Below are 69952 nucleotides of genomic sequence, written 5' to 3' on the forward strand. Positions count from 1 at the left end.
TAAAGAAAAAAATCTATATAGAAAGATTAAGATAAGAATAATATTTAAAATTGAAGGAAAACGAGTTTCAAATTAATATTATAAGTTTTTTTATAATAATAAATATTTTATCGGTTGAAGTAAATTATATTAATATCAAAAGCGACTCATATAACTACTAAATTTCAAACAAATAAATTCATTTAATGTGTCAAGTAATTTGGAAATAAATAAAGTTATTTAAAGAAAATATGAACATATTAAAAAAAAAACTCGATTCTCGCAATCTATTTTACTGAGAATATTAACGTTAGAAATATAAAAAAAAAGTAATTAGTAATTTTGACTTACGAAATTTTAGGACCAACTTATTTAGAAATATCTAATCACTATTGATCTAAATAACTTTGTTAATTTTCACATTAATATAATTTATGTTTATTCAATCTAATTCAAATTTTATTTTATAATATTTATTAGTATTGAAAACTTACTTATTAACTGTGAGGGAAAAAAAATCTATATATCTGTGAGGAGAAAAACCTTAATTAAGCATTCCTCAAATTAATCTCTTAACCAAAAAGATAATAAACGTCGTTTTGGTTTTCGAATTCAGTTTTTTTTTTTTTTGTTTCAATGGCGTGCCGTAGGAAATTTGGAATTCCTTGGCCTGAATGCAACGACGGTCTCTCCTACGACGACGTCGTTCGATCCTCTGATTCTGGTTCAGTACTTCTTCTCAATGTTTCTACCTCTTTCCCCTTTCATTTTTCTTTCCTTATCATATTGCAACTCAATTTTATTTTACGCCCTATCAATTTTCAGGGTTGACTCTGATAGAGTTTTACTTTACCAAGTACAAAAGTTCTGCTCCCTTGCAAGGGTAAGTTAACTCCTCGACTACCCACTTACCTTTTAGTCATAAATTTTGAAATTTTTCTCCACTTACATCTTAACAAGGTAAGAAAAATGAAGCTATGCAACTGGGTAGTTTTTTTCCTTTAATTATTTTTGTTTTTAAATGGAATTTGATTTTTTTTGTGGAGAATTTAAGAAAAGGATGGCATTGATGAGAAACAAACATGACCTGGGGAAAATGTTGTTAACTGAAATTTTGAATTGTTGTTAAGAGCTGAGGGGGAACGAAGTGCATTAAGTTGAAAGTTAATACGATAGGAATAGATATTTGCTGTTGCCAACTATGAGACCATTGAACTGGGGTTATGAGTTCTTAGTCAGTAGTATCTTCCACTGCATTTTTTGGGGGGTGGAATAGTTTTTTTTGCTTCTATTTGGATGCATTGTCATAGCTTTTTTGAATGGGGTTGATTTTGTCAGATTTGCTGAGGTATTGGAGCTACTTTCGTGCATTTCTCTTTTCCAAAGCATTTCTTGGTTTTGGGAAAATTGTTGATCCTCTTGTGTTTTTTCTTTAGATTTGGTAACATAATTATTCTTGGGAATCGTACGTACTTATTTTTTTAACAGTTGGTTGCAGCGTATAAAAAGTGGGCAGGTTTGATCATCAACGAATCTGAAATAGTTGACTACAAGGAATGTTCCATCTCGGTTGTTTGTCATATTAATTAGTGTGTCATCTACAGATAACATTTGATGGAAGAGTTGTTACTGATTCCAGCACAGTCCTCAGGTTCTTTGATAGAAATTTGTTATCCTTTGTAATGCGTGGTTTGTTCCATTGTATGATGTTTCCCATCTTCATATTAGAGTTGGCTCAAAGCTAGTCTATCATAGACTTCCTTGGAAGGAACCTGATGCACCACATATGATTGAAGTATTGTATGAAGATGATGAGATGGTTAGTGTTACTTTATGCACCATCTTTGTATATCTCTACTTGTTTAATTATATTAAATATTCAAATCAAAGATATGAAACTATTTTCTTTGCTAGTGGTGCTTTAGAATGCAAATAACAAAGTTCAATTGACATTATACTTGGTGTAATAAAATTCAAATATGTATGGTTCATGAGAAGGAGGGAAACATAAGGTGGAAAACTGTCTCTCCTAAGTAAATTAATATAGTTTTCTGGCTGATTGCTCCCAATGTAAATGAGTTGTGAGAATCTTTTGAGGAAGTTATTAAGACTGCAGAGTATTTTGTCTTAAATATAAATCTTTTGATTGGAGTGTTGATGTAAATTCAGATTGCTCTGAATAAACCTTCTGGCTTGCAAGTTCTGCCTGGAGGGCTCTTCCAGCAAAGGACAGTTTTGACACAGCTTCAATGGGAAGCCAACTTGCACAAAAAGCCTCATCCTGTTCCAGTACATCGCCTAGGGAGGGGAACTTCAGGTTATACTGAATATTTCTGTTGAAAAGTGAAATTGATAGATTTTATCTGTAAGTTTAAAATTTAATTATATCCATGCAACTAGTTTAGAACTCTAACAGGAAACTGGTTTTATTTTAATATTACAAAACATAGATGTCTCTTATTAAAATTTTAATTAATTACCGTTTGCTCAGTTGATTGTTTAACTACAAGTGATAGTGGCATTTTTATGTTTATTACCAAAAGAGATGTTATACAAGTATAACTAGATCCTTTGCTTTTAATACCCTTTTAATGCTATGAATAATTAGCTCGTGATACTTTCAAATGCTTTTGATTTTGATTGATTGCATCATAGGAATTTTGTTATGTGCAAAGACAAAATTAGCCAGAGCTCGTCTTGCATCTTATTTTGCTGATGGAACTTCTCACATTGGAGGAAAAAGGTTAGGAAACGGCTATCTTTTTGGTTTATTGCATTTTATAATTCACTTGTGAAATGCTTTACCTTCTATCCTGTTCCTTATCTTAAGTTGAAGACACTTAAAAAGAGCACAGAAAAAAATGGTTAAAATTTTAAGTTGACATTAAACACTTCATACTCAATTACCTTGTTTGCTCATTGTTTGCTGTTGTGTATACTGTTGTGGAAGCAGAGATACAAACGGGGAAATTGGGAAGATTGCAAAGATATACAGAGGACTTGCGAGTGGGATAGTGGAGAATGATGAGGTGATGGTGACAGTTTCCTCTCCTCTTTATAGGCACTGTTAGCAAGTGATTGTCAATATTAACAAGTGCTTTTAGGCTGCATCCATCCCACCCACCACCCGACTAAAAGTAGAATGATAAAAAATGGTATTCAAGATTAAGAAAGCACGGAATATTTCATTTTTCCTTTCCATAGTGAATGTTAAAAAGACAGCTGCAAGAACTCTCAGTAGTATTCTAATTTAATTTGTACCGCCAGAGTTATTTTACTTCCATAAATTATATTTTTACAATCATATATGCTTTTTGAAAATGAAAAAAAAACTGAAGGAGCTTGACCGTACACAATTTATTTTAGGCATTCTGACAAAAGTCAATGGTATGTGATAAAGTAAGAAAATGTTTAGAGAGAAACTGAAGCTATAGAATTCCGTAATTAGAATGTTAAGTGAATGAACTTAACTACAAGAGAGAATGTGATACATTTATAGTTAGGCCGTTGTTGACAGCTAACTGAAACTAATATTCTAGCTTCCTAACAGCTGTATATGCAGCAAGGAGAGTCGGCATAAAGCAGAAGCTTACATTATTAGAAGCTATATTAACCTTTGATGATTTTTTTTTATCAGCAAAGAACCTTTGGTGAAGTTGCATGGAGACTGAATTCTTTTGACTATTCATCTTTGAAGAAAAAGAGTGACAGTTTAGAAAAATTAGACTTTCAAAACTTTTGATTGCATTTTTTTATAGAATCCAGATGAGCTAACGATGCTTCATCTTTTTAACATTGTCATGATCTTTGTATTCACATTACATATTTATTAAAAACTATAATAACTGATTTTCCTTTGTATATTGCCTGTTGCTTTCTTGTTCATTTTAGTAAAACTGTTCTGAACGTTCAAAAATATGGTATCTGTTATAGTGAGCATGGTATGTTTTATTGTTCCTTGATCTATCATGGCTAATCCATCTGCCTTGTGTTTATTATCAGGATCAAGGGACTATTTAGTTGTTATTTTGTGCTTATTTGGAATAATTTGATGCTGAGTCTGTAGGTCGGTACAATTTTGCATGTTAACTTGAAGGTTGTTTTGCTTTACAGGTGACTATCAATCAACCAATTGGAGTAGTTAAATATCCAGGTGTTGCTAAAGGGTTATACGTTGCCTCTCAATCAGGTTATTTTTAATCACCATTTTGTTTCAGATGGATGAGTTCCAGAGAGAAACTATGCTTATGCTTATTGATTTCCACTAATCTGATTTGGTTATAATTGTTTGTAAATAATAACAGATTATTAGGATAAAAAATATTCTCAATATCTCCATAGTAATTAGGAAAAATATCTTTAGAATCTGCCTAGTTATTTCATCATATATTTATCTCCTTTTTTTGTAAGGTTCTGGTTACTACAAATAGAGATGATTATGAGAATTTAATTAGTATGATTGATATCAATAAAATAATTCTTTATTTTTCAAATATAATGTTTCCATTTCTCTTCTTTCTAACTTCCCTCCAAATCTTGATCATCTATCTAGTCATGTCTAGTTGTTTTCATTTGACCAGGAAAACCAGCACTCAGTGTAGTGGGCATTCTTGAGAGAAACGTACAAGAAAACAGCACATTGGTCCAGGTAGCTGAATTTCATGTTCAGGACCATATTATTTATGACAACAACCAAGTAAACTTGGGATCCTAGAAAAACATGACCTACCCATGTCTCACAAGACTAAAAATCAAAATTAAGTATATAAATAAGAACAATCTGTACTTTCCAATTTGGTTTTATAAGGTTGAACTAAAACTAAACCAAACCACTTTTATCTGCAAAAAATACCATCATTTTAATACTTGAGCATTGATAAAACATCATATAAAATATTGGTATATTTTTTAAATAGAAGAAAGTAAAATATTTTTTCTGATAGATAATATTTTTTTGATGATTTTACAATGTTGGGTATATTACACAACAATGAAAAATAATCCTATTTACAAGAAACAATGAAACTAAATCTCTACAAATAAGGTAAAAAAGTATTATGCGTTAGAGCGGGTTTAACTAACAAAATTGCAGCACTGCTCTGTTCTTAGATATTATTCCATGTTCACTGATGTCACATCAAATTTACTCTGGGATTCAAAAATTATTTGCTTGTATTTTTCAACATGTAATCTTTTGGCTGCCCAAAGTTTTGCTTCTACTCATCCCGTTATGAATCCCTTTCAAGAGGCAATAAAAGAAAGTGAAAGGCTGCCATAAATTAGAAATCCAGACTCTTAATATCTTCTGGTTGGTTTGTTTGTCAGGTTAAGATTCAGTCTGGACGGCCACATCAAATCCGTATTCATCTTTCTTTCATAGGGCATCCTCTGTTAGGTAAATATTTAATGCTAAATTGTTCATGGTGCTCCACATCAAAAACCAAAGCTAGATTTCATATACGATGTACACCTCAATAGGGAAGGTATCAATAATGATTCCTATGCATATTGAGCTTTAAACTCATCACTGGCTAAAAGAAAACAAACCTTTCAATTTTCTGAAGGTTTCAATTTGATAAACATGATTGAGAGGATAACTAAACATCATATTTCCCTGCATCTTCTGAGATCTCATACTAACTAGTTTGCATGCACGTTCCAAGGCACTCCCATTCTTCTGGTCAGTCATGTCTGACTACATTATCTTTTTCCTTTGGTTTTATTTGCAGGTGATCCCCTCTATGGTGATGGCGGGCAACCTAAATGCTTAGATTGTGACTCTATAGATGAGAGCTTTGCTGAAGATGGGTAAATGCTTGTATTATAGGTTGCCAAGAATCATTCACTTGAGATTTGATTCTAGATATATATGATACTTAGTTTTAGCATCAATTATTCAATTCCTTATAGAGTTAGATTACCCCTTTACTCCTTAAATTCTTTGGGCTGTTCCTTGTGTAGGGGCTATCAAAGGCCTACCAAACCAGTTCCTGGAGATTGTGGGTATAACTTGCATGCACATAAATTGGTTCTCTCTCATCCATTAACTAACGAGGTACACTGAAAATTATTTGTTGGAGCTTGTTAAAGATTATTTTTCCTTATTTAAGTTGTTTTTTGGAAAAATAAATCATTTGCAATTTTTTCCTTTTTTATGGATCATTTATGAATCTAAAAATTTGACTTACAATTTTTTGGCAGATTATTGAAACTATTCTAATCAGTTAATTGAAATGTCAAATGCCATCTATTGAGGTTTCTTCAAGGATGTTATGTATACGTGGATGCCTGCCTGTAAAATAATTCCACTACTAGTAATATGGCTGTTTTGGGTTCTCTTGCAGTTAATTGAAATCACTGCACCCCTTCCTTCCGTCCTCCAGACACCTGAAGAGGCTAAAGAAATTGGTGCTATGGAGCAGACTGCTTAAGATGTAAGGCGAAGGATTGAAGACAAACCAGGAGAACGACGTTGATGTTATCTCGCTCACATTTGTATTCAAAAGTTCTGCTTGAAAGACCTGACCTTGTTCTATCAAACACACAGTACTTGATATGTCAACAAATCCTTATTTTCTATACGAAATTGTTTACACTGAATGAAAATGACCTCCAACTACTCAACATATTTGTTAAAATTAGGTAAGACTTCATATTTGATTTCAAATATGATTGAAGGTAGTAGGAAAGAAAGATTGCAGAAATTGTCCTCTTTCAGCAAGCAGTAGGAAGCTGAATAAACAACACTTATTGATACCAAATTCCCTAATTCTACAATTAAAAACACCGCAGAGTCAAAGCCTACCGTACCGAAATAAGGTAACTACGAGTAGAGTTAAAATAAACTATCTGATCAGTGAAGGCCAAACCAACTCTGGAACAGTTAATTAGAAGCTCGAAAAGATCGTCAAATGAGTAGAGGACAGGACAAGGACGGCAAGGGATCCAGAATAGGCAATGGTAATGGCAATCGCCCCTCCTAACCTTTTCAGAGATTATTTCTGTATTTTCATCAAATACAACAAATACAAAGCTGCTGCCATATTACAAGCACCCTAAATATTTTACCAAAAAGACGGGCTTGAGAACCATTAAATCGCCCTACACTGTATTAAGCAATAACAAAAACTATAATACAGAGCGCGGCAAAAAGAGGTGTTTGCCGCTCAACACAATGACTACCTGTCACAGTCTCAGTCCCCCTTCCCTCCCCAAGATTCATCTTCTCTTGCAATACTCCCAGACTGACCACCATACTTGTCAGAATTGGAATAATGCATTTTGATTGCTGCCACTGGATCTGAGACACCACTGCACGATCCTCCTACAAGAATCCCCGGTCTTCCAACACCATTCATTCCCATCACTCCCCTGCTCTGCTGCTGTAAACTTGAAATTGCTTCAAAACCATTTCTTCTCTGCATCTCAGAGAATACATCCTGGCAGTGCTTCACATCTACCATAAATGGCTGCACTTTCGGACCATCCCTTCTAAACATCTGATAATCAATCACCGCATTGCTTCCATTCAGGAGACGTTCATTATTGTTCTTGGAAAATGTTTGCAATGACGGTTGCTCCAATTTGGCAGAAGATGTGGGATAATTACTGAATGCTGCAGGATACTTTGCTAGCAGGATAGCAGAATCAGGCAATGAAGAGAGACCAGTCTGTATTCTGCTTCCATCCCAATAACCATAACTTCTCATAGGAACATTTTCAAGGCCAACATAATCATTACAGTCAAACTTCAAAATTTTCACATTCCCATCAGCACTATGCCCGGTAAATTTCATACTAGAAGGCTTGCTGAACTTAGGATGGTGGGTACCATTTTCTTCACTACCTTTAGCACCCACATTAGGTTTCTGTGCCGATGAAGGATTAGTTAGTATCTTCCCAAAAAGTTTCACATCACCATTTCTGGATGCTTTATCTGAATCAGACGACTGCAATTTTTTGGTTTGATCATCAGGCTGTTCATTTTTCTGGGACAAAAGATGCAATTCTGTTGCTGAACTGCTACTGTTCATATCACCATTTATCTCCTTCTTAATGGGAGCTTGCAAGGGATAGCCCTGGAGAATGCTTCCGGCATCAACATGGTCTGATGAATTCCCAGTAATAGGGGGCTTGTCATCGGTGCTAACCTGAATATCACAGGTAGAAGACAATCTATCTTGGCTAGCTGTTTTCTCACACTGAATATCAGAAGCAACAGTATTTTGTAAAGATGAATTTGATGATGCTTGATGATCATCCATAGACAATGGGGAGGCCTTTCTAAGGGGTCCGTGCTTATTTTCAGTACTAGAACTCAATCCTGAACAGGAATTCCCAAAAGATGAGAGAGAAGCATTTACAACAGTGCTGCTTAGCATGTGCCCAGGGCTTTTCAAATCAACTATGCCACCTGAATCAGCTTCCTGTTTATTATCTCTATCGTCAAGACATCGGGGTGAAGACACTCTTTGCCTCTCCAATTCATTTCCAAGTCTGTCAGAAGAAACCTCGGAAACCACCATTCTATCCCCAACAAAAGAATTACTTTCGCATGGTTCACTTGTATCTGGAACAGATATCAATTCTATAGATGCACCTCCCAATTTATTAGCTTTATCTTTCCCATTTTCTGTACTATCTGACATTGCTTGTCCACTGACAGAACCACACGCGGCAAATTCACTACCATCACAGCCCTGTTTAGAATCAATATCAATTGCACATGCATCAGAAACCAAATTTGCATCTTCAATATCTACTTCTGTCCCATTAGTCCCCTTTGATTCATTTAATTCTGCTGACAGATTCCTAGCTTGCACAGGATTGGACTCATCGTTGAATGTGTTTGTTCCATACAAAGGCAGGTCCTCATCTGTTTTAGTGCCAGACTTTTCAGTTCCAACCACCGAGCCTGTCTCAACGACACATGCATCATCAGTGTCACTCTCACCCCCATTTGCATCATCATTCACTGGGGATCCAACATTTTCAGAGATTGGGCGCATGAGATCTAATCCAAGACATTTCCGGCCTTTGCTGAAGAAAACTTTGCACTGTTCTTGAGACCTTGTCCCAACACGCCGTGCTATCTTGGCAAAATCTTTCCCAAAAGATGATACAGCCTGAAGAAAAGCAGCCCGCTCATCATCAGTCCAATCTGTAGGATCCATTTCACCACAGCTCTCATCTGAACAAGTCTCATCATCAACATCCTGAGTAACATCAGGTGTCATGGGCAGCTTGTATAAAGGGTTTACTTTCAGGAACTTCCTATCCCTGCTACCTTCTACTGGATCAACAGAACTTGTTATGCAGGAACTAATAGCCTCAGATGAAAGAGAACCACATATACCTGCCAATACATCAGCCGCAGCAGCAGTCTCTCTTTCATCCCCAAGAATGTCAAAACTGCCTGATTTCTCAATGAAGTCTTCAACCCTCGATGTCTTTACTTTACCATATCCACCCAATAGTGAGCTTCCTGCACGGATTTTTTTGTTACCTGCAATGCCATCTGCCATCAGCGAAGCTGCACTCAAAATTTCAAGGGAAGCAGCATTCAATTCACGATTCCATTTTTTACCTGATGCCAGCAAGTCAGTTTTAGCTGAAAATGACTTCCCCAGCTTACCAACATCTTGCTTCTTAAGTTTCTCAAAACAATCAGATTTATGATTTTTGTAGTAGAATTCAACACAGTCAGCAATTGTCTTGTGGTCAAGAAAAGAAGCAATTTTCCTAAAGTTTTTTCCAAAGGCAGCAAATTTCTCCAAGAAAACTTCTCTCTCTTGTGGCGTCCAAGGATTAATCATAGACCTTTCTTTCTCAATAGCCAATGGATCTTCAACCAGCCCATTACTAGATACAAACTTTGAAATTATCTTCTCTTTTTCATCTAAAATTAATGCCGGCATCTTCAGAGTGTTTCTCTGCACTTTAACCTGAGATTCTGAAAGCAGTTTGCCTGTAAAATTAATCATCTCTGATGTTGGAACCAAGCTCAGATGATTTCCTGCTGCAGACAGAAGAGGGAGAAAAAGCATAGTCATCATCAAAACAAAGGCAAATAAAATTAAGAAAAGAACAAACTATTAAATGTTCTGTGCAACTTTAAACATCACAGATTGAACAGAAGCCCTTCACTTCACGTGAACAAGTCAATCCCTATCAAGATAAAATATGTTCTAAACAAAAAGTCATATCATTGAATTCAACAGAAAAAGACTTTTATTCAGTTATTAATATTAATCAACAAAATAAATCACTTTAACAAGGTATGCATGTTTAGATTGCTTGCTAGCCACAATTAGTTTCCACTTTTCAAATAAGTGACAACAGTCATGACTAACGACCAAATACTACACAGTAATAAATGGGCCAAATTTGGGAGTGGTTTCAAAAGTAGTCTAAACCCTAAGCAAGCATATAGTTAATTTCACAAACATTGTAATCAAACTAACAAAAATTAGTGAAGCTACCCTAACCAAATAGGAATGTGTTTAAAAACAAAAACCCACTCGTTTTGCCTGAGCTTGAACCTTCTGATTTACCTTACAAACAGCAACAAGCAACGGACTGGGATTACTATTCTACTTCTGAACACATGAATACATGAAAACCGAGAAAGTAAGCAGAAAAAAATACAGCAGATTAATAGCACCAAAATTTAACAATTTTTCTTGCTCAAAAAATCCAAACTAACAATTTTCCATCTTATTTTTTTTAAACATTAGCAAGGTCATTGCCGTATAAAAAATGTATATTTTACTATCAACTAATTAAGCAAAGAAAGACTGCAAAATCACTGGGACAAATAAAAAACTTGGAAATATCCATACCAGGAAAGGGAAAACGTGAACGAATGGATGATCGATTCTTCTGGTTACCATTACAGGTAGTTCGCACACTTAGTTCATTCTTTTTGTGAGATTTTGGTCGGCATTTCCTGATAGAAAGTAAGCGCATATCTTCTTTCCACAAGTGATGCAAGGCTCTGAACTTAAGTGCAATAACTCTCTCCTTAAACCTAGCAAATCGCTTTTTCTCAGCAAATTTTTCCCTAATGAAGGTATGATTGCATGTGTCACTGCTGGTTTCCATCTTCCCAATCTTACAACAATCTTTGGGCAATAAATTATCAAACACCTCACTAGCTTTGTTGGCAGATTCTTTATTAGAAGAAATAATTGTACCCCATAAAATATCCATGCTATCGTTTACCTCCATAGAAGTCTTGCCATCAACAGAAGATACACATACACTAACATCCTTCCTAGCAGAACAGGGAATTAGGCAGTTCACAGCTGCAGATGGAACAGAATCCACGTCCCTGGAGAAACTAACATATCCTCCAGTACCACAAGAAACTGATTTAATTGAAGGTGGAGGCTCAACAAATTTAGAAGTAGCTGTTCCAGGACTATCAATATCCTCTTCCTTAACACTTTCATGAATACTAAGTAAATTAGTTGAAAGCGGCACCTTCTCCATATTGGGATCATCAACAATATTCAAAGGTACCGGCCGGGTGACCTGATCAGAGACTCCAACATGTTCTTCACAGGATTTTTCATCACAACCTAACATCTGGGAGTCCAAGGATACCGGAAATTGACATGTTTCCCTAGATTCAGACTTCAGCGACCTCAGTTCATTTTCAAGTAAATCTATTTCAGATTCAGTCATCTCCAACACCTTTGAAATGTCAGCTTTCCATATCAGTAATTTATTAATTGCATTAGACCTCATTGGACCAGAATCTACAGAAGTTGGATCATCAGATTTTACCAACTCAATAATTGAAGAACCCAAATTATTCAAGGAGCCAATATCAAATTTCTCTAAGTTAAAGGGAAACCTCTGCAAATTATTTTCCGACAACGGAGCAGGTGAACAAATAAAATTACTAACATCATTGTCTACATTTGCAGTCTTTCCGAATAATTTATCGTCCATACCTGGTAAAAAGGTCAAGGTTAGGCTTAGACACAAGGGAAATAGGTAAAAATACAATACAATTACAGTACTATTACAAGAAAATCGAGGGGGAAATCTTAGTTTTGCATTTTCCATCTAAAGCTCAGGAAAATGTTAAAAAAACAGTAAGGAGAAAAATATGAGACAATTAAAAACATAAGATATCTGAACAAAACACATTTCCAAATAAGGTTTTAACATGCTGACTAGCAATTCTATTGAATATTGACCTCAAAATATAAATATGTTCATTGCAGATGTCCTGAATTGTAATTCCTACATGTCATGCTCCTATCCAAGCAACTTGAGCATTGATTGAAAACAAATGCTGGAACACTATAAATGTTCAAAAAACATGGTCTCAACATTAGTAAAAAAACTCATGCAGCATACAACAGCTGAAATGTTGATTCTTACCTACATAGATAAATCAACACTTTAAAGTCATTTGATGTTATAAGTGAATTTTAGGCCCTACTCACTAACAATCAAGTTCTTCAAACTTTTTCTTTTAAAATCAATCATTACAAACGTTTTCAAAATAATACCTACCGTTATTTCCTGTACGTAAATTATTTTGGAGAAAAACACATCTAAATTAGCACACACTGAACAAAAAACATACACAAAAGGACTGGAGTACCTAAGAATGTCAAGGGGACACTCAATAGAAAAAGGAGCTCATGAAACACCTACGGTGCATATTATACACAACAAAAAGACAGACAGTCAAGGGAGAGATACTCGTAAAAGGAGAACCTAATGGAAAGAGAAACACATGTAGTAAGCAAAATAAAAACATAGACAATTGTCTTGTCAGATATCTAACTAATATTCTACCACAAATCTCTATGAAATACCAATTCAAACCTCATAATATCACAATATGGTTCATTATAATCCTATATACATACATATAACACTTGTTACTGAATTGCTAGTAGCAAACCCTTCAAAAATAAATCTTTAAAGCAGGATTTAAAATACAAACAGACAGTGTCTACCAACATACCAGGTGAGGAACTGCAGGCGACAGAAGATGGAGTTGCAGGAGATGCACATTCAGAAAATCCTGTAACTTTTGGACTTTTGTCAACTAAGCTGGTACTGAGGAAATTACAAGGTTCAGTGATACTAGCAGACAAAACAGGACCATCTTTATTTGCACTTGGCTCGGGCACCTCTACTTTTTTCTTCTCATACTTTGCAAGTCCCTCGCCCCAATTCAACCTTGGCTTTTTTCTAGAAGCCGTATCTTCAGATGGCACAGAAGATGTCGCACAAGCAGCAGCTTCCCCTGAATGCGACTCATTAGCAGCCGCACTTTTCGTTTGCAACTCAGCCCTCGCTTCATGCGAATCTGCTGCTCCCATGCTCCTTGAGCTACTTGAGTGGCTAAACCCTGAGCCTCGAGAAGACAAGCTTCCAGAACGTGTCCATTTAAGTGGTTTCCAGTCACCCAGAGAGTTCTCTCTATCACTTCTGGGGCCAGTTCCCATCCCATTGACACTACCTATCTTCTCATGCTGGTCTTTTAAATGGTGCTGATCCCAAGAGTTCCCGAAATCGGAATGTGGATGAGAAGAATATGCTAGGGCGTCGTCCACAGCCCTCTGATCATTGTTCACATCCTGCGGCCTTCTGGGCAAATTCATGGTACCATTGGAGGGTTCCCACGAATGCCCTCTCCAATCTCTCTGAGCAAAGGCTCCTCTATTTTCCCTGCTGCTCCTGCCATACTTCCCATCACCTCGTGAAATCGAGGGCCGACTATCTTCCTCCAGGATCTTGTCACTGCTTGACCGAGAAATCGCATACCCATGACCTGAGTCCTCGGAAAACAGGTGCCAACCACCCTGCTTACCATGACCTTCAGAAAATATTCCAACAAACAAAAAGTACAAAAAAATCAACACAAGCAAAGCATATATTCTCGCACCCAGAAAGGCATAGAGAAACAAAAACGAACGCATAAATCTTACGAAAAGGAAAACCCTCTTCAGGGCTCGACTACAAATATTCCAATAAAAAAAAACAGCAGCCACAGATCTTAAAAAATAAACCAAGTTTCACCCTCAACAACGCCCCAAACACGCGAAGAACAATCCCCCAAAATCATAAACCACTCAGAATCTCTCACCTAGAAGAAAAAAAACAAAACCTAAACAAAACACCGATGGCCGCTATTCCGGCGTGTTCGGCGTAAGAAGACGCTGACTCAAAAGAGAATAGGAACGAATGAAAAGAGCGATTGAAAACAAACCTGGCGGCCTGCGAAACTCAGTGGGTCCCCAGCGATTGAACTCGCGGTGGTGCGAGGAATCCCTCCATCTAGCGACGGACCCAAGCGACTCGGACCTCTCGTGCTTCCTCTCCTTGAAGAAGTCCTTTCGATCCCAAGGCAATGGTTCAGGCGGCATCAAAACCAACCCAATAGCATGGGCAGCCACAGAAAACAAAACCTAGGGTTCACCAAAAAGCAAACCGCAGCGCCGCGAACGCGACCTCCGCCTCCAGATCCAACGACCTAGGGTTCGCAGGGCTGAGCCTCACGACGCCGTCTGGCGAGATCGAACACAATACCAAACGCGGCAGCCGAATCGGCGCGCCGCACAGCAATCTAGGGCTTCCTCGGAGCTCGAAGCGGAGAAGAGAAAGAGAGCGCAGATTGAAGAAGGAAAATGGATTAAACGGCGAGGGAATGAGTTCAGAGACGTGGATTCAGATCGAAGAGTGAGGCCATGTAGCTGAGAGTGAGAGAGAGATATAGAAACAGAGAGTCCTGTTGTGATGTGCTCTCTCAACGGTGGTGGCTCTGTAAATTTTCTATCCCTTCCCTGGCTGGTGGAAAACCTGTATGGGGCAAGAAAGTGAGAACGTGAGGTGATAAGGGACAAAGAGAACCTTGAGAGAGATAGAGAGAGAGAGAAGGTGATAGAGATAGAGAGAGAAAGTGTGGAACCGGATCTCAGCGTTTCTTATAAAACCATATTTCAAACTCCTTTCGATTCCGCCCATATAATATTTCCTTACGTTTTTTTTAATTCTGTTTTCGTATCTTTCACTTTTTTTTATTTATTTTTTTATTTTTCGTCAATCAGCTTTTCTGTATGGGCCTCTCCGGTAATCAAAGTGCCCATTTTTCGGCCGTTATTTACGCCAGCAGTAAACGCCCTTCCCACTTTACCATTTTACCCTTCTCCTATGTAATAATACTATTACCCATTTTAATTGCTTCAACAAAAAGTCAACCACAAGTCTTCAAAATTATAATCAATTTTAAAATTCTATTATGTTAATTAATATTATAACTTAATTCACTGTGTTCAAAATCCCTTTTTTACTATATCAAATCATTTCTATCTATTTTTTAATTACATTAAATGTTTTTCTTATAAAAAGTGTTAATAATTTTAAATGTTCAAATATTTATTTATTGTATAGTTATGTATTCAAAAAATACTTATTATTATAACTTTAATTAACGTAAAAATTGAATACTTTTACTATACATTACACAAACGGAAATACTAAAGTCAAATATATAATATGCATAATTAAAATAATTAAAAATATATAACATTTTATCTATAAGTTATTATACAGTTATTCCTGGCGTAACTTTTGAAATATTATATACTAATAAAACAAAATTACTCAACTTGGTAATTGTATTATAAATATAGACTAAGATAGTGAGAAACAAATTATTTTGAGTTAAATATATGCTTTTTTTTATAAATAATTATAATGATGTGTTTAATATATGTGTAAACATTAAGAGTGTTTTAAATATATACACATGTATACATTTCACTTTCACTTTGTATTGAATTTTATAACCTCTAAGAATACATCTAACTATTACAATATAAATTCTACATATTTTTACAAGCTTAAGAATTTTTCAAAACATTCTTAATACATGATTAAAACTTGTAAAAATACAAATATTTATAATTTATAGTTCAAAACAAAACTCTAAAGTCTTTCAAACTCTTTTGTTCGTGTACATAATGCAGTTATTGTAGTTCAAACACACACAAAAAGGGTAAGCTAGTGAAAATAAAGATGTATGGATCAATTTCTCAATCACAAACATGGGATTTCATTTCAATCCATACTACTTTGATTTCATCATCTTCAGAAAAACACATTAAGTATGTCCCTACCAGAGACCAACATCTAATCCATACATCAAGGATCAGAATAAGTTCAAACATCCAATACCGGGTGTCTACAACAAGACCCTGTATGTATGATCTTCCTCATCAGCTTCTCACCACCTGATATTATAGTGTGTATGACTTAGATCATCAGTGAAACTATCAGATCTTTGTTAAACATAGATTTTTCATACTTAATGTACCATCACACATCACACAACAATTCATACATTATCCCAAATGTATGACATCAATTTTATACAATTTTCATCATTCATATATAATACATATCATTCAATCACATAACATTTTAAAATTCAGAACATTCAAGAGCTATTGCAACATCAAAAATAATATTTAACTTTCAAACTATCAAATGTTTAGGTTTATAATAATTAAACCTAAACCCTAAACCATAAACCTTACCTATCATTCAATCATATATAAATTATAGTTTAGGTTTATAATAAATAACTATTCATGCATTTTCTAACGTTACCATATTTAATTAGAGATAAAAGAAGATTTGTCATATATGATTTAAAATTATATCAAACTTAATTTTTAACATGTAAATATAAATAAAACTATATTGATTTGAAGTATAATCTGGACACCTTAAAACATTTAAAAAAAAATAGAGAGATAAAAATTATATACATATAACATAATAATATTCTTAAATTTTATATTTTAAATAATTTTTATTCAACAGATGTTTCAAATAAATGTAGAGCAAAATAGTATTATATTAATTACTTGGTATGTTTAAAAAATTAAACAATTAATATTATGGAAAAAAAATTATATTCATGTATTACTAATAAAATTAAATATCACATTAATATTTATTACATTTACTTCTTAATTACACATCTAACTCTCATAATAAATTAATTATATAAGTGATATCACGAGATATCATATTTTTTATATATTTTTGTATATGCATAATGTAAGGACTTAGAAAATAGTTGTAGAGTAGAAGTGATATGTTTGAAATGACATATGACTATTTTATTATAAAAGTGAACAAAATATATAAATAGAAAAATTCTTTATTTTCAAGTTTATTTTAAAATAATCAACATCTCTTTATAAACTTTTTTTTTCCTTCCTCTACTTTTTCTTTAAGGTCCCGATGAAAAGGAAGCATTTACTATATGTGGGAAAAACGTGAATATCAATGCAAATAAAGTTAAAAACACACAGAAATCGAAAAAAAAAATCCAATCAAAACTTTCTTAGTTGGATTGCGAAGAAAGTTGTAATTTACTAAATAAATATATATTTACTTAATTAATTAATTATAATTTACCTTTTTACCCTTTTATTTTACACTTAAATTATTATTATTTTTATTTAAAATAAAATTATAATTTAAATATAAAAATATAATCAAAATTGTAAAAAAATAATTATTATAAAATAATATAATTAATCATATCATATATAATAAATTATAAATAAAAATAAAAATAAATATATTTTTTAATAATATAGAAATAAATTTATATAATAATTATATTAATTACAAAAAAGTAAAGATAAAAAAAAATAATTTTATTTAATGTAAAAATAAATTAATATCAAATATTTATAATTATAAATATTTTAATTAAAATAATTATAATTTATAAATAAATTAATCAAATTAATTTTTTAACAATTTTTAGATATAAGGGTAAATTTGTAACTTACATTTTTATCAATTAAAAAAATATAATTTCAATCACATCTATCACATCATTCACAAACTTTCATAAATTTTTCCTACACACTACAAGAAAATCATAAAATAGAAACCAATTTTTAGAAACCAAAATAATTAGTTGCAATAGTAACTAAATTAGAGACCATTTTGGAAACTAAAACAAAAATTGGTTTCTAAATTAGTTTCTATTATTTTCTATTATTGTTAAATAGTTTCTAAATTGGTCTCTAATTAGCAACCAAGGTTTTAGAGACTAAATTTAGAAACTAAATAATTGGTAGATAAAACCTTGGTTGCTAATTAGATACCAATTTAGAAACTATTTACCAATAATAGAAAATAATAGAAACTAATTTAGAAACCAATTTTTGTTTTAGTTTCTAAAATGGTCTCTAATTTAGTTACTATTGCAACTCATTATTTTGGTTTCTAAAAATTGGTTTCTATTTGATGATTTTCTTGTAGTGACACTTTCCACTCTATTTACCTTAATTCAAACACCCTTTAACTTTCTTTTCACTTTCCCTTCAAATCATCTCAAATCCACTCCCTCATTTTCAATCTCTCATCCAAACAAACCATAAGTTCTTGACCTCTTATTTCATCATATTAACTATGGAAGTCTATCATTGGATTCCTGACAGCGAATACTACAAAAATGACCACAAAAGTTTAGTTATACTAAGTTCATTTTTGCTCATTTTCCTTTGAGTCGGTTTTGAACTTTTTAGATTTTTTTTTACATGTGTTTTGCATGTAGTGTTTTTAGTTTCAGGATTAGTCCATGTTAGTTCAGAGTCCTAGTGATATGGTTGGATCATTGATTAGAACTTTGTGGTGTATGTTAAGTTATCCTTGGGTTATGTAGAATTCAAGCTCATTATAAACACACATATTCAAATTTAGGTAAGGAAATATATTTTTATTTATTTTTCAATAGAACCCTGTGTTAGTGTGGAGGTGACGTGGGCACCAATTTCAAACTTGTTTGCAGGGTTGTTTGTTTGAGTAAATTGGTGTTTTAATTTAGATTGAATGTGAAAGTATAATTGTGATGGATTTGATGATTTGATAAAATTTATGTTGAAGATGATTAGAGCAAGCTATGGTTATTGAATGAGTTTTAGTTGTATCATGAATCCTTTGAAGTGTAAATAATGATGATTAATGGTTGTTTGAACCTAAATGTTGAATTTGAATGAACTTGGTTTAAAGATGATGAATATATAAATATATTAGTTGACATAGTAGCTTTATGAGAGTTGTACACGATATCGGTTTTGTTTTGATATGTTTGAGAAAATATAGTTTTGAAATTTAAGTTTCGAGAGAAAGCTTGAAAATATTAGTTTTATGAACTTTTATTTTGCATTTTTCGTTTAAGTGAGGGATTTTCGCTCAAGTGAAAGATCCTCGCTCAAGCTAGAATGGTGTAGTGAGTTTTGAGTTGCTCCCAAACCTATTTTCGCTTAAGGTGAACAATGGGGTGCTCTCATGTCCATTTTCACTCAAGCGAGAGGGAATCTCGCTCATGCAAAAATTGGGTGAAAGTTTGGGGTGCTCTTGGGTTGACTTTTGCTCAAGCGACGAGATTTTCGTTCAAGTGAGAGTCATTTTCGTTCAAGCTAAAAAATCTTACATTTTTATTTTGGTTTTTTGAAGAATGGTTTATTATTGTTTATTGTTTTTAAGTAAAAATATTTATTTTATTTAAATATGTGGTTTAAAGTAAGTAGTCTTGTGTAATTTGTGATATAGTTGGATTGTTTTAAAAATATAAACTTTGATGTGATGATTGAATGGTGTATTGATATATTATATGAAGTATGAAATGATGTGAAAATGGAAACAAGATATATTATTTCCAAGAAAAGAAGTATTGTGTTAGAATTGTTAGGATAGTGTATTGATTTGCGATGTACTCTAAAAAGGGATGATCCCGACTCTACTGGTATTTTTGAATCATATAGATGAAGCGTATCAGGTAGTATGAGTCAAAAGAAGTTCATATGAATGAGTCTGAGGTTTGAAAGAACTTTTCAAAGAGGATGGATTTACCCGTGTCATATGAGGATGAATTTTTCGAAGGAGAAATTATGTAGTGATGAGAACATAGTATTATGATATGTGCATGTCTTTATGATGTTTCAGGTTGTTTTGTGGTTGTTTTTTAAATTTGTGATGATCGTGTGTTACTCGTGAGTAGTTTCAGGTTACAAAGCTCTACTATGAATGAGTTGAGTGTTTTTCTTTTAGATTTTGTTTTATTGTATGTGTTGGAGATCCCACATCGACTAGAGATTAGAGCCTTTCATTGTATATAAGTGGGTACAAACCTCAACCCTATGAGCCGGTTTTATGGAGTTGAGTTAGGCTTAAAGTCCACTTTGTAATATGGTATCAGAGCCATTTCGAGCCTATCCTAACGAGTATTTGTTGGGTCTATCGTGTCACCCGCTATCGGACCACCCATAATATATAGTCCCACGCACGAGTTGGCAGTCTCGGCGTGAGGGGGGTGTGTTGGAGATCCCACATCGACTAGAGATTAAAGCCTTTCATTGTATATTAAGGATTTCATGCATAATGTTGTATTTAAATGTGATAAATAGAAATGTTACATATAATGTCTATAAATTACTCATGTACTATATATAAGTACTACAACATTAAATTCCTAATTAATATATATAGTATAAGGAATTAAAAAAATATTTTTATGTAACTTTTTATTATTATTTATAATATCGTATTTTATTGCATTAAATATAAGTATATCACTTTACACACAAAAATTCAACTAAATATTTTGAAATCATCGTACAATAAGGCACCATATATATCTTTCATACCATGCGATCAACATATCATTCACATATTGATCATTCACACGTAATTTGTTAACTTATGAAAAAATTATATTAAACATATTCTATCATAAATACTAACATTTTATCCATATGAAGCACCATTAGTAAATAGTAACTTTGATTATATCAATGTGATTATTTAGAACTAATAGCAGTGGTACAAGAACTTATTTATTTTTCTCACCACATGAAGTCGTATATATGTGATTAAATCATTAGTGAAGCATACGATATCATAAACTTAATGAGTTTCATACATAACATCATTATTAATAATTGTTTGATATTATATCTTATATATAAGTCAACATAATATACATACTAAATACTTTTTCACCACCAGATAGGTGTCGCTTGAACAAATTCATCTTCTTTGAGAGACTTTGCTTCCTAAAATTTAGGAAGATTTTCGTGCTTGAATGGTCTCACACTGCTTAAGTGATAATTTCTAAAAAAACAAACTTACTTATGTCTCAACCTCATTCAAACTCATACCCAATGCTTAAGCAATCATTGCTTGAGGGTCATCTTAACACTTGAGCGATACACTTGTTATGTCACCCAACAAGTTCGAGAAGCATCTATTATAATGTTTCACCAACACTTGAGAGACCCTATTATCACTTAAGCATTAACATGTCGATGTGTGGTCTCACTTATTCTAGAATTTTATACTCCATCGTTAATACTTAATGCCTGAGTGACCACTTCATTGCTTAAGCATCATTTATACCAAATGAAAGAATGTTGTCTTATCCTCTCTCTCGCTTAAGCTTAAAGTCATGACTTAAGCTACACACATTATTTCCTAAACATCAATAGCGATGCTTAAGCAATATCATTAGTGCATATAATCATGACTCGTCATTTGGATGTTGCTTCATCAATATCAGCTCAGAGGACATATTTTTCACAATAACACATATATAAAAACACTAAGACTATCCCTTTCAACTAAAATCTAAGTCCCATAATTCATCAGCAATCACCATCTTAACACACATCATTAGTTATCTAAAAAATACTTAATTTCCAATAATAAAGCATATCCATGTATTTCCAATAAATATAATCATACATCCATAGTGCATTTCACCTATTTAATTCCAATTTTAATTGAAGTAGATACTAAAATTAATTCTTCACACCTAAAAGTAACAATAACGTGCTTATAAGAAAAAAAAACTTCCTCGTATATCTCCACAATTCCCCCTATAATATATTTGATAGTCCAAGAGTTAAATCTTATACCAACAATAGATCCTCTTAATCATATCTAAAGAGAAGAAGAAAAGAGGTTGAATCCTTAAATAGAGAATTAATTGCTTGCTTGTATCAAGAATCTCATAAGCTCAACTTGATCCTCTTAGTGTTACCTTCTTAAAATTATGTTTTATCAGTAAAACAATGTCATTGTTATATTTATAATGTTGAGAGAGATTAAAGAAACTTATTCGAAAGTACACTTTCATCATAACACTACCTCACAAAATTAGCTTGGTGAAGTGAGGTTTGCACCTCACTCGTGTGTCTGTGCGTGTGTGTGACTTGTTAAAAATATAGTTAATGAGTGACCTCCAACACACTCTCTCACATTAAATATTGCACATCTTGACCATGAGAATAAAAGGTTATTTGATAAGGAGTGATATAATATGCCCAATAAAACTTGTTGTCATCTCTGAAAAAAGACTTAAGTGTAACTTAACATTACAAAACTAACTTATAAGGTGATGTTTACACTCATTTATATACTCTAATTTGGGTATAATTGATGTGAGATTAATGTATGAAATGGATGATGAAATGTATGTGATGGGCAAAATAAAGGTAAAAGTTCATTGTTAATATGTATATACATATACATATATAATGGTATCTATATGATATGTGACCTCTTGTTGGTGTATGGATACCTAGGATGGTCAACCTATGTAATAAGGTATTAAGCATGTTAATTCATTTAAAAAAGAATATATGTTTACTTCACTTATTAAGTAACTTAGGAATGACAATAGGTAAAGGAGGAACGGGTAATACCCGCTACTAGCATTATAAAAAAAAATCTACCTTGTTACTTGTTCCGCTATGCAAAAAAAAATACTCTGTAGATTTCCTTTATACATGTGAATATATATTTTTTTTATTTTAAATAAAAATATTTAAAAATAATTATTATTTAAACTATAAATTTAGATAAAAAAATTGATTTTAAAAATAAAATTAAAATAAAATTGTATCTGGAAATATTAATGCAAATAAATTTGATATTTCTAAAAAATAATTTTAAATAAGTTTCATCACAAAAGTATAAGTTTTAAATAATTAATTATTTTCAAAAACAATGTGAGTTTCATAAGGAGAAAAAAAAATATAAATATGTCAAATTAAATTTTAAATATTTTTTCAACAGTTAATATTTCCTTTACAAAAAACTTTATCTTGATAATTTTTTTAAAATATCTAAATAAAATTCATTAGTAATGAAGATGGGTACCATACCTCTCTGGTTAACAAACAAATAATTAAAATATTCATATTCATTACCTATATGTATCTATTAAATATATTTATTTAGTATCTATTATGGATTTTACGTACTAATATTTATGGGTATCTAATCATATATATTAAGACATTAGATGATGAGAAGTTAAAGGAGATTTATGCATTTGACTTGGATAAGTAAGTGCATGAACTACCCTAGTTTGAGACAAATGTTAGTCTCTAGTGGAGCATGATTAATACGAATATATTTTCTATAAGACGTTGTGTGGTGATTACATTGTGCACTAGGAATATGATTGATGATTCTAACATTTTTTTTTATGTTGTTTCAATTAATATTTTACATTAGGGATGTTGTTAAATGATACCTTCATTTTGTTGACGATGTAACAATCTAATCTGCTTATGACATATTATCTTAAATAGGTGATGATATGTGATATATGTGTGTGTTATGTATCATAGTTGAATTCTTGATTATAAATTAACTCATCCCTTTCATGTAAGCTTGTTAACTATTATAATCGTACTTGACACCGAAGCATATGATGTTGTGAGTTGTCTTTGTAAATAAGATTCCTCAGTTACCTCCTTTGAGAGAGATAATTTTTTCCATTGATCTTATATCGTGTCTTGGGATAATATACATGGCTCCATACAAGATGACACCGACTAAGTTGATAGAGTAGACAAAAACATGTTAAAGATGTGTTGGAGAAACGATGGATCTAATCGAGTGTTTGTGCATGGGGTTCTTTGGTTTTGTTGGTAAAAAATAAGTATACATCATCAAGATTATGCATTGATTGTAGATAGTTGAACAAACTGGTTATAAAGAACATGTACTTGTTTCCCCATGATTGATTATTTGTTGGATCAATTGCATGGAACGGTGGTGTCAAATTAAAATGAAGGTTGAAGATGCGCAAAAGAAAACTTTTAGGACTCATATGGTCACTATGAGTATGTAATCATACATTTTGAGGATTATATAAATAAAGTCTTCAAACAATATTTAGACTAGTTTGTGGTGGTGTTAATTGATGACATAATAATTTATTCTCATACACATGAGGAATATAAGCCACATTTAATGATAATGTTGGGTGTCCAAGGAGATGAGAAATTGTGTGTCAAGTTGTCCAAATGTGAGTTATAGACACCAAAGGTGTAGTTTTTGGGACATGTTATCTCAATTGATAATATTTACATTGATTCTTCTAAATTAAGGTTGTTCTACAGTATAAGGGTCCTAATATTATGTTTAACATCACAAGTTTTGTGAGATTGTTTGGTTCTTGCAGAAGATTCATAAAAAAATTATATAAGATATTAGCTTATTTGACTCAGTTGATCGATAAGGATCAACCTTTTATCTTAGTCGAAAGATGTGAGTAGTAGTTAAAATATATATTAACCAGTCTTTTGGCGTTGATAATTTCTTGTATGAGTAAACCCTTTAAATTTTATTATGATGCATTATATGTGGGTTTGGGTTGTGTGTTAATGTAGAAGAAAAATGTTATTTATACTTCTCAATTGTTAAAGGTGCATGAGAAAAAGTTAATTTACCTGTGATCTAAAGTTGTTAGCATGTGTTTGCTTTGAAACTCTAGAGGCATTATTTATATGGTAGTGAGATATGATGAATTTAGTGACCACAAGAGTATGAAATATTTGTAGGATAAGAAAAAAATTTAACATGAGACAGAGAACATGGAGTTATTGGAAGATATGACTTTCAATTGAATTACCATATATGGAAAGCTAATGTTGTTGTTAATACTTTGAGTTAGAAGATAATGTAATTATTTGATATGATGTTCATATGGTTGGAATTGCTACAAGCTTTCAAATATATGATTTTAAATATGATAATGTGATATGATCATATTAGTTGTAACATGTTGATTCTGATTGATGACTTTCTAGGTATGATATGGAAAAACAATTGTAGAATTATAGTTTGTGGTGTGCCAAAGAGTTGTTAGGTACTTACTAAGCAAATGACTTCTCAATTAGATCAATAAGATATTGTGTTTTAGGGAAAAAAATGTGTGTATAGACGATGAGTTGAAGTATATCACTACAAAAAAAACTTTTATTAGATTGGGCCAAAGGCGGACACTAATCACAAAAAGCCCACACAAAGATGCAATTAATGTGGGTTTTGCCTTCACACAACTTTGAAGCTAATATCCCCGTCGCAAAAAAAAATGTCGGGTGCGTGGCGTCGCAATAAGTTGGCTTGCGTGGGTTTTGCCTACAAGTTGCCAACACAAAAATTACAAATGTTAACTTAAGCGGGGGCTTAGCCTTGGGCAGAAAGTGAGGGTTTAGGCTTAGCTAGGGGGACAATAAAATTAGCGTGGGCTTAGCCTTGGATAAGGGGACAATAAAATTAAAAATAAAGCTTGGGCTTAGCCTTGGATAGTGGCACAATAAAATTAGAATAAAGCGAGGGCTTGACCTTGGTAAAGTGACAATGAAATTAGAATGAGCTTAACCTTGGATATGTGGGCACATAATTTTTTTTTGTATGCACTATTTTTGGCAGCTATTGAACTCCACTTTTAAATAAAAGTTTAGATTTTAAATATTAAATATTTTTTTTTTTTTTTTGCAATAACATTAAAAAGAAAAAAACATCAATAAATTGATAAATTAAAAACTAAAAAACAGCAGCTATTGAACTCCACTTTTAAATAAAAGTTTAAATTTTAAATATTAAATATTAATATTTTTTAATTTGCTTTTTTTTTATAAGTTAAAAACTAAAAAACAAAAGAAGATGTTTGTATTATTTGGTGTCTTTGTATGAGATGTTATAAAGGATAATAAGAATTAAGTTTAATTAGTTATAGCATACATTTCACTGTTATCTAAATTCATAATGACTAAAGAAGATTAAAAATGCAATGCATAAAATCTAAAATTGATGGTTTTTCATATAAGAATTAAAATGTAAAATTTGTTAAACTACAAGGACTACCAAGAAATTTAACCAAATAATGATTTATGTAGAATTTTTGTTGTCTTTTTACTGGTAGAAATTTAAGGAATTTAGGGTTTCAAAATAAGCCCCTTTTAGTATTTTATTCCAAACAAGCTAATATACATGTACAGTGATATCTTGGTGGCTGCAAAAGAACAATGAACTGAAATTCATAATTAAAGATCTTGAACTAGGAGTAGTTGCCTTGCCACCATCTCTTTCAAGAATATATATTTAAGTAAAAGTCAACTTACTGATATTTGATACTAGTAAGCAGCTACCACTTCCTGCAGCCAAAAGGCTCAACACAGACCATAGTAGTTTCTAAGATGTTGAGAATGATGTTGGGGCTTCATCCAAATACAACTAAAATTATAACATCATAAAGCTCAACCATCAATTGTGAACATTATTGTAAAAAAAAAGAGATAAATGAAGGAAAAGAGAAGAATTATTAAAAATAGTGTTATAGACTATAGTGCTTAAAAGTAGTTTCTATTAAGAGGGCCTTAAGTAAACATAGCCAGTTGTTATAAGGTGGCCTTAATGCATACATAAACTACAGAACACACTACAGACATTCCGCTAAATACATTCATTGATGATAACAGATAAAAGAGTTTCTCAAGAGATTCACACCTAAATGACAAGAACCCAATGTGGTGAATGGTGGAAATCAAATACTGAGGCTGTAATAAATGAAGCTTTGAAATCTGGTTTGGCACCTAATGTCTCTGATGCTCACACAATCAATGGTCATCCAGGACCTGTCCAAGGCTGTGCTTCACAAGGTAAAGTCAGATTACTAAACTCTAGCCTTTTGGTGTGATTAGACCAAGCCAATGTGACTCAAAAATTGCAATTAACAAGTTCTACTCAATACCTAAAGCCAAAGGAAAAAAATGGCAAACTCAAAAGTCACATCTTATTTCTCTTTATTTTTGGTCTTCAAATATTTGTAAGAAGAATGTTTGAAAACAAAAAAACTTTCTTTGGTGTGCAGAAAGATTTAAGTTGGATGTTCAACTAGGAAACACCTACTTGCTAAGAATCATTGATGCTGCACTCAATGAAGAGCTTTTCTTTAAAATTGCTGGTCATAAACTCACTCTTGTTGAAGTTGATGCAGTCTACACAAAACCATTCAAAACTTATACCATTGTCATAACACCCGGCCAGACCACAAACGTGCTTCTAACAACCAAACATGCAGCTGGAAAATACTTGGTTGCAGCCTCTCCTTTCATGGATGCTCCTATTGCAGTAGACAACAAGACTGCCACTGCCACATTACACTATTCAGGCACCCTTAGTTCCAACCTCACCACCCTCACTTCCATGCCTCCCAAAAATTCCACCATTCTTGCTACCAGTTTCACTGACTCTCTCAGAAGCTTAAACTCTAAAAAGTATCCAGCCAGAGTCCCTTTGAAGATTGACAGAAACTTGCTCTTCACTGTTAGTCTTGGTATCAACCCTTGTTCTACTTGTGTGAATAATAGCAGGGTGGTAGCAGATATCAACAATGTTACCTTTGTGATGCCTAAAATTTCTCTTCTCCAAGCACATTTCTTCAAAATTAAGGGAGTTTTCACAGATGATTTTCCTGGAAATCCTCCTGTATTTTATAACTTCACAGGAACACAACCATCCAATTTAAATACCGTGACTGGAACAAAGCTATATAGACTTGCTTACAATTCTACAGTTCAATTAGTCTTGCAAGATACTCAAATGTCCCAACGCTTCTTCTTCCACTACCTTTCAAAACCATTCCACTACCTAAGCATCCACCTAGGTATTAGTGATCCAGAAGACGTTGTTATAGCTATAAGAAGAAAACTTAACTCTAGTTATACTCATTCAAACCTTTCATGGTTATCTAAGGCTATCCAACTTCAAATCGCTGCTACTAAAAATCGATAGAATAGTTGTACTTTAAATCACGATGGAGAAAATGAGCAGTGGAAGAAATAAGCAGGGGAGGGCAAGTTTTCACACTTAGTCGGACATAGCTATTAGGAATATCATCTCTGAATTAGCAAGAGCTGGTGTGACCATGATTCCAGACACACTTAGTCGCACATATACATGTGGTGTACACTTAGTCGCACAGATACATGAGACTTTGATTGCTACGGTGCTGATATGGTGGTTTTGGAATGCATTCAACTGGATGTGCCTGAGACCTAAGAGGATAGAGAGGCATCTCAAGGAACAGGGTATCCAAGGGAATTCCTACTGTCCCTTGGTTGGAGACATTAGAGATATGATTAAAATGATTAAGGAAGCCAAATCTAAACCCATGGCTCCTCACTCTAATGAAAAAAATCAAGATAGAAACGAAGCGAGAAAACTCACAGTAGAACGAGGCACAACTCTGTTGCGGCAACAAAAACGAGGTTCGCCAACGCCGAAAGCGTGGCCGCGAGGCTTGTTCCTCCGCAATCCCAATCCGCCACAAAGAGCCTTGAGCCTCCTTCTTTCACTGATAGCGAAACACGAATTAGCTATTGTAGAGGTCGAGATGGATTGAAAACGAAAGGAAATGTGAAACTTACGGTGTTAGGGCACAATCAAGAACACGGTAGGGCACAATGCTTGAATGCTCTCCGTCGCAATGCTTGAATGCTCTCCATCGTCGCAATGCTTGAATGATCTCCGTCGTCGCAATGCTTGAATGATCTCCGTCGTCGCAATGCTTGAATGCTCTCCGTCGTCACACATGTTGCTGATGCCTTAAGGAAAAGTGGAGTGAAGTGAGTAGGAGAGAATTCTTCAGAATTGAAAAATGAAAGAAAAATTAAAATTAATTATTTGTGTGTAATTTGCGAGGGCTTAACTTTCATATTATTTAGATTTAATTTTAAAACTTTTAGCGTGGGCTTAACCTTCAAATATTTAAATTTTAATTATTTTTATAATTTTAGTAGCTGCCATTTCAGCAACACAACCATTATTTTTTATTTTTTTTAAGTTTACGTGGGAATAACTCACGCTTTCCTCACACCATATTTAATTTATTTTAATAATGAAGGTTTAGTGAAGGTTTAATGGACACTATTTAGTGTCCACTTATGGCCTTCAATATTTGTTTGCAGCTAAATTAAGATTTTCTTGTAGTGTATGAATTTTCATAAGGGTTATAAAAGTACCTTGAGTTTTCATCTAAGTATGACTCAAAGTATAAGATAAAAGTATCACACCAGACGATGGAGAGGCTGTCAGAGCACACCAAGATCGGTGCTCTGATACCATATAAGAAAATTGTATGTAAGAAGAAAGAAGATGTTTTTATTCTCTTATGTGTATATTTACATCACTTCATGTATAAGAAATATATACTAGTGTAGGGAGTTTCTCTCTCCAAATTACAATCTAATTAGGTAGAGATCCTATCATTATTAAATTAATTGCATATAATTTGGTACAATATCGTACAATATTGCATACAATAATTGCGTATAATTTGATAATTATTATTTCTTTAATACAAAGTATTGGAATTTAAATAAATATTTTTGGTGATTCGATATGAAGGTAGATATAGTGTTCCTTTGACTTATTAGAAGTTACATGTTGAGGACCAAAGACCAAGTGACATGTTACAAAATTAGATATACTTATATGGAAATTAGATAACATATATACGAATTTTGTTTTGGGAATCAAATTGAGGCTTAGTTAAACTTACCATCCTTAGATAAATGGATAGTCATAAAGGATTATCCAGTCTTTAGAGAATCTGTTAAGCACATGATAACTAAGATGAGATCTTGTTGTTGATGGAGTTTACACACAATAACAATTATCAAACAAAGGTTAGGATGACATCATGTGAGGCTCTGCATGGTAAGAGATGCGTGAATCTTCTTTGTTGGTATTAAAATGGTGAGACTATCTTGATAGGACAAAAATTGTTTCGGTAAACTATTGAGAATGTCTTAAAGATATATGATCATAGATGGACTTCTTGAAGTACGCAAAAATCATATGCAGATAAGGAGAGGTGACCCTAGAGTTTACATTGCCTAATCATGTTTTTTATGGTTTCTCCTACTATAGGTGTTGGGAAAGCGATAAAATCAAAAGAAGTTAACTCCTAAGTTTATTGGATCATATCATATTGTTTAAAAGATAGGTCCAATTGCATATGCGGATGTTTTACCACATTACCTCGCCATGTTGCATAATGTACTTTAGTTGAGGAAATACATACCAAGTATAACTTATATGTTCAAATCAGATAAATATGAGATTAAAAAAGTTTTGTCTTATGATGATAGTTCGAAAAGAGTCAAAGATCATGAGATATGGTAACTCAAAGGTAAAGGCATTAGTGGGGTTAAAGTGTTGTAGGACCTGAAGACTGGTAATTATATGTGTGAGCTTAAAGACAATATGAGAGAGTCAGATCCTTATATTTCCTTGATAAGTGAATTTTGGAGACAACAATTTTTATTAAGGAAAATGTAAAATTTAAGTTTTATTTAATTTTTTTTAAATGAATAAAGATTTATAACTAGAAGTTAAACATTTTTTCTTTATTTCATTCAAAATTTCATCTAGCCAAAACTCATATTTTTCTAAAACCTTTTTTAGTTTATAAAAGATTCTAGCTATCATGGTGTTGCCATATTTTATACTCGAGGAGAGAGATAAAAAAAATATAGACCAATCAAAGTTAAGTATTCGAATCAATAGTTTGTGTAACTTATCTAGAGTTTGATTATATTTGTAAGTGTTTGTGGAAGCTAAGTTTATAGGCTCACTGCATCAATATAAGGGACTACTATGTACATTTATACAATTAGTTGTTTGTCTAAATGTGTGGAGAATGTGATGTTTGAATTTATATGTGTGTGGTAGTTTATGTATGTATGGTATTGGTAGTCCATTTGGAAAATGATTTTCAATATACATGATAGTTTATGAGATTGGAGTGTTTTAAGACATTGATTTCATTGAAGTTTCTTCTATTTTGTTGAGAATCGATGCTCTCAAACTGAATATCATTCAAGCAATGCCTCGCCTCTCAAGTAATATTTAAGCTATATGATGAGGATTCTTCTTAGGTCCAAAATTTTTTGAACCTAACTAAGACATGAATATATCTCATGTCACAAAACCCATAATTTGATTATTACAAAAAGGTGAAAAGCACGATTTGATATGGAATTTTATACTCCTAAATCATTGAAAAATGCTTCATAAAACTTGATTTGCGAATTAAACAAATTTGTAGGAAGTTACTATAACTGATGAACCCTACAATTTGCAGAAAATAGAAAAGAAACATAAAGGTAGGCATAAAAAAAATGAAGTCTAATAAACCTTGAGAATCGCTACAAGAATGAAATATTCTTGATAATATCAAATGGTTAGAGGAAAAATCCTAACAAATAAGTTTCTCTTACTTTAATTGATACTAAGCATTTTGTCTATTTCATTCAGTCTCAAAATTATTTATACAATCCAATTTTCTTGCACTTGTAAATATATAAAAGAAAAATACAATTCTAACATTGTAAGCATAAATCTTCTTTAGTAGTTGAGTGAGACATAATTAAGCTAGAGGTCGCGAGTTCAAATCCTACTGAAAGACATGGCTGAAACCTTGTTGGAAGAATCCAACATGTGTGAGAGATTCAATAAATAAATCATTCCTTAATTGATGGACTATTAAATGTAAAGATTAACATTTAAGTGAAGATGTAACCCATTATAGTATAAGAGACACCTTAATCAAATAAAGTAGTGTCACTTAAACGAGGATGTCTTAATTTAAGAGAAAAAACCTTAATTAAAAGAAACAAAATCTTTGAAGTGATAATAACTTAAATTAGTTAATATATTTTTTTTTAAACTTAAGTGTTATTGTAAAATTTGGAGAAACATTATTTAACACCTAGATCATTAATTATATAAAAAAATATTTTTATTAGTTTTATAATTATTTGTATTTTAAAAAATTTAACAATTTTGTTCTGTTTTTACAATCTCAAGTTCATCTTCTAAGAAAAATTTGTATATAGTTAATAATATTTATAATGAATCTCGTGTAACAATATAATGAAACTCCATCATTTTAATATTAAAAATATTAATTAAAATTATACTATCATAACTTGTTTGGTAGACATTAATATTTTAGTATTAAAAAACATTAATTAAATTTATATCATCACGACTAATTTGATTGGATAATATATAATAAAATATGATATGATAATTATTTTATTTTATTCTAACATGATATTTTGTTACACCAAGATTTGCTATATGATAATTTTAGCTAGGACTTATAATTATAAAGTTTTCATCAGGAGTAAGAGAGATAGAATAAGTTTTTTTTTATATCTTTCTCTTTACATAATATTCACACATGGATTTAAATTAGTGAAAATTAAAATATAAAAAAATTCTTATTATTTAAACATGTTTTTAAAGAAAAATATTTATATTATGTTATTAATTTTACAAAGTTATATAATAAAATATAAATTTTGATATTTTAAGTAAGTTCTTAACAAATTTTATAATTTATAAAAATATATTTATAAAATTACATATAATTTTAATAAAAAATTATCATTTAACATAATTGATAACATTATCTAACTTATATGTAAACATTCAATATAGTTATTATATATCATTTTATTATTGTAATGTTGCATTCATGTTTTATCAAGTGAATTTAACAAACTTTAAGAATATAATATTCTATACTTTAGTAGAACCAGTTCTTGCCAATCACTTTGGCAATAATTTTACAAAATTATGAAAATATTATTTATGAAATATATTTCATTTTTAGACATAAAAATAATATTTAAATAATTAAAAAATCACTTAAATCTAAACTCAAACTTGTAAGGAGGCTAAACCTATTGTATACAGTTATAAAAGGTTACAAAAATTAATATCATGATTAATACTCTGGTTAGTGAAAAAAGAGGTTATGCAACTTTCTACTGCATTTTGACCACAAAGAAATTTTCATTAGTTTGAAGAAATTAAGATTTTTTTGACAAAGACAAATGTTTTCTGAACATATTCCTTTGTTATCAACTCCAGTTGAGGGATGCAATCTAGTTAACTCCTCCATATTGAATTTTTCATTCACCAAATTTAGACACGTTTTCTTCCTTCTCTTATAACAATAAAAATATTATTAATATTTTTTTAAAATTAAAAAAGTAATCACATATATATTAATTTTATAATTTTTTAAAAATATATTAAAATTATTTTTATCAATAAAATAATTATCATTGAAAATTATTTTATAATATAATGGTCATTTTGTCACTGCCCTGCTTATTGGAGTCTTTCTTGTTAGATGTGATTATGATCATATTTATATATATATATATATATATATATATATTATTTTATTTTCTAAAATTTTAGAACATCATGATTTTATTTTATCACTTTTTAATAGTTGCAACTTGTAAAAAATATTCTCTTGAAGAAATAAATATAAAAAAAATAAGGACAAATTTACAAATAATGTAAAAACTGAGGGTCTTTTGGGATGTTTGACCGTGTCTGCCACTTCATGTCGAAGCGCGTGACTCTGCATAGTAGGGCTGACGTGTAGAATCTTATTTGGCATATTCTAAAGAGTCTTGATTCATTCCTTTCTTGAGTTTATTTTTTTCATTTTTTTTATCTTTTCACTAAAGCATATACCTAAACATTTTAATTAATATTGCTTTTATAACAAGATCACAAAAATATTATAGAAAGAAAGACAGATATACTACCTATCTCAATTTCCTTATCTTTAGTTTCTAGACAAGACTTAATTTTTTTATAACATTTGTATTATACATTATTAATGAGTATCAATCACATCTTTTTTTATATATATACTTACTATTTCATTTGAATTCACATATATTTGAACTGAGTATATTTTTTAAACAACTAGTATTTAGATTTTGCTATAAACGTTGCAAATTTTTATTTTATATAACCAAACTATACGGTGAACAATATTTTAAAATGTGTAAAATATTGTTTAACTTATTATAAATATTTTTAAACATATTAATTACACTTTAAATTTTTTATATACACGATAAGAAAAATAGTTTAATAATAATTAATTTTAAAAATAAAAAATAATTAGTCATTAGTGACTAACTGTGATTATAGTGACTAACTTAGACAACATTTTATAAAAAATATTGTTATTTAAAGTATGTTTTATTATTATTAAAAAGTTATAAAATATTTTCTACCATTACAAGAAAAATGGTTTTAACAGGGTTTACTTTTACATTATTCATGGTTAAAACCTCTATCAAGTCATTTACCTAGAGTTGTAGTTTTTCTCGCTAACCATTAATGGAGAACGTGTTTCCCAGAGGTTTTTTTTAAAAATCTTAGGAAAAACCTTTCAGAACCCTTGTTAAATACCATGAGTTTAAGAACCTTCGTAAAATACCATAGATTTTAAAACCTCCGTAAAATACCATGAGTTTCAAAACCTCCGTTAAATACCATGGGTTTAAAAACCTCTGTAAAATACTATGGGTTTAAAAACCTCAATAAAATACCGTGAGTTTCGAAATTTCCATAAAATGACTTGCTGTTTGAAATAACCTTCAACCTCATTTTCCACCATCTCTAGCAATCCTCCTGACTTCTCTCTTCCACCGTAGACACACTACTCTCCAGCACATTCTCAATGGTCGTAGACGACAACCCTAACAAGTCAACCACACTTATGTGTATTATATCTAAGGAGAAGAAACACTAAATAAGGCATTATCTTCTTCTTACTCCAATATTGTTTCTTTCATCACCTTACTGTCTCAACTTGGGTCACAAGCCACTGTTACCTAACTCGACAAAAGCTGGTGTTTATCACTACTTTATATATCCTAAATAATTGCATTATGTAGTTGACGTGGACTTCAAAGTCATGTGTTATTGGCTAAAGATTGTAAAAACATAATGTGAGGAGAAATTAACTATATCACTTTTCACTTTCATAGTGAATTAATTATTAGATGCATTTTAAAATAAAAGCCTTAATTTAAATATTTCAAAATTATGAGAATTAAATGTTAGCAATTATTACTAAAACTAAAACTGCAAATAAAATATATGTACATCAAAAGTTAAAACAATATAAGTCAAGTTTTTGGTATTATGAACTCGTAGCAAAAAAACAAAAATTATATAAACCAACTACCATCAATCATAAAAAAATATGCAAATACTATTGAAATGCTTATTATCCAAGATTAGTTGTTGATATACTTATTATCCAAGGTTATTTTGCTGATTTTTTAAAATAATTTTTTGAAACTTTAGAAAAATGATTTGTAATGTAAAGTTATACTTTCAAAATTTTAGAGAATTTAGTTATAAAATATATTAAAACTATGTAGTTTTTAATTATTTATTTATAAATAGATTTAATTATATTTATTTGTTGAACTTTGAAAATTTTGGAGTTATTGAGGTTCTATAATAAATCTTTGAAACTTAACGAAGGCTAAAAAAACCTTCGTTATTTTGCTGAGATTTTAGAATGAACCTTGGAATTTAACAAAGGTTAGAAAAACTCCGTTATTTTATTGAAATTTTATAATAAACCTTTGGAAATTTAATGAAGGTTAAAAAAACCTTTGTTATTTTGCCAAGGTTTTAAAATAAACCTTTTGAAATTTAACGAATGTTAAAAAAAATCTGTTATTTTGTTGAGATTTTGAATAACCTTTAGAACTTAACTAAGGTTAAGAAAATTTTTGTTAATTAAATTAATTCATAGGATTATATAAAGCCCCGCTAAATAACCTCCGTTAACATCCTTTTTTCTTGTAGTGTACATTTGTATTCAGTTATCAATGTTTTAGTTACTGACTATTTTACTTTTTAAATTAGTATTTAGTTTAACATTAAAAATTAATTTAAATTTAAAGTAACTAGTACTTAAAATATTGATAACTAATATTTAATACTAATATAAAATTTATTATTAATAATAAAAACTATTTTAGATATTAATATTTTTTTAATTTATAAAATATTATCTAATTTAGACACTATAATTAATAATTATTTATGATTTCTGAACTAGTTGTTATTAAATGATTTTCTTATAATAGCATAATTACTTCTAGTTGTTAATAATTTATTTAAAATATATTAAAACCAATATAGAAATAAAGATACGAGTAATATAATGGAAGATTTAAAATTTGAATAAATTCCTAAAAACAATTCACAAACATGTTATCTTTAAAGATAAAAAATAAGTACTAAATATATTTTTATTTAAAAAGTTAGATTTAATAAGTTTTAAATTCTCATCAATTGAAATATTTTTAATTGAGTTTATATTAATTATTATTTTTACCGAAATACTCAAAAAAATTGAGTCTTTGCCGTTTATTTTTTTCATTAACTGAGCTATTCCTATCTTGGCTTGCATCGTGATCTTGTTAATAAATATAATTTGTTTAGTTAATATAATATGATATTATGGTTAATGTAAAACGATACATGATTTTTATTATTTTTATTAGAAATGTGTTGGATAACAATGGATTGTCGTCACCTTCGTCATGTTAGGAATCCCTTCTTAATTTAATGGGGACTGTAATCAATGAATCTCGATAATTGATCAATTGAATATATTCAATTGATGGTCATTCCAAAGTCTTGAAATTATATCTCTTTAGAATGTTGTAGATAATATTTTCAAGGTATATTGAAAATGTGATAAACATTAATTATCTATTATCACTTTATGAATAAGTCTTCTTCTCCTTCTCTATATAAAGGAAACTTGGAAGAGAAAGTCAAGAAGGGGAAAAGCAACACACAAACCACCATAGTGGTGAGATTAGAAATCCTAGTGAGATGCTAGAGAGACTTTGTATTCCATCATTCTTGGGTGAGATGATTAAGTGTTATCCTCACAGAGTAAGAGAAACAAATATTGCAATCTTATTTTCACAATGGAGACATTTTCTAGATTAGGTCCCGTGAGTTTTTATTTCTCAAATTAAAAAGGTTTTCCCACGTTAAAAAATTTTCAGTATCATTATTGTTCCTGCTAGGGAGATGAGACCTAGAGAACTGTTGAAGTCTTCTTCTCCTTCCTTCGGTCGGTCAGGTGACTGGGTAGTGAACTGGGGTTCTCTTCGCCCTCCTGCTTCTCCTTCGGCCCTCGGCCTCGGCTGAACACCGGATGGTGGGGGTACCTGCGAAGGCACTCCGACGCTCAAGTCAGTAAAGCGGGTGGTCAGCTCTCAGAGTGATAAAATGACATACCTTACTCCTTGGGATGCGTACTATTTATATTATTCTAGTGGGCCTACCTTGTTGGGCCCATTTATCGAGGTGGACACCTCTTAGGTTTGCATTACCTAATTCTTAATGATAGATTAGCTTCACTGATCTTGGTTTGAGCGTTAACTGTAATAGGGGTCGGCCATCGGCCAAATCATCATGGCATGGGTCGGCCATCGGCCATGTTCCAGTGGTCTCGGTCGTCTCGGCCAAGTCTTCTAAGGTCTCGGCCCCTCGGCCTCTCGGCCAAGTCTTCTAAGGTCTCGGCCTCTCGGCCAATTCTTCTCAGGTCTAGGCCTCTCGGCCAAGTCTTCTAAGGTCTCAGCCTCTCGGCCAAGTCTTCTAAGGTCTCGGACTCTCAGCCAAGTCTTCTCAGGCCTCGGCCTCTCGGCCATACCGGTACAATTATATTATTTTGCTCTATTTGCTATTATCTGCTTATTGCTTCCGCAAGGGTCCATTTTGTATCTATACCAAAGAGGAAAAATTAGTTCTGATTTTTCCAACACATTGTGTGATGGCTTAACACATTTTAATTAAAACAATCAAAATCATTTGTTGGTTTACATTAACTGCAATATCATTTACTATTAATTATAAAATTTAATAAACGCAAAGATAACTAAGCAAAATGACATAACAGCTATGTCACTGAGTTAATAAAATAAATTAAACGACAATAACTTAGTTTAAAAATATAATTTTTTTATAGTACAAATCAAACAATTTTAATAAAAACTATTAAAAATGAGGGACCTGAAAATTTAATTATGTGAAAATATTATTTTAATTCATAGAAGGAAAATATAAGATTTCTTAAATCAATTTTTGCAGATTGATGACGAAGGGAAGGAAAATGTTCCGGTACACCCAATATAGTCTCACATCACTCAAGAGTTGAGACCAATGACATTTTATATATTTCTTCCTCCTTTTACCCACCAATGTGTCTTTTAAGTCTTTTAAAGACAAAACCATGATGGAGCACCGACCTCCAAAGCAAAAAATACTTCAAATGCGGTGATTGACCCTAACGATGCTATCTCCCAGACTTGAGGTCGGAACAAAAAATATTAATGTTAAGAAGTGGGCTTTAAGCCTAACTCAACCTCATAAAACCGACTCAATGAGGTGAGGTTTGCACCCACTTATATACTATGAAAGACTCTAATCTATAGTCGATGTGACTCGAAATTACTCTGATACCATGTTAAAAAGTGAGCTTTAAGCCTAACTCAACCTCATAAAACTGGCTCAATGAGGTGAGGTTTGCACCCACTTATATACTATAAAATGTTCTAATCTCTAGTCAATGTGGGATCTCCAACAATTAAAAAAAAAATACAGTGAAAAAAAGTGTTTAGATATGAATTGCATAAATTCTTGTATAGATCTTGGTATTCAGGTTTTCAAGGGATTTTTTAAAATAGTTTTGACATGTCATGATATGATATTGGAGAATGGTTAGAGATGTTTTAAATAAGATTTTTGAACATGGGTTAATGGACACTCCTATGTTGCTTTTATTCCTAGATTATCTAAGTTATGTCAAGGATTTTAAACATATAAAAGTACAATTTAATCAAAAAAAACTCATTCAATACAATTCAATTTTTTAAAAGAAAATAATATGTTGGTACTAATTTATTTTAAAACAACTAGTTAAACCAAGTAATGTAGTAGTTAAAAAAAATCATAATATAAAAGAAAACAATAAAATAAAATAAAATAGTGATGGTTAAATAATTGTATAATTTTAATGAGTATCAACTTATTAATACTATTTTTTAATGATATTATTGGTCCAATCAAGAAGTTTTTTTATGAGGAAAAATGATGTGGCTTTGCCTTATTTAGAGTCTCTCTTGAATGTTTTGACTTCAATATTATTATTAAGTTAACTATGCAATCTTATTCTTTATTTATTAACTTGAATCCAAATTAAATGATTTTTAACCTACCAATCTCTCTTTATCTTTTTGTTATTTTCATGGAAAAACTTTAATGTTTTGGTAGAGAAGAAGTTTTGGATTCCTATCAAAGTTTCCAAATATGTTTCTTTTATATTTCACTTATTAGTTCTGGATGAAGTGCAGTTAAACAAACTAGAATCATTTTTATATTTTTAGCAGACAATTTGGTTAGAAAATGAACTTTGCTAAATCTAAAGTTATGTTTTCTTGGAGTGTCCCTTTGAAAAATAAAGATAGCTTAAAGACAATTCTCATGTTTAGTGTTTGGATAATAAAACTGTGGAGAAGTTTTGGGATGGTTATTCTCTTAGAATTTGTGCTAGTAAGATATATTTCTGGTTTGATAAATGACATAAGGATGGTCAGATTCATAATAAGTTAGATTTGATTTATATTCATGGTATTGACATGGAAATTAAAGATTTATATGTTAATAATTAGTGAAAATTACAAAAGCTATGTACATATCTAGCAGAAGAAATGAAAAAGGGATGAAATATGTGCTTCTTCGTCTATGTTATGATTTGGAATAACAGTGATTGCAAGTTACTCAACTAAGAAAGGCTACAAATAATACATACATCCATTAATTAATAGGCATGATCCTCTTGGAAATAGACTTTGAAGTTGTAGTCTCTCACAAATTGAAAATGTTAATAATCTCAAAAAATTAAAAATAATAAAATTATATTAAATTATTTTTAGTAATTATGTATCTGAAAGATTATCACACCTTAATGTGAAGTAATGAGAGGATAATTCTATTTTGTAATGGGTAGATAGAAACACCAAAAGACAATATCAGTTGTTCATAAATAGGTTAGGTATCAAAATCACACTATACTTTTTTTCTACTATAGCATCTCATTATCATTAAGAGATAGAGATTATGATAAGGGTTCTCTATGAAGACTAAGTGTTGAAGTAACGTTCTAACATTTATCCCTACCTCTCCAATATTTGCATAGTAAAGACTTATGTCTTTCAAGCATATATTTGATAAGTAATGTACATGATGGAACCTTTATACATATTATTAAGAATTATTTTTCCTAATCTCTTCTCAAAATGTTAGGGTGTCCGGGAGAATGAGTTTTACTCAAAAAAATGGATATCCAAAGGTGGATACAATTTTGTATAAGAGATCTATACACAATTATGTCTTCTTTGTTTCTTGCTAGTATTTTATGTTCTTGAAAATGCATAAATTGCACATTATTGAAGGTGAATATGTTGATATCTTTAAGATCATAAGGAAGACTTCGACTTCTCTTGCTGAAACTATTGAAGCCTGTCTCCATATTCTTATAAGATAACATAAACTCTTTGTATACAAGAGGATAAATTTAGAAAAAATATTGTGAATGTTAATGACAATGTCTTCAACAACGGATCAAATTTAGAGGTTATTGATAAATAATGTTAGAAGTGGATCTTTGGATTTTTATAACTTGGGGGAAATTGAAAATCGTACGAGGGATTAGTCATGATTTACTATAGTCTTCATCTTACTTGGCAGGTCAGTTTCAAAACACCATATGTTATTTATACTTTTTGCATATTTTTTTCTCGATAATGCAATAACGCATGAACATTTTCCTCTTATTCTCTCTATATCGGACATGCTAAAGAGATTGGAATATTAACCCAGTATGTTATGAGACAAAAACAATAGTGCATATTTTCATAAAAGGCATTTCCCTATATCAACTAGATTCATTACTAGTAGATACAATACCATTTGCTCCCTATTTAATATTACCATACACTACACCACTTTTGACCTTAGACAACAACTAAAAGGTGTTTCCTGAAGTAGGAAAAATGTTGTTTTAACTTTAGGTAACGCTTTTCCAGGCATGAAATATGCAACCGTGGGATTAGGTTTAGGCAACGCTTTTTTTTTTTGCAATCGTTATTTTTATATTGGTAGAATAAGCAACATTTTTAGGGAAAATTTTAGATAACGTTTTTTCTCATAATGTTTAGGCAACATATTTCAGTGTTGCCTATTGTTTAGACAACATTTTGTAAAATGTTACCATTGGTAAATACAACACTTATTTACATGTTGTCTGTCTTTTTAGGCTACGCTTATTTACATGTTGTATGTCTTTTAGACAACGCATTTTTAGTTGTTGTTGAGAGTACAAATTATTTATTATATACCAATTATTTGGTAAGTTGATATATAAAACCTTGATAGATAATTAAATACCAATTTAGAAATTATTTATTAATAATAAAAATTACTTTATATACCAATAAATTTTTTAGTCTCTAAATTACTATCTTATTTAGTCAATATAGTAACTAATTATTTTTTGTCTCTAAAATTAATTTATATTTAATAATTTTTTTGTAATAGTATAGTTAACATGTAAAATACAATTATACCTGAATTCTATTCCAAAAAATACTTTGAATTTCCAACAACTTAACCTTGATTTCACATATCTATTTTAATAATACTTAATTGTGGAAATTATCAGAAGATTTTCTACTAATCAAAGTATTCAACTCTACATTAATAATCTTCTAAAACACAAAAATAATAAATAAATAAAAAGATTGTATTAATAGAAAATGAACTAATTACTCAAAGAAAAAATATAATCAACTTAATTTGATTCTTACATTGTTATCTCTTTAATGTTTAATGTTGTATTCCATACAATAGTATTACTCTAATATAATCTAATTATAAAAAGTTTAAAGAGATATAAATTTAATAAAATAATAAATTTTTATTTTTTTTCTTTATTCATTCGAAAATTGTCACCATTAAAAAACTTGGTTGTTATATCAGTTGTAAAATTTAGAATACAATACTTATAAATATATTTTCTAGTTCATATAAGTTTTTAACTTTGAGTATATAACTTTTTGTTATTAATTGTGATGATTTTAAAATTTTTAAAATCTTGTAATATTTTTTTTTACATCATCACTATAATGTACATCATCCCTAAATAACACGAAAGAAAAAAATATTGAAAAAATTAAACATAAAATTTATTGAAATTATTATATTGACATATACACAATTTCACATTCGTGTTAAAGTCGTCAGAACAGAAAATGATATAATTTTTTTTTTCATGCATCAACTTTTTCTTGATCATGACATTGAATGTCAACGTACATGTGTTTATACCCCCAACAAAATAGGGTGGTTGAGTGCAAACACCGTCATATTCTCACAGTTGTGCGATTTCTTCTTTATGGGTCTAATTTATCTATTCATTTTTGGGGAGATTGTGTTTTAACCGCGGTTTACCTCATTAACCGCTTACTTTCCTCCATTATGTTAGATAAAACACCATTTCAATTATTATACAACCAAGTTCCATTTACTACACATGTATTTTCAACAACCTATGTATACAACAAAGGATAATTCCAACCACAAATTTGATCCTCGCGCTCGACGATGCTTCTTTATTGGATATCCACCTAATCATAAAGGCTACAAAATATATGGTCTTGAAGACAACACTTTTTTGTCAGTAGGAACATGGTTTTTCATGAAACCATTTTTCTTTTTCATGAAACAACGTCACCCTTACATTCTTCTGTCCATCATTCCTAAATAACATGAAAGAAAAAAAATATTGGAAATATTAAACATAAAAGTTATTGGAATTATTATATTGGCATATACACAATTCAACATTCGTGTTAAAGTCGTCCAAACAGATAATGATACAATTCTTTTTCCATGCATCAACTTTTTCTTGATCATGACATTGAATGTCAACATACATGTGTCTATACCCCAACAAAATGGGGTGGTTGAATGCAAACACCGTCATATTCTCATAGTTGTGCGATTTCTTCTTTATTAGTCTAATTTATCTATTCATTTTTGGGGAGATTGTGTTTTAACCGTGGTTTAACTCATTAACCGCTTACTTTCCTCCATTCTGTTAGATAAAACACTCTTTCAACTATTATACAACCAAGTTCCATCTACTACACATTTATGTATTTTCAACAGCCTATGTATGCAAGAGAGGATCATCCCAACCACAAATTTGATCATCGCGCTCGACGATGCTTCTTTATTGGATATCCACCTAATTATAAAGGTTATAAATTATATGATCTTGGAGACAACACTTTTTTGTCAGTAGCGACATGGTTTTTCACGAAACCATTTTTTTTTTCATGAAACAACATCACCCTCACACTCTTCTGCCCTACCAAATTTGGTCATTGACTTATACCATCAAAATTCTACATTTCCTACCACACTACTGAACTCACAATCGACTTCACCAACTTCGCCTAGTGAGCCCATCGCCGAACCCATATCCATTGAGTCCATTCCACCCGTTGAGCCTATTCTTAAACCTATGACCACTGAATCTCCTGCGCCTAATTGATACCCTGATATTTCTACGCAATCACTTCAATATTCTACAGGTCTCAAGCATCCTCCTGCATGGCATAAAGATTACTTGCTGTCACCTCGCACCAATCAGTTCACTCATGGTCAAGGTTCTCTCCTAGGTACACGATACCCATTTTCTCATTTTATTTCTTATTCCAACTTATCTTCTGTTCACTACACTTTTTTAGATAACATTTCTACACATAGAGAGCCTTCATCATATGATCAGGCCATTTTTTCTCCCCATTGGAAGGAAGCCATGGAAGTTGAGTTATCAACATTGACAGAAAACAACACCTGAAACATTGTTTCATTACCAGTTGGCCATATTATATTTTTCATATATATGTATATAGAAAGTATATTAATGTATAATATACATGGTAAAAATAAGACAATAGTTTGGTGTAATTGTTGATAGATAGACATAACATATGAAGTAGCGAATTATATAAAACATATCTCTCCAATATGATTGTATGTAAACAATAGGTATGCGTTGAAGGAATATGCAGAAATATTCTTTCCATAATATTTGACAAAAAAAATTAACATAGAAAGCTATGTCTTACTATAAAGAAGAATAAAAAAAACTTATACATATCATCTAGATATTTAAATTGAATATTTATTCTAAATAATTATAACATATTACACATGAGAATAAAATTTATCCAATTATAATCATGGATTCTTTTGTACATACATTGATTTGTGCTTTTATGTAAAAAGGTGATAATTATAATTATATAATAATCACAAATAAACATAATGGATAAGAAATAAGTTATACAATTTCAATCACTTAGTAAAATATATTTGACATAAATTTAGATGAACCTATAAAAGTTATTTTCGAACACTTACAACGAACACTTAAGATAATATTATCACTGTATAATTGGTTATTAATTTGTTTCACAATTTTTATCAAAATTAAAATTAGTAACTCACAAAATTTTTATCAATTGGTGAGTCTTACACACTCATCAAGTTCTAGTTACTTTTCATTTTGAGAATCTCCATTAGTTTTTATCAATTGATACATTTATTTATATGATTTTGATTATTAGTAAAACATGGATATCCACACACACAAAGGAGAAATCCAACATGGATATCCACACACATCAAGTTCTAGTTACTTTTCATTCCAATTTGGTGATGAGAATCTCCATTAGTTTTTATCAATGGATACATTCATTTATATGATTTTTTATTATTAGTAAAACATGGATATCCACACACACATAGGAGAAATATTGCCTTAACAAGATCGTCTAATATGTGCAACATTTCTTAAATAAAAATTTAATTTATCTCTATCGTGATAAATGAGAACATATCACTTAAGTAAGATTCGTTATCCAATTTGAACAAAAAGTCTTAACAAAATTACTCAATTTTATTAGGTGGACTAAAAACTCTCCCTTGAACAAAGTGATGCATATTTGACATTTTATTTGTTTTGTCTAGACCTATATATCGCTTGAGTGAGACATGTTTCACTTGAATAATATATGCAAATATCAAAACTTAGAAAACTCAGTCCTTACAAAGATAACTAAATTTCTTCACTTCATTTAATCCCAAATGCCAATAGTTAAAAATACATAAAAGACTCACACATGACCAAAATAAATCTTGCATCAAACTAATAAATTTTTAACTTACTAATTTCCAAAGTGAAAGTTTAAATTTAATATAGCCCCAATGCATGCATGCATTTCTTTAAAGAAGAGAATGATTTTTAAAAAAACTAGGAGAAAAATGATTTCTTAAAGCAAAACTCATTGTTACTTTACACTTTCTCTTAACTAGTTAATAAATTAATTTTCTTAAAGGAAGAAATAAGTTTTTGGGATTTTGGAATTTGAGAGGAGAAAGAGGAAGATGAAGAAATAAAAGAGAAAGAATGAAGTTGTTGATTTGGGAGAGAAAATAAAATTGGCATTTTCCTAATTGCACCCTACACCTTTACTAATATCACCTCCTTTTTGTTTTCATTTTAGTTTTAAACCCACATACCAAAACCTCAAATTTCATTTACTATTACACCATCCAAAAACCACTATTCTTACCTCCTAACTTAAATACCACTGTTCTCTCCTAATAAGATCTAAAACTAACCCACATACATTTCATACTCACCTTAAATGCACAATTAATATAAATTAAAATTCAATCATAATTTAAATTCAAACATAATTTAAATTCAAACATAACTTAAATACCAGTGTCCTCTCCTAATAAGATCTAAAACTAACCCACATACATTTCATACCCACCTTAAATGCACAATTAATATAAATTAAAATTCAAACATAATTTAAATTCTATTTATCTTTCAAATAATTTCACACACTATATATTAAAACAAAACCATTATAAATTAAATTATCACAGCAAATATTAATTAATTAATACATATAAACTTTTCAATTGATTTATTTGAACTATCTATGCACGAATTTAAATGTTTTAAACAATATTATTTGGTTATGGAGTATGTAGGCAGTCAAATAAATTTATTAAAATTTCATATAGTTATTTAGAAATACATAACATAGAACACCATTAAAGTAACCAGCATTGTTTGTTCAAGGTTTTATACATCTTTATGTTTTAGGATTAAGCTCACCGACACTCTCCACGGGCACCTTAAAGTGTCAAATAAAACACAACCCACCATTCATTCAAATCTCAACTGTTTTAACAACTTTTTTTCCTCAAATATTATTTAGTGTCTTAAGAATATTACAGAAAGTAAAATATTTTCATCATAAATAAATTTTATTAATACTATTACCATTCTGAACACATTTCAGAATAATTTCTGACACTTTTTATTTATCAATCTTTTGAATGTGAACAACTATTTAACAACTGGTTCATGTGTTCATGTGTTTGTGTCTGGTTATATGTATATTAAATTAAACGCAAATTTGGCAAAAGTTTCGTTAGGTTTAATGTTTATATGTGTGTCGACTAAAGAATACAAAAAGTTAGATTCATTGGTTTCTATTTACTCATTTATCTTTCAACATTGTTTTAAGTTCAAATTGAACCAAAATTAATTATTAAATTATTTTAGATCTGATCTTTGCATGCTTCATAGATCTAGGTCAGTCAAAGGAATGATTAAGTTAGGTCCACAAAAACTACACTCAGTTTTTATTCTTCACAGATTTACCCTTCTTGAACCAACATTTTTTCAGATATGGTGATTTTCACTCTTGATACTGTCACAAACGCATCACTAGTTCATAATGATAGAATGATCCATAACGCATTCATATACACCACACATTTAAGAATATTCTTTTATCAACATTTCTTACATGTCACAATTACTCGTGGAAAATCTACTCAACTCTTAATGGTGATTCACAAACTACGAAATCCATTAGTTCCTTTTGGTAAATTCCTTACTCAACTAATTTTGTAGTTATGTTGACCAAGACAATATATATTTAGCAAAGAGAATGATAAAGCTCTTGGTGCTCCATGTGCGCGTTCAACTGATTCAGTCAACTTCTGATGCACAAAGCATGAGCAGTAAACAGAGAGAGCAGAAGAAAATTCAAAGCATTTGATGATATAGTTGACGACCGAATGCATGGTGCTTAATCAATTGCAACAACTCATCATAACAATCATTGGCACTTCCTTATAAATATGTTGCCAGCTTTATGCAATGTGTTCTCACTTCCTCACTCTTTCTCTCTCTCTACTTTGTTGTTTTCTACCCTCCAAGTAACTCTCTTTCCCCTCTCTCTCTCTCTCTCACCCTCTAAATCTGATTTTGGACCAGTGGAACTGCAACAAAACTCTGGCATTGAAGTCTAGATCTTATCTATCACTGTGTTGGGATTTGTGTTTGTGCTTGGACTTTGACCCTTTTAGTACTACTCATCACTTCCATTGGTTCTCCCATTTTCTTTTCCATGGTTTAGAAGGAAGCATCTAAAAGGAAATTCCAACCCAGAAATACTGTAGTACTTTTTTTGGGTATTCGTTTTGAGTTTGGCAGAATCATGATGGGTTATTCTTCAAGATTCTATCTTGTTTTGCTTTTGTCCATTTGTGGAGTGGTTTCTTTGGCTTCCCCCATTGAAGATCAGAAGAGAGATAGAATTACCCAGCTGCCAGGACAGCCAAAGAATGTTGGGTTTGCTCAGTATTCTGGTTATGTGACTGTGAATGAGCAAAGTGAGAGAGCACTGTTTTACTGGTTGGTGGAGGCACCAGTGAGTCGTGGACCAAGGTCAAGGCCACTAGTTTTGTGGCTCAATGGTGGACCTGGATGTTCCTCTATTGCTTATGGTGCATCTGAAGAAATTGGTCCTTTTCACATTAGGCCTGATGGCAGGTCGCTTTACTTGAATCCTTATGCTTGGAACAAGTGTAAGTGAAATTCACATTCCCATTGGTTGTGTTTTTTGTTTTTCACAACGTATATCATATCTTTACGCCTTTTTATTTGGGGTACTGCAGTGGCAAATATACTGTTCCTTGATTCTCCTGCTGGTGTTGGTTTTTCATATTCGAATAAAACAGCAGATCTGTATACATTTGGTGACCAGAGAACAGGTAATGCATTATGTAGTTGTTGTGAAGGGAATGTACTTGTAGATGCAGGATTCACTCTTCGTACCAGTTTTTTTGTTTTTGTTTTAGCAACAATGATTTGGTTTATGAATTGTGATTTTGACATGCTTACGTGCATCTGGGATCTGACTTTGCAGCTGAAGACGCATATGCTTTTCTTGTTAATTGGTTTGAAAGATTTCCTCAATATAAGCATAGAGAATTCTACATTGCTGGAGAAAGTTATGCAGGTGATTCTATGTTTGATATGTCGGTTTTCTTACTACGGATTTTGTTCCACAGTTATGGATTAAATTTCTTGAACATATTTTTTCAGGTCATTATGTTCCTCAGTTGGCACAAATTGTTTACCAGAAAAATAAGGGAATCCAGAACCCAGTCATTAATTTTAAGGGATTTATGGTGAGACTGTACGATTCATGAAATGGTTGTACATTTCTTTTATTTGTTATGTTAACGGAGAATTGCCACTACCTTGTTACAATCACATAATTATTTTGTTTTTCTCTGTTTATCAGGTTGGTAATGCTGTTACTGATGATTATCATGATTATGTCGGCACATTTGAATATTGGTGGACCCATGGTTTGGTTTCAGATTCCACGTATAAGATGCTAAAAATTGCCTGCAATTTTGGGTCCTCTCAGCATCCATCAGTGCAGTGCATGCAGGCTCTAAGAGTTGCAACTGTGGAGCAGGGAAACATTGATCCATATAGCGTTTATACTCAGCCTTGTAATAACACAGCATCACTCAGACGCGGCTTGAAGGGTCGCTATGTAAGCTATTGCTGTCACTTATTCCATTTACTTATAAACATAATTTCTAATTGGAAGTCCTTTCACTGAATTATAGTTGTCAAACCAGAATAGAGTGCATTCAAGGAAAACTGCTGCAACTATGTTATTAGCATTGATTTCTAATGCTTATGATGCTTATTGAGAAGTTTCCATCAGTATTATCTCATCTAACACTAGAATGTTTTTGAAATGGTTAATAAGCTTCTGAAATCTTCTTGTGGTAAAAGCTACGAAGCAATGAATGGGAGAATATTATTTAGCAGTTTGATTAGAATCTCTAAGAATTTACAGAGGTTGGTTGGTATTTGCTGTACAATTCACTTATAACAATATTCTAGATGAAATTAGAACATATTGGTTCTAAGCTGCAGTGTATTGGTTGTCATGAATGCAATAAATTATTCAGATATCATTCTTGTTTAATTCTTCTGTCTTAAAATTTAATGGTACTAGCCTGTTTAAGATTAGGATGAATATCATATTTTCTTGATTGGTATTTTGCAATTGCTAAACTACCTGAAGCAAAATAGATGTTTGAACTTTTCATTGCAAGTTTCAGTCTTCAGATGCATAGCACCTATAGTTGTTAATATTTGGGTCACAAACTGTTAAATTACTTTTTTTTCTTTTCCTCTTATGTTTGCCTTTCAAACTCAGCCATGGATGTCTCGAGCATATGATCCCTGTACTGAAAGGTATTCTGATTCGTATTTCAACCGTCCAGAAGTTCAGAAGGCATTTCATGCCAATGTAACTGGGATTCCTTATGAATGGAAAGCATGCAGGTATCATTTATCTGTAACTTTTGAGCTGTTTTCTTGGGGCCTATTCTATTTTTTACTCTAAGTTAGATCTAAAATGTGGTTTTTAACAGTGATATTGTTGGGAACTATTGGACTGATTCTCCATTATCTATGCTTCCTATATATCAAGAACTTATTAGAGCTGGCTACCGCATATGGGTCTACAGGTACCTGCATTTTCTTTTTATCTTCTTAGTTAGACTATGTGTGCTGAAGTGTTTCTGCTATTGGTTATTCTAATGTTACAAATGGTTTTGCATAGTGAAAAATTAGTAGGCTCTCATTCTATTGTATAGCTTATAGAGAAAAGTCTACTTACAAAAGGATAGTATAAATGCACTGTTCTAGAAAAAATTGTCATGTGTTTCTTCAAGGCACTCCACAAATTTTTTGAAAGGAAATTAAAAAGGATTACAACCACCACCAACACCATGAAAGTTAGGAATTCAAGTGCAAGGGAAAGATGTCCCTTACTAAGAAAAAATGAGAACCAAATAAATAGAAGGACAAAAGAACTGAACATGCTGCTCTTAACTTATTGAAATAGCCAAGTCCAATATGAAAAACTCTCCATTGTTACCTAACATGAGTTTCAATACTGTTTATAACTACTTTTAGCTCTTGGAAACTAGAAAAAGGACACAAGAATTAAGCATTGATGTTTGTTCTTCAATCAAAATCGGTACCTAAAATGACCAATGATTGCTAAGATGAAATGTCAATTTTGATTGAAAATAGCAGTTATAGTACATATAGTATTTTATTTAAGTTCTGCCTCTTGAGATATGTCTAGAATAGTAATTATATTTTGGGATTTGTTTTCTAGAAATATTGTCTAATTATCATAATTTTTTATATTCAAGGATTTTTTTTTTCGTTAAACAGTAGGCATGTGATGTTGTTGGTGAATTTTTTGAAGATACTGCATTTGTACAGGCAAATAGTAATGATAAGGCAGTGGCAAATGGTTCATGTTGACAACTTGACCAACCCGTGAAAGCTCAAAAAATTCTAATAAAATAGTCCAATCTCAAAACTCGCGCTAAAAACTATGTCTTTATTACTTTTTGTTGTATCTATTCACACGACACATCTTTATTTTAATCATTGTCCAATAAAAAGTAAAAATACTTTTACCTTTCGATCTTCAATGTTTAGTAGTTTGTTTAGTAGTTTTTTAATCATCCCTTGTTTTTTGTTTGGGATTGAAACTGTATCTTTGGCTGCAGTGGAGACACTGATGCTGTGGTTCCAGTGACTGCTACTCGATATTCAATTGATGCCTTGAAGCTACCTACCATCATCAATTGGTACCCTTGGTATGATAGTGGCAAGGTTGGTGCAAGTTCTATGAGTAACAAACGGTCTCATGTGACAGACACTAATTGTGTAAATTCTGTGATAATTTTTTTTTGCTGTCATCCTATTTTATTAGCTAAGATTTTTTCTGTTCTGTGAAGGTTGGTGGTTGGAGTCAAGTTTATAAAGGGTTGACAATGGTTACAGTAAGAGGAGCTGGACACGAGGTTCCTCTTCATAGGCCCCGCGAAGCATTCATTCTTTTTAGTTCATTCTTGCAGAACAAGTCCATGCCAACAAGTTAGACATTTGTTCATTATCACTTGATGAATATTCGCACAAGTATAGGAACATAAGTACCACCATTCTTGCACCTAAGCCAAGAATAATTGCCACTCATATATACACATGGAACAGGTCGAGACCGAATAAGGAATTCAATCCTCATGAGTTCACACTTGGTTTCTCTGCCTAGAAAAAGTTGATAAATTTACCAGCAGGAATTCTTCTACTTCTATTTCTTAGTGAAGATGTGATTATTTGTCCGAAATGTTATTCTTTATATGGTTTTCATTATGCAAGACCAATGCCATATCATGTATATTGATCTTGCTCTTCTAGTAATAAAAATTTATACTACTAGTTAGTGACTACGGATAAACTTCAATATTAATCAACTGTACTTCAAAACAAATGGGTTGTTGCATTCTGAACTGGAGAAAAGAGATTGAAAGTGACATAGTGTTACTAAGCATTCAATGCTCCTTGGTTCTGTCATACATCGCTTTGCTGTAGTTGAACAGATACAGGGGCACTGGCTTCTGTGACCTTTGATGTATGTAGGGAAGAATTGAAAATTCAATTTAATTAGATACCTACCCACCCTTTTTTTCAATGTTAGTATCACTGACTTAACTTAGCATGTACATCCGATTCCACTCTTTCGACAAATATTGTGGATTTTTGGGGTAATGAGAAAGAGAAGCACACCTTACACATGATTATTGGCTTCTGAGAAAAATTGAATTCTAAAGAGATAATTGATATAAACTATATACAAGAAGAAAAACTCGTAAAACTAGTACTTTAAATTTTTGGCTTGAAGGTGGTGTTAAAGTTATTTTATATATAAGATGACTTGAGACTTGTTGAATTCACGTCACTTTCATGGTGGAGGGGGAGGTTAATCAAGATATAAAATATATAATAACAGATATGTTTCCAGGCATTATGTTTAATTTTGTATTCACTTTTATCATCAAAGTTCATTTTCAAAAAGTGATCCTGAAGAAGGAGAAGAAAAAAGTGAGTGTGATTATTGAGCGTCTTGATGCTAATCAATCAAGTCACTAGTAAAAAAGGCATCAACATTCATTTGATTAAGTAACTCGAAAATCAAAGTTCTGAAATAGCAAAAGGCATGTTAATTGAACAATTGGAAGATGGCAACGTTGTTGCATTTAAAATTCCATGGTAGAGCATAATGTACCAACAGGACAAGGTGCTTTGCTAAAGTGTATTTGTGATTGACGAATTAAAGCTTGGTGGAACATCTTTTAAGAAAAGAATTAGGTTTTCTAGTGGAGCCGAATAGACACATGGTATTGGTGTGACAATAAGATTAGATGAGACAGGATAAGAAAGACAGAGCATCCCACAATACTGTACCATTATTCTATAATACCCGTCTAACAATAGCCCAAATCTGGTTCATGATCTTGCTTCGAAAAGAAGTCCAATTGGGGTCCATATCTCAAAAGCAATAGCATTATTTGTAGTTACAAAAAACACCATCACTTGTTCTAAATTCTTTGCTTGCCTTGCCAAAATTCACATGGAATTGATGCTTCTGTATGCATAAGTATTAAGGATAAATGTGTGAATTGAGTCACTAGCATACTTAAAAAAAAGACCGGGAAAGGAGGGAAGAAGGGTAGATTCGTCACACCAAGACAAAAAATAACTTCCTTAATAACTAAGAAGGACAATCTCATTTCATTTGCTCATTTTCACATCCCCCAACAAAAGTTTGAGTTTGAAGGACAACATAAACAAAGAAAAATGAGTGTCACCACCCCTTTTAAAAATGGAAACAAAAGCTGAAGACAGCAGGAGAAGCAGCTAACAAATGAGAAAGTAGAGATAGATTGAGAGTGAGAGACATGTATAGGTTCAGCAATACAGTGATCGGGTTCTTGAACTTGTTCACACTTTTAGCATCCATACCAATAATTGGAGCAGGTCTATGGATGGCAAGGAGCAGCACAACCTGTGAAAATTTTCTCCAAACCCCTCTTTTGGTTATAGGATTTGTTGTGCTTGTGGTATCACTAGCAGGCTTCATTGGTGCATGCTTTCATGTGGCATGTGCACTATGGTTGTACTTGGTGGTCATGTTGTTCCTCATAGCAGCACTAATGGGTTTGACTATATTTGGTTTTGGTGTGACTAGCAAGGGTGGTGGTGTTGAAGTGGCTGGAAGGGTTTATAAGGAGTATCATCTTCAGGATTACTCACCGTGGCTGAGGAAGAGAATACAGGATCCTCGCTATTGGAGCACTATCAGAAGCTGTATTTTGGGGTCTAGAACTTGTGAAAAGGTTGCCTCCTGGACCCTTCTTGATTACATGCAGAGGGATATATCTCCAATACAGGTTCAACTACTTATGTAGCTTGTTTCTCTTTAGAGCTTGTTTAGTCTTTTCAATTTTCTGTATTCTATGCATGGAAAATAAACTGCAATTGAGTTAATGATGTTTTTAGTCCAAATTATGTATGAAAAATTTCTGATATTTAGTTTTTTGTTACTTTTAAAACTATATAGCATTTGCATTTGTGAAAATATTCAAAACTAAAGTCTCCAACACTTACTTTTCCTTTATAGAGACCAAAGTTTGAGTATTTCAATAAATAGGAGAGCTAAAACCAATGTTTTAAAAGTAGGTGAAAAACCCAAAATTTAGAAGTTACCAGGGACTAAAAACACCATTAAAACAACACAGAATTATGAGCTAAATTAGAGATTATAGAAGACTAGTGATGACTTTTTTATTCCTTCTTTGTGATCGTTACTGCAACTAATTTCAAGTGTAAAAAAAATAAATTCCACTTCCCAATCAATGGATTTTGCATGCTAAACCTCTCACTTCATTGCAAACATTAAAATTTTCAATGTCTGTTCAATAAAATAGTACAAAAGCCTTTTTTTCTTTTCAGATCGATCACTGCTAAGTTATAGTTGTATTTTGGGTTATGCAGTCTGGATGTTGTAAGCCACCAACTGCTTGCAATTACAACGTTGAAGCAATGATGATGACACAAGACCCTGATTGCTACAGGTGGAACAATGCCCCCAATTTGCTCTGCTATGAGTGTGATTCTTGCAAAGCTGGTGTGCTTGAAGACATAAGAGGGAATTGGCACAAGCTCTCGGTTCTCACTGTCACCATGCTTGTTCTTCTCATAGGAATTTATTCCATAGGGTGTTGTGCTTTCAGAAACACAAAAAGATCTGAAACGGATTATCCCTATGGCGAAAACAGGATGACCAAAGTCCGACCCAGATGGGATTACCACTGGTGAGTCCACAATTATCCACACAATTTAATCATGTTATTAACTCATTTCCCTTCCAACAATAAAATCAAATAAAAAGAAACAAAAATAGTGTCTTTTAATGTTGGAAATTCAAAACTTTGTTAAATTTTAGCACAATCATCTTAAAAGTCATAAGAGTAGTAACTTCTGATGGAAAGGTAGTGTAAAACTGTCTTGTAAGATCACAATTACTGCTGTAAGCACTACCTAAAATATCACAAGAAAGTTTTTGTGTATATTTTAAAACCTATTTCAGATGCTTTAACTTAAAGTCTTTTGCTTTATCTGAGAAAAAAAAAGTTTTTTGCTTTGGGTATGACTTTTATTACTTGGAAGGGGAAGTGTGGGAATTTTAAACAAATATGAATGGTAATAAATTCAGCAGAACCTTTGAATATGGCCAATTTAGCTACTATGTAATGCTTTTTGGTGTGCTTTTTCCCACAGGTGGAGGTGGTTACATGACAGAAAAGAACAACTTTATTAGAAGAGAAACTCTAACTATCATCCATGTTTGGGTGCTTCATTCCATAATGAGAGAATTCACTAGTTTCTCAGTGTATGTTACAGAAGGCCTTTGTTTCTACCACCTTTCCTAAATGGCTGCTTTTGTATGTATAAAGCATAATTTTGCTTTTTGTACCATTACTTTATTTTGCCTTTTCTCATTAGTGGGGTTTTAAATTTTAATATATTAACTATATGCAATGGGGTTCGATAGAATAGAATAAGAACCCTAATTCCACTTGCTTTTCTGTTCTTACACAATTCTCCAAAAAGTAAAAAAATAATGAAAGATGGAATAATAGAATAAGTTCCAAGGTAAGGTTTTAATGGCGTGTTTGATCCAAATGGAACATCTATATTCCATCTTAGAACAGAATTAAACCAGAACAATACTTGCAAAGTAATAGCATTTGACTTCATTTGAAAGAGTTAAACCACTAAAACGAACCAGAATAATTTTATTATAAAAAACAAAACAGTACAAATGATCCTGTTTCATATTATAATGTTCCGTTTCATTTTGTATATGATGCCTACACTACGTAAAAAAATTAGAATTTAGTGAAAATATATTAACTGTGTAGTTTTTTCACTGTTATTGAATAATGAATTATGATATGAGATAATTATTTTAAAAATAATAACTAAGTAATTTTTTAATTAGTTAATAATGTAAGCAAAATTATACTATTTTACAATTAAATCCAAAATTTAATTAAATACTGCCAAAAAGTTTTGAGATTCCAGATTGCTATCACTTGTCCTAGGCTGCTTCTTCCTGCACCTCCATACCTTCTTCTCTCACTTCCATAGATTTTTGTATTTCCAAAACTACTCCTTTGGAATATTTCAGATTACATAATCCGAAAGTCATTTTTCAAATTTGTAATTAGCTTCTGGATTATATAATCCGGAAGTCTTTTTTCAGATGCATGATTACTTTATGGATTACATAATCCGAAAGTCTTTTTAACTTTTGGATTATGTAATCCGGAAATCTTTTTCCAAATTACATAATTCGGAAGTTATTCTATGGAGGTGGTACAAGAAGGATAAAAATGTATTTTCATGTTGTGTATGGAGGTGCTAGAAGAAGATATGGAGGTGCAGGAAGAAACAGTCCTTGTCCTATCATTAACGACAAGGGCCCAAACTCTTCTTCAATAGGTCTATTATCAGGAGCTTCTTTTTACACTCTCATGTTTTCCTTCTTTACCCCATAAATATGAAAATATCTACTTTGTCATTCTGGTTTAAAGTTTTTTTTTACAAACTTAAACTTCTTAGATGAGATTGTGTAATTTGAAAGTCTAATATATCTTTCAGATGTACAATACAAAAGTTAGTAAAAAAAATTTAGATTGTATAATTTAAAAAGTACTTTTTAAATTATGGATCATGCAATCCATAAATTATTTTTTATTTTTTATAACATAATATGTAAGTAATATTCTTTTTCTTAAAAAGAACATTTTAGTTGTGTAATGTAGGAATGTCTTTAGGATTATACAATCCAAAAGACATTTTTTTTCTTAAGAAAGCTCCGATTGTAAAATCCAAAATTTTTGGATTGCATAGTTGAAGGTTATTATAGAAGACCAAAAGAACTTCCATTAAAATGTGATATCTTGACATTTTCTAAGTGAAGAAAGGATGAGGTAGAAGATGTAAGACGAAAAAAAAGGCATGACCAGCAATTTTTTTTTATTAATAAATTTTTTAAATTGATATCTAACTATACTAACTATTTAAATTCTATTAAAAATTAATAAAAATTCTATAAATTTATTTGGCCTAAGATAATCGATTCTGATCAGAGTGTGTCCTTACAACTTTTTAATAATAAAACTTAAATTTATTTTAATAATGAAGAATAGCTTCATTCTTTATTCACACTTATCAAAATTTCAAATTAAGTCATTTATTTCAAAATTTCTTTTCATAACTAACTGAAATAAGTTATATATTATTAATTTATATAGTTTCTAAAGACAATGTTTTTTTATAGATTATTTTAAAATATAAATAAAAATAAAAATAAGGACCTTTAAAAAAAACTAACTTTGCATTACTGTATAGAAAAAATTATCTACTGATAATTTCATATGTAATGTACATGAAATATTTGTATAAATAAATTGAAATTTAATCACTAAAAAAATTATTAAATAAAAAAATTTAGAAATTAAAATAATTAGTTATTATATTAACTAAAATAAAAATTATTTTATAAATTAAAAAATTTATTAATATCTAAAATAATTTATATTAAAACATAATTTTAAATTAATATTTTTTAATTTATAAAATAATATCTATTCTTTTTAATCAAAAGAAGTAACTCTCATAAACTATCAATAATTCCCATCAAAACACTTCACACAGAGAAGTCAAACAAAGACAAAGACAAACTATATGTGTCTATAAGAAACCCAACTTAAACAATAGCAATCCTGGGTCAGAGATCAGCACACTCCTTTCCAATTGTTTAATCAATATCATAATTAATTTTATTTTTTTAAATTTGATTGTTATTTAAATTTTCTTGTAATAAATAATAACTTCTCCCATAATATTGTTATAAGCAATATATTACACTTTTAACTTTATGGGATTTGTTATTTTAAGGTTATTTTTATGCAACTTATATTAATTTATTTAAAAGATTTCTTTCATGAACAATTATTATAAAGACTTAGATTTTTATAATTTTGTATTTATATTTTATTTTTTAACAACTTAAAAACAGTCAAAATTATTTTCATTGTTTTTCTTATTAAGCACAATTCATTTTTTTAGTCTTATACTTATCGTATATAAAAATACATCTATATTAATAATTTAATAATAAATAAGTATTTAGAAATGTACACAAGTTTATGGATGTATTATATTTACGTTTATATGAATATCCTTTTCTTTATTTTAAATTTATAAGAAGAAGTTGTAATTGAAACTTACGTTAAAACCTGACTCCATGTAAGAAGTTTGCATAACAGATGACTTTTTCTTCTCGCATTTTTTTCTTCATAATTTACTTGTTTGGAAGAAGAAGAAAAAAAAAAAGAAAGAAAGAAATTAAAACAGTAGGTTTGATTAGAAGCTTATTATGTAAAGCTCGTTACATAATTAAGGTGACTCACATTTCATTGTTTATTATTGATAAAAAAAAAATAAAAAAAATAAATAAATAATGTAAAGCTCGTTTTGAAATTTTTATTAGAAAAATATCATATATATTTAAGAAAACTTTTTCTAAAAAGTGCTTTTCATTCCTTCATGTTTCTTCTATTGGGTGGTAGTTGCGTCTGGAAATGTACGGAAATTTAATATGATTGTGACAGTCAAAAACTTTTTTAATTATTGTTTATTAGTTTCCTTTAAAATTGGTTTTCGGTTCTTTAAGTATTTTGTGTAAATACTAGACCTACTTGTTTTTCTCAATGTTAAAAGAATTACAATTATATAAAAGAATTTTTTTTTACAATTATAATGAAATTGAAAATTGTCAAGTATAAGACAAAATCTATAATAAAATAATCTGTTCCTAATATTTTTCAAAAGACATTATCCATGTTATGTACGGGTTTTCTGACGCAATTAATGGATATGAATAAAATATAAATAAAATTATAACTTGTTGAACCAAAACCAAACAATTTTTTATTTTGTACTAAATTGAAAATTAATCTTATGTTCATAAAAAGATATTTTACCCAATTCAATAAACATGCAGTATTAAAATGCATGCAAAATATTTTATACAATAGAGAATATATTTTACTAAAAAATATCACTTTTAATTATTTATTAAAAAAAAACATTAAATAAAAACTAATTTTAAATATTTTAAAGATCAAAATAATTAGTTATTATTTAATTAAATTAGATATTATTTTATAAATTAAAAACATTATTAATATTTAAATTAGTTTTTAGTATTAATAAAATTTTATAAAATAATTTTTAAATTGGTATCTAAACCATTAGTTATCAAAATTTTAGTCACTATTTTATATTCTAAATTAGTTTTTATTAGTTTTTCAAAGATTGATTTAAAATCTAAAATATTAGTAGCTAAAACATGACTATTTAAATACCAATTTAAAAATTATTTTATAAATTTTTATTAATAATAAAAACCACTTTAGATATAAATAATTTGTTAGTCTTTAAATTAATATCTAATTTAGTTAATATAGTGAATAATTATTTTTTTCTCTAAATTTGGTTTCTATTTAATAATTTTCTTATAGTGATCTTTCATGAATTTATTATAAAAATTTAGTATTTTTTATTAACCACATTTAAAATATATATTAATAATTATACTCTAAAAACTAAGGAAATTATAGCACGTTATATTACTTATTAAAATATCTTTCAAGACCTGATAAACATTAAAGAATAATTTGTCTTAAAAAGTTTGAAAAGAGAAGAAGAGAAATCTACATTAGTAAAGATTGTAATTATAAAAAATATATTCTATCACAAATTTGATATCTAATTTGCTTTTCTTAACATTTACATATAATACACATGGTTTAACTTGTATTCTTCAGACTAAAAGTATAGTAAAAAATTTAGAAGGATGAGAGCAAATACTATAAAAAATATGATAAAATAACAAAATTTAAGCTGTCAATTATATAAATATATTTTTATAGAGTTGATCTTTAATATACAATTTTTAATTAAAAAATCTTATTTAAATTACTCTTGAACATTATCTTACAATTCAAAACTAAATCACACATCATTGCTAGAGTTACTACATATATGTTTTCGTGTAAATAATATAATTGAACATGAACTTGACTGAAGAGACGTTCAACTAAACACAAGCGTGCATTTATATTGGAGTTACATCCAACATAATTCCAATCCAAAACTTCATATTTTTATTTTGTACTTTTGAGCATTTAAAAGTGTGATTTGTTTATTGCACAAAGTTTTATTAGTTTAAAAGATATTGTTGTTTTGACAAGTTGCCTATAATACAATACACTGTGAGTGATAAAAAGTGTATTATACTTGTTGAACCCGGGAATATTTTAAATATTTAATATTTAAATGATAATATTATAATAATAAATACATAATTATTAAAATTAAGAATGGTGCTAGAGTGAATTACAATTATAAATTAAAATTATATGAATTATTAGTAAATAATTTAAGAATATACCAAATAGACAAAAATAAAAATATTATGACTCAAATTAAAAATAAGTGTTTGATCTTGGCTTTTGTTTATTGTCATGGCAAAGCACAAATATATTGTAAATTGTTTTTTCTGAAACTTAAAAGACATACCTGATTCATAAAAAGTCAAGTTCATTATAGGAATAAATATGTTATCATCAATATTTTTTCCAGCAATAACTTTGACACCAATAACATTCTTCCTTAAGTGAATGACTTGTAATCTTGTTCCATTGCAAAGTTCATTGACTTGATCAATATTTTTTAGAAACATTATTGGAACTCCAACTTTTAATTTAATACAATGATTATGAATTTTCAAGCATTTGATATCATTCAAAAATTCGATTGTAAATCACTCCACTTGAACATTTTATTGTTGATCACGTTGGAAATCGAAATCGAAATAATATAAGCATACAAGACTTATTTGTTTTTGAACTTACATTGAATATATGTTTGAAATATAAGCAACAAATGAGATAAAGTATGATATTAATTTTTAATCAAACATGTTAACAATTTATATTTTAATTAAAAGTATTTATTAATGGGAAAAGAAGTAATGAATTAGAAAGATATTCCTTAAATAGGAATGGTCCACCACATTGATAGTTGGACAAGTGGCTCTTAAAACCATTTGTGTTTTCTGGAAATAGAAAAAGTTGTGAACTGGCAGCAGAACAATTTGACGAGGCAAGTTGGTGATAGTGTCCAAGTTGCGAAATGCGCATGAGAGAGGGAATGATTCAGACATTGGTCCTTGGACTTTGCCATCAACCACATTTCTATTAGCCAAACAATTTAATTTGGTGTTATCTGATACAACATTGAGTAGATAAACATCACTATAGAGTTCATAACTGAAAGGGTAAAGTAGCTGAAAGTGGGGTTCAACAATGGAAAAAGTGCAACTCAGAAATTATATTTAGTGATTATAAACAAACATATGAGAAAAACAATTCCACATATTTTATGTTTTAAGGAAGATATTTCCGATATTTTTATATCTCACATCATATATAAGATGAAAGTTGAGTCATATACATAAAAATTCACCAGTAACATAAATACATTATTATTCTAATATATTGTTATATAAATAAGAATGATGGGAATTGAATGCGACTCGGTTCACGGTAAAAAAATAATATAGGTTAAATTAGATATTTAAGCAGTACTAACTTATTCCACCCTGCAACTTATATAAGTTTTCTTAATTTGTGCAAAATTGTTATGTTGAACATAATTAACTTTTATTATTTTATTAATATTATATATTTAAATAGCTGGAAGAATACCATTATTCCGCCATGAGAAGAAAAATTACATTGCAACTATAGAAGAATGACATATTAAAAATTTGTGGAGTTCGTCTATTTTTTGTAAGAAAACCTAACAACATAAAGGTTGATCAACTATGAAATTTATAATTTATTATATATATATATATATATGTTAATTTGTAAAATATTTTCAACCATATAAGGATAAGATATTGAAAGAAATTTCTAGTATACAAAAACATATATAAAAATAAATAATTTAGATTAATAATTCATGAAAAATCTAGTCTTTTTCAATCCAATATAAACTTATAAAATTAATGTATCAATCATAATAATCTAATTTCATTGCAATACAATGTACAATAATCATATAAACTACACATTGATCTATACATCAAGAATATTAAAAAAGTGAAATATCAACTAGCGTATTCTAGAAGACTTGTATTAAGTATAGTTCCTACGAGAGACTAATATATGATCCAATCTTATACTTAAATTTACAAGTGAATCTAAGAATTGTGATATCAAGTTCAAGACACCCATTACTATATATCTACATTTGATCACGGTGTGTAACAAACTCCCTCATTAACTTCTCACCACTTGATGCATTAGTCATGAACCTAGACCATGAGTGAAGCTAAATATAGGAGTCAATACTTGATATCCATCAAATAATAAAATTATACATTATCCCAAATGTATGACCTCACTTTCATATAAATTTCATCATTCTACATATCATTTGATTTTTTTTTTTCAAATCAAGAGAAACTAATATTTACTCCACATTTATAAATAAAACATTCATAAATAATTCAAATGATTAAAGAGATAAGAAGAAGACAAGAATATTTTAGCTTAAGTGAGTATGAGCTCACTTGAGCGAGAATTAAATCGAAAAGACTGATTTTTCAATGTTTTCACTTAATCAAGAATTCCTTTTATCCGAGTGAACACAGGCTCAAAAACAAGCTCAAGTGAAAGACTATTTTTTCTTGAACGAAACTTGGCTCGCTTGAACGAAGATATAAAAAAATTAACCTCAACAATAGAATTCAATGCATTTTTTCAAAATTATTTCAATAATACAATTTTTAAACCGTACAAAATGATCAATCACAGTTCACACATCATCCTTCAACCACTTCAATCAAATATAAATAATCTAAACTCATATTTAGCAAACCAAGATCAAAATTCACTTTAACAAACTTTAAACTCCAACCTACATATTCAAGTTAGTAGAATAACTTCCTATATAAATCAATAATCCTAAGATTCTATAAAAAAAATATATAAAAACTTTATGTTACATAAAATACTTATCTTCAAAATAATCTTTCAAAATAGATAGATGAGTAATGTTAAAAAAAAAAATAAGTTATTCAAATATAACAAAAATTCTGTATATTATAAAACAAATTGAAATAATTATTTTTGTCAACTCACATCATCAAAATTAATGAAAAAATCACAGAATTTTTGTTTTTTTTTTAAAAATCTAATCAAATAAAAATAATTTCTCAACTACTATAATATATAATTAGATTTTGAAATAAGAAAGTTAGAGAAAAGAGAGATAATGTGAAAGAGAGAGAAATTGTTTCTTTAACATTTTTTTTGTTTTGTTTTACGAGAATGTAACACGTTCTCAATAAAATCTCCAGACTCCAATTTAAATAACACGAACACTTCTGAAGTCACAATCACAAAATATTTTATTACCAAATAATAATTAATTTATTTTTAGAATTAGGTCTGTGATTAATGCACATCCAAAACTTTATATTTATTATACTAATTAAATTCCAGTTTTAGTCCATATAATTTTGTGAAAGTGTAATTTTAGTTCTTGTAAAATTGTAATTAAAATTTGAGTTTTAATTTTATAAAATTAAGTAATTTTATTAAATATGCCATCTAGTTATTTATTGGAAGTGATATATGTATATTAGTGATAACAGTCTACATAAAATATTAATAATAATGATTAACAAATAATATATATTATTTAGACAGATACTTTAATAGTTGTTGTTTGTAATTAAATGTTATAATAATCATAAAACAAAGTTTAGTTTTAGAAAATGAAAAAAAAAATCATAATTAAAATTTTATAAGGATAAAATTTGTATATTTTAGAAAATAAGCGTAATTATTAGGGTGGATTTAATCATTTCAGCGTTGAAGGGTAGACAAAGGTCCACGCCCTATCAGATCTGGTATTCCCATAATCCAGGATCTTTAAATTTAATTAAACTTTTCATTACATAATTAATTAATTAATCTAAAGACATTCTCTTGTCAACTCTTTTCTCTTTCATATTACGAAATCTAGGTTTCCTATGTTTGACTACTTAGAAACTTGAACTCATCACGTTATCAATTTATTCTTTATTTACTATTCGTTGTTGACATAAAACAATATAATAAAAAATAAATTCAAGAGTATTATTTATTTCTAGTTACTCAAAATTTAGACGAAAAATAATTTTCTGTATCACGTATTTAGGTTTTTCTATGTTTGCTCAGCGCATCGTTTGTTTTTATCATTTTCTTCATCGCGTTCAGTGTAGTCTGTTTGTGTTTAAATGCAGTTTTTTTTGCTATATGTAGCAGATTTCTAGATTTCATTTTGTACTTTTTAGTACTTCCTTTCTAATAATATTTTTTTGAGAGTCACAGATACGAGAAGAAGAACTCTCGATAATGTGTGTCAATGGCTTACGATCACTACGGCAAGGGTCGCAAGTCTCCGCATGCTAAGTAACCACTCCACTTTTTTCTTCTCAAACTTTTCCAATAGCTATGGAGAAAATGACATGATAAAAAATTTTCTAAGGTGGACAAGAGTAAAAGAAGTGTTTATATCCAGAAGGTTGAACAAGTGAAGGAGAAGATTCGAGTTTGTACGGTTCTTTAAGATGTCAAATGTGGACAGGTTGGAGAAAGAGCTGGATCAAATTCGTATAGGTAGTATGAAACTCTTTGTCAACATCCCGCGTTACGGAAGAGCAGAGGTTGACCCTAAAAGAAAGGTAAGAAGATCATACAAAAATGAAGTTGTGATGAAGAAAGTTGAATCGGTGAAGAAGAAGAGCAAGGAGGTATGAAAGGAAAAGAAAAAGAATCAGTCATATGCTAATGCAGTTCGTGGCTCAGTGCAAGAGAAATGGAAGGTCCCATTATTGAACCTCAACATAAAATTCTCCCATGGATGTTAAAAAGTGTTATTGGCCACATGAAGAATTTGTTAAGGGGGGAATGAATATTGTTAAAGTAAGATATATGGGAGATAACCTAGTTTTATTAACTCCCATAGGAGAAGAAAGCATGGAGGAAATTATCAGACTAAACAAAGAATGGTTTGAAAGTATTTTTTGAAAAACAGACAACCACTCACACTTGGATTTTCTCTAAAGAAACACTCTTCTTCTTGTATTTCTCTCTATTGTATTTCTTTTTGTGGTGCATATTACAACTGAGAGAGCATCCTATTTATAGGCTTTAGGAAACTCTTCCAGAAAAATCTTCATTATGACCTTAAAACCCCACTAACAACATAATTAAAATCCCACTCACAACTTTTGTCTTTTCACATATCCAAACTCTCACTCTACTATTTTCTAGTAACTTCTAATTTTAAAATCCACAAATTACATTTAAAGTTTATTCAACAAAACTCTCCCATAAACTTAAATGTTTCTACCATCCATCATGTCAATAATCTTCTTGTAAAAGTACTTTCGGTAGCGGTTTTGTGAAGATATCTGCAACTTGATCCTGACTTGCCACATGCACCAATTCCACACTTCCTTTCTTCACATGATCACGGATAAAGTGAAAACGAACATCAATGTGTTTGCTTCTTTCATTGTTCACACTGGGTTTTTTGCCAACTCAATTGCTGATTTGTTGTCAACTTGAATCACGGTTGCACCTAGTTGCTTTAGCTCCATCTTGCTCAACAAGTTTTTAAGTCATATCGCATGACATACCCACCAAGATGCTGCCACATATTCAGCTTCACACGTCGATAACGTCACGATCGGTTGCTTCTTTGAAAGCTAAGAAAATGTTGTGTTGCTCATAAAGAATACATATCCTGATGTACTTTTCCGATCATCTATGTTTCCACACCAATCGCTGTCAGAGTAACCCACCAACTTGTAATCTTCTGCTTTCGAGTAGAACAATCCGAGTGATACAGTACCTTGGATGTACCGTAGGACTCGCTTCAACGCCTTCCAATGTGAGTAAACTAGTTCCTCCATGAATTGACTTATGATGCCGACACTTAATGAAAGATCCGGCCTCGTGCATGTGAGATAACGAAGGTTTCCTACCAAACTCTGGTACTTGCATCGACACGTTCTCCTCCATCAAACTTTGAGAGTTTTGCACCTAGTTCCATTGATATTGATATTGGGTTGCAATTTTCGATCTTGTACTTCTTCAAAATCTCTTTTGCATATGTCTCCTGTGATACAAAAATACTTGTCTTTTCTTGACTAACCTCCAAACCAAGGAAAAACTTCATCAATCCTAAATCTGTCATCTCAAATTCTCGTCTCATTATGCCCTTAAACTCTTCTATCATCTCGTTATTGTTATCCATAAAAATGAGATCATCAACATAAAGAGCAACAAATATCATGTTACCTCCATTGTTCTTTGCGTAAAGAGCATGCTCGTAAGGACATTGCTTGAACCCATTCTCCTTTAAGTATGTATTGATACAAGCATTTCATGCTCGTGGTGCTTGCTTCAACCCGTAAAATGCCTTCTTCAATTTTAGCACCTTCTTCTCTTCTCGGATTTTCATGTACCCGGGTGGTTGTTCAATGTAGACTTCTTCTTCAAGCACACCATTCAAGAAAGCCGACTTGACGTCCATTTGAAATATCAACCATTTAAATTAAGTTGCTTGGGAAATGAGCAACCGAATCGTCTCCATTCTTACAACGGGAGCAAACACCTCATCGTAGTCGATTCCCTTTTTTTGTTTGTATCCCTTCGCAACGAGTCGCTCCTTGTACCTCTCTATCTCGCCTTGAGCATTCATCTTTTTTCTTGAATACCCTCTTCACACCAATGGGCTGACTTCCCTTTGGCAATTCTATTAACTCCCATGTGTTGTTGCGGTCAAAACTGATATTTTCTGCATCTGCCAAAAGACATACAAGGTGTACCCCATTTGTCGAATCATACAAATCTTGCAAACTTCACATTTTAGGTTGTCGTGGTTCATCTTCATCATCGATAGTTTCATAATTTATATTTGTTGGTGCAACGACTGATGATTCTCCAACTTCAATCATAACCTCTGAAGAATTGTTCCAATCCCACTCGCTTGCTTCATTTATTCGCACATCACGACTCACCATCACTTTCTTGCTTATCGGGTCAAGGAGCTTGTATCCTTTTGTTTTCTCATCATACCCAATAAAAATATACCTTTTGCTTTTGTCTCCGAGCTTCGTTCTTCGTTGATCTGGTATGTGTGCATAAGCCACACTACCAAACACTTTGAGATGAGAAACTGTCGACTTTTGTTCGCTCCATGCCTCTTGTGGTGTTTGATCATCTAACTTCACATGTGGACATCGGTTTTGCTCATAGATGGCGCATTGCACAACTTTCGCCCAAAATTCCTTTGGCATCTTTTTGCTCTTAAGCATTGATCGAACCATGTCGTGAATGGTCTGGTTCTTCCTCTCGGCCACACCATTTTGTTGAGGAGTGTATGGTGCGGTTAGAAATTGTCTTATGCCTTGCTCCTTGCAATACTCCATGAAAGCCGTCGAAGTATACTTGCCACCTCTATCAGATCGTACAACTTTGGTTTGTCTATCAGTTGCCTTCTCCACCATCACCTTGAACTTTTTGAACACCTCAAATGCCTCAAATTTTTCCTTTAGAAAATAAACCCAAGTTTTTCATGAGAAATCATCGATAAAAATAATGAAATACCTTTTACCGCTGAAGGATTCTGGAGTAATTGGTCCACATATGTCGGTATGAATCAATTCAAGAGGTTGCTTAGCCCAATATTGAGCCTTCTTTGGAAATGAAGTTCTCACATTCTTGCTGAGCATACATTCTTCACAAAATTTTCCCTCGTAGTCCATGTTGGGTAGCCTGTGCACCATATTCTTCTTCACTAACTCTTTTAAACCACCATGATGTAGGTGACCAAAACGGAGATGCCATAATGATGTCTTATCTTTAATGTTGACTTGTAAACAATTTTCTCGTATGCTTCTTAAATTCAGCTTGTACATCCGGTTTCTTGCCATCTCGATTCAAGCAACCAAACGCCCTTGCTTATTCTTCAAGTGTAGTAGCCGGTCTTTTAAAAATATCGAGTAACCTTTCTCCGTGAGTTGACCCATACTCAAAATGTTGGTATTGAGGTCTGGTACGTAATACACATCTTGGAGTGACCCAATTAAGCCATATTTTTGTAAGTAGCAAATCGTACCTCGACCTTTGACCTCCACCTTCGATGCATCTCCAAATGACACATGTCCATCTTCAATCTTTTGCATCTCTTTAAATAGATACTCGTGACCGCACATATGGTTGCTTGCTCCCGAGTCGAGGTACCATAGAGTTTCACTATTAATGTTGACTTCATCTTGATCCATCAAGAGAACACATTCATTCGTTTCGTCTTCCAAGGCTAGGTTGGTTGTCTCTTCTATATTTATATCGGATCGAAAATCTTTTGCTAAATGCCTCACTTGACCACAATTATAACATTTGTCGGAGTTGTAATCCTTCGCATAGTGACCATATTTGTGACATTTGTAGCACTCGATACTGGAGTAATTTGATCGCCCGCCTCTTCCTTGACCACATCCTCTTCCACGCCAATTTGGTTGGCTCAACTGTACCTTCTCCTTATAGTACCCTTCATGACTGCTACCTTTACCACCATGACTGTTTCCACGACTTCCACGACCATGCTCTCTACTTCGAGAATTTTGATGATAGAGTACCTTTTCGTCTTTGATTGATGCCTTGGTTTGAAGTGCTTGCTCGAGTGTTTCCTCCTTCTTCTTCTTACGTTGCTCGTGTTCCTTGAGACTACTGACGAGCTCGTCGACTGTGAGCGTCGCTAGGTCCTTTGACTCTTTTATCGCACACACAATGCTCTCAAAATTGTCAGTTAATGTTCTCAAAATCTTTTCCTCAACTCGTGCATCGATCAACGTTTCATCATTTCAGTTAAGTTGATTCACCACAATCTATACTTGCATGATGTAGTCAGATACACTTTCCGACTCCATCATCTTCATGCTCTCCAACTCGCCACGAAGAGTTTGTAGACGCACTTGCTTGATTAGGTCGGCTCCTTTGAACACCTTTTTTAAGATGTCCCACGCTTCTTTTGAAGTAGTTGCACTGGCAATCTTCTCAAAGCCCGACTCATCAATCGCTCGGAACAACATGTATAGTGTCGCCTTATCCTTTGATCGCATCTCTTTCAACGCCTTGGTTTGAGTTGCTGTATAACCTGTGGTATCTGTTGGTTCTTCGAAACCTTCTTCGACCACCTCCCATGCATCTTGAGAACCGAGAAGGGCTTTCATTTGAATGCTCCGGTTATCATATATGGTTGCCTTCGTTAACCGTAATAGCGATATTTGACCCGTCACATTCGTCATTGACTCTTGATACCAAATTGAAAAACAGACAACCACTCACGCTTGGATTTTCTCTAAAGAAACACTCTTCTTCTTGTATTTCTCTCTATTGTATTTCTTTCTGTGGTGCATATTACAACTAAGAGAGCATCCTATTTATAGGCTTTAGGAAACTCTTCTAGAAAAAAAATCTTCATTATGACCTTAAAACCGCACTAACAACATAATTAAAATCTCACTCACAACTTTTGACCTTTCACATATCAAACTCTCATTCTACT

The 69952-nt window shown here is 31.1% G+C and overlaps 5 protein-coding genes across 9 annotated transcripts; 4 read left to right on the top strand and 1 right to left on the bottom strand.

Moving 5' to 3' along the window:
- Nucleotides 1-534: 534 nt before the first annotated feature.
- LOC137828525 (RNA pseudouridine synthase 5) lies at nt 535-6603 on the top strand. Of its 2 annotated transcripts, none has more exons than XR_011083901.1 (14): nt 535-703; nt 805-862; nt 1468-1495; nt 1584-1630; nt 1708-1798; nt 2149-2296; nt 2635-2722; nt 2933-3008; nt 4093-4168; nt 4560-4627; nt 5305-5374; nt 5709-5806; nt 5941-6034; nt 6324-6603. XR_011083901.1 is itself a non-coding variant. In XM_068635142.1 (14 exons), the coding sequence occupies exons 1-14, from the start codon at nt 616-618 to the stop codon at nt 6408-6410; spliced, it is 1098 nt and encodes a 365-aa protein (XP_068491243.1). In that variant the 5' UTR covers nt 535-615; the 3' UTR covers nt 6411-6603. The 2 variants fall into 2 exon arrangements, 1 of the variants encoding a protein (XP_068491243.1); XM_068635142.1 differs by having other exon boundaries at nt 5709-5787.
- Nucleotides 6604-6923: 320 nt separating this feature from the next.
- LOC137828524 (uncharacterized) lies at nt 6924-14948 on the bottom strand. Of its 4 annotated transcripts, none has more exons than XM_068635139.1 (5): nt 14222-14948; nt 12971-13828; nt 10821-11939; nt 9566-9997; nt 6924-9484 (listed from the first exon to the last, which is right to left on the bottom strand). In XM_068635139.1, exons 1-5 carry the CDS (start codon nt 14376-14378, stop codon nt 7173-7175), a joined length of 4878 nt encoding a protein of 1625 aa, XP_068491240.1. In that variant the 5' UTR covers nt 14379-14948; the 3' UTR covers nt 6924-7172. The 4 variants fall into 4 exon arrangements, with proteins under 4 accessions (XP_068491240.1, XP_068491241.1, XP_068491238.1 ...); XM_068635140.1 differs by having other exon boundaries at nt 9566-9994; nt 14222-14921; XM_068635137.1 differs by having other exon boundaries at nt 6924-9997.
- An 11906-nt stretch (nt 14949-26854) lies between these two features.
- On the top strand, nt 26855-28137 carry LOC137829014 (laccase-4-like). The gene is made up of 2 exons (XM_068635810.1): nt 26855-27002; nt 27215-28137. The coding sequence occupies exons 1-2, from the start codon at nt 26855-26857 to the stop codon at nt 28135-28137; spliced, it is 1071 nt and encodes a 356-aa protein (XP_068491911.1).
- Nucleotides 28138-47173: 19036 nt separating this feature from the next.
- LOC137827882 (serine carboxypeptidase-like 27) lies at nt 47174-52068 on the top strand. Its single transcript, XM_068634241.1, has 9 exons — nt 47174-48309; nt 48400-48495; nt 48651-48743; nt 48830-48915; nt 49032-49292; nt 49971-50098; nt 50188-50283; nt 51346-51451; nt 51577-52068. The coding sequence occupies exons 1-9, from the start codon at nt 47940-47942 to the stop codon at nt 51718-51720; spliced, it is 1380 nt and encodes a 459-aa protein (XP_068490342.1). The 5' UTR covers nt 47174-47939; the 3' UTR covers nt 51721-52068.
- Nucleotides 52069-53305: 1237 nt separating this feature from the next.
- LOC137827883 (tetraspanin-6-like) lies at nt 53306-55757 on the top strand. Its single transcript, XM_068634242.1, has 3 exons — nt 53306-54069; nt 54674-54993; nt 55460-55757. The coding sequence occupies exons 1-3, from the start codon at nt 53578-53580 to the stop codon at nt 55497-55499; spliced, it is 852 nt and encodes a 283-aa protein (XP_068490343.1). The 5' UTR covers nt 53306-53577; the 3' UTR covers nt 55500-55757.
- Nucleotides 55758-69952: the final 14195 nt, after the last annotated feature.

Source organism: Phaseolus vulgaris, chromosome 7, assembly GCF_000499845.2.
Source record: "Phaseolus vulgaris cultivar G19833 chromosome 7, P. vulgaris v2.0, whole genome shotgun sequence".
NCBI lineage: Eukaryota > Viridiplantae > Streptophyta > Magnoliopsida > Fabales > Fabaceae > Phaseolus > Phaseolus vulgaris.

Coding starts and splice junctions, on each gene's coding strand:
- LOC137828524 (XM_068635137.1), bottom strand. CDS start 14,378: ATGCCGCCTGAACCATTGCCTTGGGATCGAAAGGACTTCTTCAAGGAG. Junction 13,829..14,221: donor TGAGTTTCGCAGGCCGCCAG/GTTTGTTTTCAA, acceptor TATTTTCTGAAG/GTCATGGTAAGCAGGGTGGT. Junction 9,998..10,820: donor TTCACGTTTTCCCTTTCCTG/GTATGGATATTT, acceptor TTCTGTCTGCAG/CAGGAAATCATCTGAGCTTG.
- LOC137827882 (XM_068634241.1), top strand. CDS start 47,940: ATGATGGGTTATTCTTCAAGATTCTATCTTGTTTTGCTTTTGTCCATT. Junction 50,284..51,345: donor TACCGCATATGGGTCTACAG/GTACCTGCATTT, acceptor CTTTGGCTGCAG/TGGAGACACTGATGCTGTGG. Junction 51,452..51,576: donor CTTGGTATGATAGTGGCAAG/GTTGGTGCAAGT, acceptor TGTTCTGTGAAG/GTTGGTGGTTGGAGTCAAGT.
- LOC137828525 (XM_068635142.1), top strand. CDS start 616: ATGGCGTGCCGTAGGAAATTTGGAATTCCTTGGCCTGAATGCAACGAC. Junction 704..804: donor CGTTCGATCCTCTGATTCTG/GTTCAGTACTTC, acceptor ATCAATTTTCAG/GGTTGACTCTGATAGAGTTT. Junction 1,799..2,148: donor TGTATGAAGATGATGAGATG/GTTAGTGTTACT, acceptor ATGTAAATTCAG/ATTGCTCTGAATAAACCTTC.
- LOC137829014 (XM_068635810.1), top strand. CDS start 26,855: ATGACAAGAACCCAATGTGGTGAATGGTGGAAATCAAATACTGAGGCT. Junction 27,003..27,214: donor CCAAGGCTGTGCTTCACAAG/GTAAAGTCAGAT, acceptor TTTGGTGTGCAG/AAAGATTTAAGTTGGATGTT.
- LOC137827883 (XM_068634242.1), top strand. CDS start 53,578: ATGTATAGGTTCAGCAATACAGTGATCGGGTTCTTGAACTTGTTCACA. Junction 54,070..54,673: donor GGGATATATCTCCAATACAG/GTTCAACTACTT, acceptor TGGGTTATGCAG/TCTGGATGTTGTAAGCCACC. Junction 54,994..55,459: donor CCCAGATGGGATTACCACTG/GTGAGTCCACAA, acceptor TTTTTCCCACAG/GTGGAGGTGGTTACATGACA.